This window comes from Magallana gigas, chromosome 3 (assembly GCF_963853765.1).
Source record: "Magallana gigas chromosome 3, xbMagGiga1.1, whole genome shotgun sequence".
NCBI classification, from domain to species: Eukaryota; Metazoa; Mollusca; class Bivalvia; order Ostreida; family Ostreidae; genus Magallana; species Magallana gigas.
Genome location: NC_088855.1, coordinates 34,616,841 through 34,688,929, shown reverse-complemented (window position 1 = coordinate 34,688,929; position 72,089 = coordinate 34,616,841). Strand labels below are relative to the sequence as shown.

Here is a 72,089-nt window from a genome sequence, read left to right as displayed (position 1 = left end):
AATTATTTGTATTATTTTACCATTAAGGAAATCTCAATCATAGTGTGAAATTTTAGGGAATTAATTTTTTTTAATTTTTAAAAAAAATATTCCATGGCCCTTAACTAAAAAAGTAAGTGATTGACCTACTTTTTGAAAGTAAAACATAGGTAATCACAGATTACAAAGCTCACCGAGACGAGGCATCACCCCGATGAGACCACCTTTATCATATTATATAAAAATCATACTTTATGATCTTGGATATTCATGGATTCTGTTTTGACACAAAATCATATATCATCTTTTAAAAAATTGTATGATAATCATATGTTCATATATTAATCAATATAATAATATAAAATTAAATATTGCATCCTATCATACTTACAATATATATCATATAATACAATAAAATACTGTAATAAACAAAGAAGATATTGTAAATATGAAATGACATTGTATTGTGTTAAACCTTATTGTATTTGATCACATAATACAACATTATTATATATAATACAATATTGTATTATATGATACAATATCATATTACATAATACATCATAACATTGAAACATATGATATTAAATTGTATAATACAGTATGATATATTGTATTGTATGATATTGTATAATATTTGATACATAATATGATATTGTATCATATGATACTGTATAATTTGATAAAACATTGTATCATATCAAATGATACAATATAATGTGATAAAGTAAAATATTATATAATACAATATTATACATACATATTGTATCATATGATGCAATAATATATCATATAAATCAATATCATATTATACAGTATTGTATGATACGATAATATATAATATTACAATATCATATAATACAGTTTTGTGTGATATAATTGTAAATTACAGAAACCAATATCATATTATACAATATCGTATGATACAATATAATATTGTATCATAATATACAATACTTTTCAAAACAATATCATGATACAATATCATATCATAAAATATCAAAAAAATTGATACAATATCATATCGTATCATATAACTTTTTACAATATAACATATGATATTATATTGTATCATATTAAACAAAAGTGTTTCACATCATACTATACTTTATCATAGGAATCATGTTATATCATTTAACAACAACCTCATCTTTCTATCAAGTAGGTTTAAGTGAGGTAGGAGATTTCTTTAGCATCCTTGATAATGGAGATCAGGCTCTGCATCTGAAGAAACCTCTGCGTTTCATTTATAATATAGTTAAATCAACTATGCAAGCTATCATCTATAAAACATGTGACCTGTTCCAAAAAACTAAACCTCATCCAGCATCCGAAACCTATGGCTCAGATTCAGCATGCAAGCCTGTGCATCAGTATACATAAGACGCATCTCCATGCAAGTTTGGTGAAGTTCAGACCAGTAATAACTAAGATATCATCATCAGAGGGCACTAGCAATTAAAACTTAACCTGCTCCAGCATCCGCAACCTATGGCTCAGATTCAACATCCATGCCTGTCAGGTGCATCTGTATCATAAGACACACCATCCATTCAAGTTTGGTGAAGTTAGGACCTGTAATAACTAAGATATATTTTTTAGCATCCTTGATAATGGAGATCAAGCTCTGCATCTGAAGCTTCCTCTGTGATTCATTCATATTACAGTTTAGTCAACATGCAAGTTTGAAATAGTACTATCATCTATTAAACATGTGACCTGTTCCAAAAAACTTAACCATATCCAGCATCTGAAACCTATGGTTCAGACTCAGCATTCAGGCCTGTCAGGTGCATCAGTATCATAAGACGCACCTTCCATGGAAGTCGGGTGAAGTTAGGACAAGCAATAACTAAAATATAATCATCAGAGGGCACCTGTTTCAAAAACTTTAACCAGCTCTAAAAACCTTAACCTCCTCCAGCATCCGAAACCTATGGCTCAGATTCAGCATTCAAGCCTGTCTGGTGCATCAGTATCATAAGACACACCATCCATTCAAGTTTGGTGAAGTTAGGACCTGTAGTAACCAAGATATCATCATCAGAGGGCACCTGCAACAAAAACTTTAACCAGCTCTAAAAACCTTAACCTCCTTCAGCATCTGTAACCTATAGCTCAGATTCAGCACCAAAGCCTGCCTGGTGCATCAGTATCATAAGACACACCATCCATGCAAGTTTGGTGAAGTACGGACCTGCAGTAACTTAGATATTGCTATCAAAGGGCACCTGCAACAAAAACTTTAACCTGCTCCAAAAACCTTAACCCCCTCCAGCATCTGAAACCTATAGCTCAGATTCAGCACTCAAGCCTGTCTGGTGCATCAGTATCATAAGACACACCATCCATGCAAGTTTGGTGAAGTACGGACCTGCAGTAACTTAGATATTGCTTTCAAAGGGCACCTGCAACAAAAACTTTAACCTGCTCCAACAACCTTAACCTCCTCCAGCATCTGAAATTTAGGACTCAGATTCAGCATCCTAGTCTTTCAAGTCCATAAGTAGGTCCTGATGCATCATCCATGCAAGTTTGGTGAAGATAGGACAAGTAATAGCTTAGATACAGGACATGCAACAAAAACTTTAACCAGGTCCGGACGCCGACGCCGACACCGACGCCGACGCCGAGGGTATAGCATAAGCTCCCCCTGACTTCGTCTCGGTGAGCTAAAAATTAACACTTCAATCAAAGGTCTATGAAACACAATAAATAGTTTTTCATTATCTTATCATCTGTGATTTTTTTTTCATTCTGCATGAGTAAACATCATCTTTCAGAAACTTATAAATAAACATGAAGAATCTAGCTGTTAATTGTTACTTGTAAACTTTATCATATAGAGTTCTTTAATACTTGCCTGAGTGATATTATATCAAACACTCCAGTGTGAAGTCTGGCCATTAGAACGGCCAAGTCATTGGCTTCCGAGCCACTGTTGGTGAAATAAACAACCTGGAAAAAAACCCTAATCAATTAATAAAAATATATCCAACAGTCAATGACTCTCAACAATTGTCTAAATTTGACTTGAATTAACATAAAGTTTAAGGCTAGAACTATGATAACTAAAAATTAAAATTTAACTAGAGGTACTGTGAGCAAGCTCACAATTGATACCCCCCGCTAAGAAAAAAATCATAACGTGTGTATGTTTGCTATTTTAGAAATATTGGATGAATCTATTTCACTGTCCATTTTCTATAAATAACAACTGCTTTATTTTTGAAAACTGTTAATTTTTAGCTTCTAATATTTCCATTAATACAAGACATGACACAGACAGAATTTAGCTTTTTTGAAACAATGACCTTGAACTTTATCAATTGACCTTGGGTCAAGATCATGACACACGCTTTAATCATAAGCAATCTTTGTGTGAAGTAAGAACTTCCAATGTTTCCCCATAAGAAAGAAATGGACCGGACACGAATTTTGCACTTTTTCTGCCAGTGACCTTGACCTTGCCCGAATGACCTTGGGTCAAGGCCATGACACACCCTTAGGTCATAAGCAATCTTTGTGTGAAGTAAGAACTTCCAATGTTTCTCCATAAGAAAGATATGGACCGGACACGAATTTTGCACTTTTTCTGCCAATGACCTTGACCTTGCCCGAATGACCTTGGGTCAAGGTCATGACACACCCTTAGGTCATAAGCAATCTTTGTGTGAAGTAAGAACTTCCAATGTTTCTCCATAAGAAAGATATGGACCGGACACGAATTTTGCACTTTTTCTGCCAATGACCTTGACCTTGCCCGAATGACCTTGGGTCAAGGTCATGACACACCCTTAGGTCATAAGCAATCTTTGTGTGAAGTAAGAACTTCCAATGTTTCTCCATAAGAAAGATATGGACCGGACACGATTGCACAGACAGACGGACAGACAGACAGACAGACAGACGGACGGACGGACAAGGTGATTCCTATATACCCCCCCAAACTTTGTTTGCGGGGGGTATAATTACTAATTTGCTAACTCAATTAGCATAAAAAGGCAATTTCGGGATTTCAAGCATGTGTTTTACACAGAACGATGAAAGGCAGCTTCTTCCAATAAATACCAGTATGTATGTCATCATTGCCAAGGAAAAGCAAGCAACATATCAACAAGTACTATAGAACCATTTTAACAAGGCCTTGGACTTTCAGTAGGACGTTACTATCTATTTCTTGCGTCAATTTGAAGTGACGCTGGTTTTGAGTGAAATATGCACCGATTGCATAGTCTTTAATAGCTCAAAAGCCAGACAAATCTTGTGGATTTCAAAGAGCAATGGCTGAGTGGCCAGCAATGAAATAGACAGCCCACGTCACATTGCTGTTTGACACCAACTACCCAAAGTCCAAGCTCTTGTTAAAATGGTTCTAACTAATCTACAGATAACATGAATCTTTCATTGGAGGTGTCGAGATATTGTGTTCAACTTACATGTAATTACGTACAGGTAATTCAGTTGACAACTTGACATCTTAAGTCTTAAAATATCTGTATGAAAAGCTTTACACACATTGAATGCTACCTCTTTTAGGATCTAAACATATGGAGGAAATTTAATCTTTTTGATTCCCATAGCTTAAAATGTATGACACCACATAAACTTTTCTTAAAAAAAGATTTGACATATTCAATTTTAACCTTCCATTTCTCTTTCAGTACCTTTAAATTTCCAGGTAGTTTAGCAGCCAGTTTTTCAGCATATTGATGAATGGTAGGATGGAGATAAATGTTTGTTGTATGCCACAAGTTATCCATTTGTTTCTTTGCTCTTTCTGTCACCTTCCTGAAACCAAAAATAAATTTACTCTCAATATATAAATAGTGCCAGTTTGGGAGGTACGTAACAGTTGAAATTGACAGTCCCAAGAAAATCCATTGTCAACCGACGCAAAGCTGAGGTTACTAACAGTTTTCAAGGGGTGTCAATTTCAACTGCTACCCTCCCAAACAGGTCCTATTTATTTTATCAAACTGAATGTCTTAATTCTAAAAAAATTAACTTTACTGCTGACGTGAATTCTACAGTGAACGTTACACGCATTATATATATACGCATGCAACAATTTGTTTTATTATGCCTAGATTATTCTATATAACCCGTCATCTAATTGGTCTAGAGAGTCACTTGACAGGGCGAACAAAGCGTTGTGTCTCCCGGGAAAATAATGTAGTGTCTCTCCTCTTTGGAAATCTCAGGATTTTTCATTCCAAAGGTACGAAAAAGCCAATATGAGCATACGATGTTGACAAATATTAAATCAAAATTATTTAATCATTTAAATTCCCTTTATGCCACAAAAGCCAATTTTACTACATTTGATTTGAATCTATGAAAGACAGGAGAGACAATAAGAAAAAAAAAACCTAACAATCACGACATTATTGCTTACGACAAGTCGAAAATTATAAGAATTCAACACATTTTGTATAATCATATGTTGTTTGGTATAATAAAACTTTTATTGCATGAATGTTCGGGAAAACTATTTCAACCCACCTTCCAAAATTACTTGACAATGCTACACATTGAGGGGGAAAGTATGCATAATTTACAACAAATAATTGAATGAAAGGGGCATAACTCTCAGAAAGAAAAAATTATCAAATCAAAATTTCCTGGAAATATTCTTATAGACAGCTGTTACATTATGCCTCTGGGGAGAGATTGTGTTGCAGACAAGGATTTTACACAGAGAGGTTTTTATCAACTGTCTTTTGATCCAGGGGTTGGTTCAGATCCAGCTTAACCAACATGAAAGGAAATATGCTTCCTACAAAGGAAATTATTGAACTAAATACAGACCTGACAGATGGACAGACTGATCACTATAGTGAATCAGCAGAGCAGGGCCCTACTTATATCTGTAATAGTTTAGAGATGACCTACGAATAACTTTCATATCACTAAATAAGAGCACAGTACAGACATTACTTACGGATGACAGTGGCCGACACTAACTGTTACAATTCCCCCAAACAAATCCAAGTATCTTTTCCCACTGGAATCCCACAACCACTGCATATGCCCCTGAACGATCATGATTGGGTTCTTGTAGTAGGTCAAAAGCCCAGGAGTCAGGTTAGCTTTTCTAACCTTCATGGCCTCATCATAGGAAATGCCCTACAAAAGCACAAAATGCTTCATATCAATACATACAACAGTAACATGTGAGGACAGTAAGTGATTTTGTCAGCCTGTATACATGTTGAGTTTACACTGCAAAGAGCAACACCAGTAATCGCAATCAATTGTGCAAAAAGTCACTCAATCAGAGCACAGAGCAAGTGGTTAAGAATGTTTTTAGATGTGATAAAAAAATTATTAGAAATATTTTAACAAAATGCTTTCCAGGAACAATGTAGTACATCAAGTGAAGTTGTTCATCTATTGTACTCCACTAGGTCATACTATCCATTTGTCCAATATACATATATGTATATTTACATCTACCAAGTATTATTTCCTCTATTTCTTATGGAAAATTATAGTTGATTCATAGCTCTATAGAAACAGCCAGAATGAAATCTACAAGCCCCTATTATAGACAACAGGTTGGATGTTGTCAAATTCAGTGAAAAATTTACACAATCTTAGGCAGATCAGACATGTTTCACTGTATTTACAGACCAATTGCATTGTTAAAATCATAATTAACATCCTACCTCAAGGATACAGCCAGACCACAAATAAACAACTACCGGAGTGTATTGTTCCACAATCTTAGTGCAAGTATTAACATGTAATAGTATAAAATCCACAATAATGAATTTTAAAAGATCAATAATGGAACACAAACTTAACTTCTTCTCTATTTTCTAAGATCATATATGCTTCTTTTAGTGTATCTTACACCTCATGTCCCTTTTTAGCCCTTATTTTAACCTATGCCATCTTTAAAGCAATATGAGCTGTATTTTTAAAATTTTATTGGTGCAAAAACCTGTTAGCATGATAAGTCTGCATGTAACTTAAACTTTTATGATAAATAAGATAACAAACCATTAATTTTTGTCAAAAGAAAGATTTCTCTTCTAAGGAATATATAGCTTATCAATTTTTGTACAGGACAACAATAGTTCAATTTTATTCCAATTAAGGCTTCTTAACGAAAATATGGCTAACAGAAATTTAAAAGCCATGATATTTTTTGTCATTTTAGTAGAAAATAACATTTTCGTAAAAAAAAAATTCAACATGAAAATCGCAGCTCATGTTTATTTGAAAAGATGTTCAATGGTCAAAATCAAAATGGGAAACGGCTAAGATGGAGCAAGCTATCTCAGTACATATGTATTATATTTCTTTTCAGAAAGGGGGGGGGGCTGAGTTGGGTGTTACCGTATATTTCTGAGGGGTGATGCCAGCTGGGGGCATATCTGGTATGGTACTGTATAGACATCCACAGTGCCTCCCTGAAATAATAAAATGTAATGATAATTTTTAATAAAATTATTAGTCATTGTAATTGAATATCTGCAGTACTTGAAGAAAACAACCAGCTGATGCATTTTAAATGAGCTAAATCCTAGAAACTATCCTTGAATATTCTGAGCTCAAATAATCAATATGTATACCCATGCTTTCATGTATGCTTTGATACATGTGCTTGCATCTTATCTTTATAACTTTAATACATTTTAAGTTCAAACCTCTGATATCTGATAATTCAGTTTAACTAGATAGTAGATAGACACTCTATACACTGTGAAACATAACAAAGTTTTAGCTCACTTATATGGATTTAACTGCCTCTCAAGAACAACTCAAGGTTTGAATTTCAACCAAAGAGCAAAAGATCACCTACGTCACCTAGGTATTCATTTGTTTAATACATCTAATTGATATATTAAAACAGAAATGCATCTTCAAAATGTTATCGAAACAAAAATTCATTAAAGGCTAAGTCAGTAATTTCCACAGTTTGGGTGAAACAAAAATTGAAAATAGAAAATGAATTCAAGCATTCAAGAGAGAGAGAGAGAAAGAGAGAGAGAGAGAGAGAGAGAGAGAGAGAGTCTATTTTTATCATAATCATCATTCATATTTCATAAACATCACCAAGTTGAGCATGCATGACACTCAGGTGTCAAGGATAAATGTCAGAGGACAAAATGGTTGGTAGAAAGGTGAACTCCTGTGATAAAAGAAGGGATAAATAATACTTGTGGTTTTTTACTATGTAGACTATTGTCTGCTAAAAGTTCAATGTGTTCATGTGAGGGGGGTTCTTTAACAGTGAAATATTGGAATACTGAAACATGGACACTGGGCAGTCATTTGTACATTTAATCCCGGTTTTAACCAGTATTGCCCGGGTCATAGCTAGCTGTCCATTGTCCAAATTTAATATAAAGTTGTCAGAAACTTCCAAAGGGGGAGAGGGGGTCCATACCCCCCCCCCCCCCTCTCAATCTAGATATGCATATACTGCACATGCACTGATTAAGATGCCTCCAAACAAGGGTGAGAGGGGTCAGTGACTGATTGAGCATTGATTTGTGTGTAGGTCAGTTACCTACTGGTCAGGTGTGGCAGGCAAATTTCAATTATTAATTGTGGGGGGGGGGGGTTAAAAAGCAAATTGCATTTCATAATGTTAATTTTATCTCTTTTCTTATTTTTTTTCTTCGAATGTCCCTTTTAATATTTAAAGTAAATATTGTGACGTAAACTACTCTCAAGGCCGACTGGTAATGTACCAATGGGGTCGGTTTACGGAGAGCTTGCATATTCACATTATCACGTTGACTGAATGCTAATTCGAAGAACGTTCGGTTACTAACCCAATTTCGGGAGGAAAAAATAAGTCAATACACAGCACACTACCAAGATAATGCTCGGCAAAGGCTACAGCTATGTAGGTCAGCGTTGCCGACATTAATTCTGTGTGCATTACCTTATATAAAGTAAATAAAATAGCATCACAGAACATTTCTGAATTTTACATACCGTTTAAAGTTTTCCTCAGAATTCGCAGCGCCATGATGTTGTCAAATCCTGTAGAAGTTCTTCTGCTGTACTGTAACTGCCTTCAACCGGACATGCTCTAGCTACTACAGACATGCGTGCGTAAAATAGGAGGAGTCTGTTGTAGCTCATGAATGCACCGCCGAGTGCGACGTACAAAGCATTTAATAAATGTACAGCAATCGATTTGCTATATAGTACGGAAGCGTATTAGTGCCACTCTATATTTATTAATTTTTTTAAATTCCAACTTTAAAGTTGGAATTTCCAACTTTAATCTCAACTTTAAAGTTGGAATTTTTAACTTTAAAGTTGATTTTTCCAACTTTAAAGTCGGAATTTCCAACTTTAAAGTTGGAAATTCCAACTTTAATCTTGGAATTTCCAAATTTTTTTATTGGAATTTCCAAATTTAATCTTGGAATTTCCAACTTTAATATTGGAATTCAATTCAACATATTTATTCATTGTTCAAGATTATCATGCACATACTACCGTATATGTATGTGTTAACTGAAAATTCTTCGTTGAAAATTGCAGAATAGATTATTGTTTACATATAATCACTTTCCTAAATGTTTTTCAGTACTATGCTTTATTAGGCTTAATCCTTTTAATTCTTTTATTTATTGGGGTTTTTTAAAAATTTATTTTATATGTATATGATACAATCAAGCAACCTTTTATACACATATATATATATATTGATTATGACATAGTTATTGTTTTCATGGAATTCAGAAAATAAAATTGAAATTATAATAATGACATGTTCTATTATTTCCAGTGAGTTCGAGTTGTTGTATTATTATATTGAGTTTTTCTTGAAAGCGAATGAGCTCCCCCATTCTTTTTATGAGTAAAGCCTAATTCACACTGAACAAAAAATCATAGTATATATCTATCTAAATATATAAATATAATAAAAATCAACTTTAAAGTTGATTTTTAAAACTTTAAAGTTGGAAATTCCAATATTAAAGTTGGAAATTCCAACTTAAAAGTTGGAAAAATCAACTTTAAAGTTGGAAATTCCAAGATTAAAGTTAGAAATTCCAACTTTAATCTTGGAAAAAAAATACAAAGTGGCAATATATAATACGCTTCCGTAATATATTCCTAAGGAGAAAAATCTTTCCTCTGAATTTTTCAAACCTTATTTATAATAAAAGTTTGAGTTCCATGCAGATTTTATCATATTAACAGGTTTTCCCAGCAAAATAAAATTATAAAAGAATACAGCTCGTATTGCTTAAAAAACTGTAAGGTTCATTATGACGTCACCTATATTGTGACGAGATGAAAGGTCATGACATATCGAGCACCTGCATACTGCGTAACGTATATAACACACGTAAATAAAGTAAGAGGAGTGCCAGTTTTTGGCACAGTGTCTGGGGTTTGCTCTGAGGCCCCAGTGGGTTCACCAGGTCAAAGTCCTGAATGGGGCCCTGGGGGCAAACCCACCCCACCCCCGTAAGAGTAAAAGTAGAGTAAAAATGAAGTCTTCGTATAATGATAAATTGTGATCATTCTTTTCGTGATTATAAACTTAAAAAAAAGCAATAAAATTATTTACAATTTTTCAAGGTTTGTAGATTTCAGACCTGCATTAATCCCATCAAAATCCTCTACGTTGCAGATATAGATCCATACGAAATATTTCCTTTTATTTTATGGTCTGCGGTCCAGTGGGGGAAGCCCCCGGGGGCTCAAGATTGTATTAGAGCTACAGATTTTGTAGGGTGAAAATGAAGTGTTCATAATTAGACTCTCGTGATATTTCTTCTCATGACTATACTTAAAATTATTTACACTTTTTCAAGGTTTGAAGATTAAAGACATGCAGCATTCCCATCTTTTGAGTAATTGGTTATATCAGCCATGTTTATCATAATACAAGCTGGCCGCCGCCCCAATAATTTTGCCGGAAAATGGTTTTATATATTTTTTTAATACTTTAAAAGGCTAAAATGGAATTTTATAAGTGCTATCTGCATGTGCGATGGTACATGTAACGGCGATCTGCGTTTAATGGAGCGGCGAATTTGAACTCGTTTACACAAGCAAATACAGGGGTATATATAGAACCATTTTAACAAGACCTTAGACTTTCGGTTGGAGGTAGCTATCTATTTCTTGCGCAAAACAAGTTAAAAATGACGCGGTTTCAAGCGAAATATGCACCGATTGCGTAGTCTTAGCTCAAAAGCCAGACAAATCTTGTGGATTTCAAAGAGCAATGGCTGAGTAACCAGCAATGAACATGATGAGCTAGACAGGCCTACGTCACATTGCTGTTTGACACAACTACACAAAGTCCAAGCTCTTGTTATAATGGTTCTACCTGTTTTAGTCGTGTGTTGACAATTAACAGGGCATTAATTAGAAAGGCCTGGCAAAACAAAAACTGAAGAATGTATGTTCTCTAGCTTTGATGATAAATAACGAGTTAAAAAGTGATAATCAACTATCGGAGTATATTACAATGTATATATGAACATATCAATCATTGTGCAAAGTACTGAAACTAGTAAAAAAATGTCTCTATATACATGTATCTTCAACAACATGCATTAATCACCCTGTATATTTCAAGTTTCCAACACACTATTTCGGCTTTAAATATCTTTCAACCGTTTCTGGTGTCTATGGTCAGTTACGTCATTTTGACGAAGTATTTCACAAAGTCATTTGTCACTGTACTATCTTATAATCAAAATGAATTTCGATAAGGGTTAAAAATTATCTGATCCTGCAAATTCACTGAGATGCTACAGCTGTTTTTAACGTTTCCACAAGAGAATTTGTGTCAGCACAGGATTCACGGATATCCAATTTTTGGACGTTTATGATGCGCAGTGACTGATAAGTTGAATTAAAATTGATGCTTATGCATGCATATAAACTTCTCTAATCAAATGTGTATATCGTCAAACGGAAACAAACCTTAAGTACAACGATTTCTCTTTTAATTGTTTCTTATATAGTACCATCAAATAAGTGACACCAATATACAATGTAAGACTGGACTAAAAAAATGGACACATCTTAAATTATCTTCATTTCAAGTCAAATTCGGTTCACCCTTTCCCCCTTCCGGTTATCGACCAAATTCGCCGCCCTAATACCCTTCCGACAGTCAGTCCTATATTTTCAGATGGCCCCTAAAAAGAACCAGATGGTCGATTTTCTGAAAACTTCGCAAATAAACTAGAGTTGGTTTTTGCTAATGTTGTTTTTCCGCCAAAAAAAAAAAACACAAAAAAACAACAAAAAAACCAAAACAAAAAAAACCCCCGCAAATCAGTTACAAAGACTGCCAATTTCCTTCTCATCCGCCACATACAGAATACATGTGTATAAACCGATAAAGATTTACTCCTTAGCCATGGACATTGGAACAATGTTTAGCCAATATATTGATAAAAGCAATGAATGTAACTTACTCAATGCATTAATTAAAAATAAGTTTCATATATCACCAAACAGAAACGAGGCAGAATATTTGTGAGAACAAATAATAAATCCGTTTAATTCGTCAGCTCAGGTCAGGCATGCACGTAGCAATACGGAAGGCACAGAGTTCGGGGTCCCTCTCTCTATATATGTTAAAATAAACGCACATGACATGTACATTAAGTTGATAACGTTGATATTGTACTAGAAAAAATTAGTATGCCAACCTACCCCCACCCCCCCCCCACCCCCAAACTCTACGGTACCCAACAATCCACACCCTCCCCGCCGGATTAGGAAATTGAGGTTTGTGAGATTATTATGCATTATTTGACCGGTCTTTAAAAAAAGCATCACAACAGTCCCAAGAACCCATAAAACTTTAGGATGGTAGATATATAGACTCTACGGCTACGCACTTTGAAAAAATTACGCACTTGGAACAAAAAAATCAAATTGCGTTAAATTTGGGACCAAATTAACGCACTTTGAAATACTTTTTAAAGTGCGTTATGAATGTACATCAACATTTTTCCTTATCGAGGCACTTACCGCATTTTGAAAAAATATGTATAAATCAGAAGTTCCGGAATTGCATGATTTTCTAATTTGTTGGAATTGCATGATTTTCTAATTTGTTGATAGATGATTTATTAACACTAGTGAATCAAATTTACCGTCTTTGCAAACGGGGTGGGGGTGAGGATTAAACAAAGATACAGGCCAATAACCTGTACATCATTTAATTGATTACAGGAAGAAGATCCCCTACCCCTCATCTTTCCTTCAAAAACATGATATTAGCAACTTGGAGTAAACGCATAAGAACGGAAAGAAATACGCTTTGTTGTAATTAAGTACAGTGATATTAAAAAAAACGAGCTGGCAAAAAAGGAAAAGGCAGTTGCTAAGAGATGCAATTATGTCATATTTGGATAATTCAAATCTCCCGCGTTGTTCGTTATGTAAAAAACAAAACTACATAAGCTAATGATAAAGGGAAAAAATTATAACCAAGAAACTGTTTATCAAGTTAGCTTAGAATGAATACGGTTCTTAATTCAAATCTATCCCATTGAGCTAAACAAGATTAAAACAATAATGTATTGTATATAAAAATATCAATTATTTCAACCAAACATTGAACTTTTTTTTTCAAAGTGCGTTAATATCGACGATATCAACGCACTTTGAAAAAAAGTATTTTTTTTTCAAAGTACGTTGACTTGGTCACAAAATTAACGCACTTTAAAATTATTTAAAAAAAAAAAAAAGTGCGTAATTTTTGTGCGTTGTAACAATGGTCTCAGGACAAGGTCACAGGTGCTTGTGGACTGGACTGTGCACTACCCCCCCCCCCCTCCTTTTCTATTTTTTTTAAAAATTTCTTTTATTAGTTATCGTTAACAACCCCTTATATATGTCTCCAGTCGAAAAATAACAGAAATATCACGACTCTGTGGCATTTTATATTCACACTCGTTTTCCCTATATATAAAAAGAGAACTCTTTTTATATATAGGGAGAACGAGTGTGAATATAAAATGCCACAGAGTCGTGATATTTCTGTTATTTTTCGACTGGAGACATATATAAGGGATGGTTAACGATAACTAAAAAAAGAAATTTAAAAAAAAAAAAATTTGAAAAAAAAAATAGAAAAGGAGGGGGGGGGGGGGGGGGGTAGTGCACTGTCCAGTCCACAAGCACCTGTGGACAAGGTATGTGCTACGCTAAAGTTTAGACAAAGTTATGGCTGTTCCTAAATTTAGGAGAGCTTCGAGAAACAGATTAAAGACTATAAAACGTATCATTAGACATACTTTGGACGCACCATAGTCCTATGATAGCTTCGCAAACATGCTTGCAGAACATTATTATACAGATATCCAACAGCAATAAACACGTTCGTATTCTAAATAAATCTGAAACACCGTGATTGAATGATAGGCTCTAGAGTTTTAAGAGATTTTAAGAAATTTTTTTTTCTGCTTGTCAACATTTTTTGGATGAGGCTGCCCACTTTCAAAAACGAAACTCAAACAACTAAAATTGAGGGGAAATTACTAAAATGGTGTTTATTTTACATCTAATAATTCTTGGCGTTTTACTGGGTATTTAATGAAACAAAATCGTAGAGAAGAAAAAATATGACCAGTATATAAGTATATGATTATGTACATTTTAACCATATGATAAAATTCAAATAACATAACCTTATAGATAGTTTTGAATTCTTTGAATTACAAAACTTTAATGTAATGTATAGATAAAAATAGATGACAATATGGGCATCGTCCAATAAATGCCGCTTAAGTGTTTGCTGAAACTACAGTATAAGTACAGTAAATTAGATGGTTTAAATTTTAGCAATTTCTTTCTTGTTCCAATTTGCTTTGTTCGTGAAAAGGGAATAAGACAATCGTGTAAGTGTACACGTGCAAGATATAAGTATATCGGTTATGCACGCATGCATTTGTAAATTTTTAATACTTTTTTAATCTTATATTGACACAACTTTCTAGCATTTGAATATTTTCTAATTTGCATGTAATTTTTATCAAAATTGAAACTAATTCGACTACACGGAACTGTAAATACGTAAATGTTCGACTATTACATAGCAAAGGAGAAGCTAGGTTTAAAAAGAAAAACGACTCATTATTAATCATAACATATTATACATGTAAGTATTATCATATTATAAGTGTTATTGCATACTGAGTTGTAAAATAGAGAAATTTATTATAAATATAGACAAAGGCTTTTATTATAAATCCAATAAGATTTAATGAACTCCTTGTGTGTATGGACTAAGTGATGTAATAGATTTTTTTTATCAATGAAAAAAAATTGAAGTGTCGATCAGCCTGATTATTTTTTTCATTTTCAAAGAATCGTGAAAAGGGGCAGAGTATTCGTTTATGGACTCGTCATCCTTGCATGTATATACTTGGATTTGGTATACACCCTAGGCTATAAAGTTTTTAAAAAAATGCATCGAATCTGTAGATACCCGAAATTGGAGTCAATGATCAGTTGTTGCCCAAGATAAATTGATTGACAAAATCTTCCACTTTTGTGTATTAAGGCTTCGTTTTGATTGATTTTTGGGTATCGTTTCGTTTTGATGTCGTTTCGCAATTTTCAGAGTATACTTGCATGGTTTAAGTGGCTATACTATAGTATACGTAAAATAATTTCTACATCGTTCTTTAATGTCTTCTCGACAATGAAATTCAAGTTTACATTTTTTATTGACTATTAAAAGATAACTGATTAATAATTCAGAGATAAATGTGTATATAAACAATGAAATGGTGTCTTTGGTGATTCATACGGGCTATGACGTAGCAAGCATTTTCTGGAGTGAGGATAAAGAAAACGTAACCCACTACGTATATACATACTGTGTGAAAAGATTCGGTATCAGCGAAATTTTCGTGTTAAATAGCAAAAAAAAAAAAGAATCTTTTTATCTTCAAAAATGAGCTGAAGAGATTTTGTTCAGAATAGTTAACAATCATATTGATGTATAGATTAATATAAAATGTTGTTCACATTTGGTTTTCTTCAGGACGCAAACAGCTAAATTGCTTTATTGTTTTACAACAATTTGCAAAGTTTAAAATTTGTTCTAGAATTAATTAAATTATTTGACCCTCCTATCAACAATAATAATAATATACATGTAGCTTCAATTGAATACCATATATCGTTGGTCAAAGTGGAATTAAATGTGTTCTTTTCTGTTTCCAGACTCATTTATCATATCAAGTGAGTCCGTTCTCTTTCTGACGTAAAATACTTTCTATATATTAGTGTAGGCGTACATATATGTATATATTTGTCTTACCGTGCATGAAAAACTCAAAAGTTGCTAAAATCGGTTTCATACACAAAAGTTTTGACCGACAAAATATTTATTTAGTGAGTTTATTAACTTTTTAAAATCCCGTCATGCTATGTTGTGTGCATTGGCTAATGCAATTGAAAATGGTTCTGAAAAATTTCAGGTCTTGACATCAAAGAGGTTGAGTGTTAAAAATGACCAAGCATAACGTTACCTCAACCCATTCACCCCCCAGAATAATCTCCGAAGTGGAAACAGAATTTTGTCTGAGCAATAAGATCAGGGGGCTTGTTAACTTGAAATTTCCATATATATAACCTTATTTCCATATGAAATTTACCAAAAAAAAAAAATCAAACAAACAAAAAAAAAAAAAAAAAAACACACACACACCCAATTTTTTTTTTTTTTTTACAAAAGCTGATCACTATTAATATTCAATTGAAAGGTGAGCTCTGATACAAATTAAGAGCTCTTCTGTAACAACAACGAAAAGTGTGTCTACAGATCACCACATTTTTATTCTTTTTTTCACATTACCGTACCTGTCTTAATTTAGAGGGACCGTGTCTTTTATTTAAGAATACTTGAAAGCCTTCATCAAAGTATGCACCAAGTTTTGTTTAATCAAATTGGTCCATTGTATTTTTTTGTAATTATTTCATTTTTAGATATAATTATTACAAACAATATATAAATAAGGATCGTAAAAGAAAATTTTATCATCAAATAAACCAAATCAAATAAATACTTTTATAAAAAATATTAATAATTGTAGTTTACAGTTCAGTGTTATATTAATTAAATAATAACATAAGTTACTGTTGGGTGTATAGGCCTACTGCATACAATGTTCCCGTAGTTGTTGTTGAAAACATTCGATCCTATTCAATCTTTCAACCCCGTAGAGTGCCTCGTAATTATAAATGGGGTGTTAAAGCTTTGTTATATAATAAGAAACGACGTCATAAGGCCCTGAACTGGCTCAAAAATGACCTTATGTAAAGTCAACATAGCGTAGTAAATAAGCCCCGCCCACTTATAATATTTTACACTGTACGTTTAGTTTACTTGCCACCAATGCGTTTGGAACCGCAATTACAACACTTTTTTGGAAGAAATAAACAGGCATTATCGACCAGCGTCTGTAAAAATGAAGCTGAACATCAGATTTACAATGTAAACAAAACTGACCAGCATGAATGAAATAGTTGATCTAGATTAGAAGGGAAATGATTGGATGAATACTTTTGATTGACAGAGCCGACGAAAATAGGTTACACCGCCTTCAATTGATGTAGGAACATGGCGCCGTGCATGGAGGTCCAGGAAAGTATAGCTAAGAATACACTGCTTCTCGCCGCGATTCATCATTAAAACATCCATACAATCGTAAGTAGTAATCTCTTACACAAATGATAAAATATTTGATACGGTTTATAAACACTCCTCGTGAATATGTCGTAAATACGAATAATAAATGCTATGAATATAATTTGGCAGGTTTTCAACGTCGTACAGAAGGGAACCTCGCAATGTAGTGAGGAAGCGGGTGCCGGAAGATAACCGATCTACCTCATGAACTGTTCGATATACCTCGCACATGGCCGCATATTCGGATGCGATGGCGGGAGAACAGATGGTTTGCCCTCTGTGTCTCAATCAGGCAGACGATATTCGCATGTTACCATGTTTGCATTCGTTTTGTCGAAGATGTTTGGAAAGGGCGATAACTCGGGACCATTGCCCATCTCCAACATCTGTGGAGCCCAAAGACATTCTGGAGTGTCCAACTTGTGGCCAATCGGTGACCTTGAATTCTGCAGGAGTGGACACCTTCCCTTCAAATCAGTTTATCTCCAACATTTTTGATGTCATGGTTCCACAACAATCTGAATACGAAAATGGTGAAACAGCAGAGCGCTCAATTACAGGGCGAAGATGGTGTAGTTCATGTGATGAAGGTAGCAAGGCTACATCAGTGTGTAAAATCTGTAATGAGTATTTGTGTGATCATTGTGTAAAAGCCCATCAACGTGTAAGACTCACCAAAGATCATTATATAGAACGCTTTGCATTGGATAACATGAGCTTGCCTTTTCATTCTCATCAACATCCCCAGCTACTTTCCCCTTCCATTCATTCCTCTTCCATGCATCATCACAGCATCGCTGATAGGCCAAATCATTGCTGTAGTAAACATGAACAAGAGGTGCTTCGTCTTTATTGTGACACTTGTTCCCAAGCAATTTGTCGTGAGTGCACAATGATGGATCACGTTGGGCATAGTTTCATATACCTCCAAGAAGCAATAGAAAATTCCAAAATCGTTACAGAAAGATTACTTACTGATGCAAAAACGGGTATTAAAGCTCTAGAAGAAAGTATAGCTCTTACTCAGGGAATGGCAGAACGGGTTGAAATGAGAGCACAAGGGGTGGCTACTGATGTCAGGAACATCGTGAGAAGACACATGTCTGCATTAGAAGAGAGGGAGCGAGATTTATTGCGTCGGGTCGAAAAAATTCGTCAGGTCAAAGGAAAATCACTCCATTTACAAGTGGATGACTTGCGTCTTGGACTGAGTTCTCTGTTACAAACTGTGGACGAAGCTGAGAACTTGATACATACGGGTAATGACTTAGACATATTAAAAACCAGAGACAAAATGGTTGCAGAGATGCAAAATGTTAGAAAATTGAGGGGACATCTTCAGCCTCACGAAGATGATAGTATCCTGTTCACCCCACCAGATCCTGCACTATTCAATGCAGTCAGTAAGATGGGAATTATAACCAGTAGCGCTTATGCTCCAAACTGCTTCGCAACTGGGGATGGACTGAAAAAAGCCTTGAAAAGTAAAGGAGCATTTTTTGTAATCCATACCAAAGACCATCATGGAGATCCAAAAATTTTGGGAGGGGATCCAGTAGAATGTATCATCCAAAGTCCAGAGGGAGCACTTTATCGAACTGATGTTATGGACAGGCAGAATGGGACCTACACTGTGACATATCGGCCACAGCTGGAGGGGCAACATATTATATCAGTTGTCATTAGAGGCAAACACATCAAGGACAGTCCTTTTGTAGTCAATGTGCGAAGTGGACGGAATTATAATTCTATAGGGAACATGTTGCTTCAGTTTGGATCTGAAGGAGAAGCTGATGGAATGCTTTGTCGGCCCTGGGGAGTATGCTGCGACAAGGATGGCTACATCATAGTGGCAGATCGAAGTAACAATCGCATTCAAGTTTTTAAACCAGATGGGCAGTTTCACCATAAGTTTGGATCTTCCGGCACCAGAAATGGACAGTTTGACCGTCCGGCTGGAGTAGCGGTGGATCTCCAGAACAGAGTAGTAGTGGCTGACAAGGATAACCATCGCATTCAGATCTTTGATATAGAAGGGAACTTTATTTTGAAGTTTGGAGAAAAAGGAAATAAAAACGGGCAATTCAACTATCCATGGGATATCGCGGTCAGTGGAGAAGGAAAATTGTTAGTTTCGGATACCAGGAACCACCGTGTGCAACTTTTCACACAGGATGGACAATTCATCAACAAGTATGGCTTTGAAGGATCCTTGTGGAAGCACTTCGACTCTCCAAGAGGGGTGTGCTTTAACAACGAGGGTCAGATGGTTGTTACAGACTTTAATAATCATAGACTTTTGGTGATTCATCCTGATTTTCAGACTGCACGATTTCTTGGAACAGAAGGGAGCTCCAACGGACAGTTTCTGCGCCCGCAAGGTGTCGCCGTCGATCAGGAAGGAAATATCGTCGTGGCAGATTCTAAGAACCATCGTGTGCAAATATTCCAGCCAAACGGAAATTTTCTTTGCAAGTTTGGAACCAATGGAACAGGACCGGGGCAGCTTGACAGACCCTCTGGAATTTGTGTGTCCCCAGAGGGTCTCATCATTGTTGTGGATTTTGGTAATAATCGTGTGCAGGTCTTCTAAGAAACCCATTTTCATGGCTTTCTTCCTTTAAGGAAGAGCTTACGTACTTTTTGAAATTTTCATTTGTGAACTTGCTCAGGTCAGTCCGTTTTATTTTGCTATCTCAGGATTATCTTAATAATGCCAAAGGCAAAATGTTATTACACATTTAAGCTCAGGGATTGTGCTGTGTATCTGCATGTAGTATTATACTGCAAAAATATAACTGCTTGTATGGAGATTATTTATTAGCTTAAATGCTTAGGTGTTCAATTCAGCTTGTTTCTATGTACCTGTTTGTATAGTACTTGCATTATATTATTATACTTGTCCTTGCAAATTTAGCCAATCTTTAATACGTGTGTACATGTTTGTGCAAAGTTTATGCATTTTCCCATAGTAAACAAGGCTTGGATGTAGTGAAAATGGTCAGTAAAGAGAAGGATTGTGGTTAATTTAGAGCAAAGTTGAAAGGTCATTTTAGGAGTTAACTTGTAGAAAAGAAGTCATTACCCAAGGGGGAATGCATATATATAGCTGCTGTGTTAGTTGTATCCAGCTTTTTGTTAAAACAAAACAGATTACCCTGCAAGTCAAGTGGTGTAGTATTTACACACATACTCTATAATGGCCCTAGAGAGAGACGAATATTGATTCATGCAAGCTGGTCAGCTGTTTAGATGTGTTTACAGGGGTAACACCATGGGGCTTGACCAAGGAGCACATAACATTGCGTAACAAGGCAGATGTGTAATTTTTATCTTTAGTACTTGGCAGGATTTATTAGCCAGTTGTGTGTTACACACAGAACTTTTATATATCCTAGTTTTATTGCATGTTAGTAGATCTTTAGAACTGTTTGGCACATTACTAATATTCTTGTATATACTGTGAGGGGTTTTTTTCTTCACATTTTTATTGTAGAATGTGTGAAAGATTGTAGGTTAGGAAAAATCGAAACCGAAAATATTTAATAGCAACCCAAATTTGCTTTAGATCAAATTTTTGGATACGGAAGTTCTCATCAGGTCTAAATGGTAACCAAAACACCTTTTTCATCTGTTTCTTTTTTTTTTTTTTTAATAGAAATATGTGTAGTTGTAAAAGCATTAGCAGATATTTTGATGTTAAGTTGTGTTTGAGGATATACATCATGGAGTCCAGAAATGTTTTGGTATTAACTGTCCCCCTTTTCTATTATATGTATTTCAAAAATACATTTAAAAAGTTTTTGACCGGTGCAAGATTCAGGTACAAAGTATTGTGGATCAGTTGAAACCAGTGTTGTATACAAGCAGATTTGTTTATTTTCTGCTTGGAAAAAAAATCATGTTAACTATTTTTTTTCCCTTAAAAAAATTAAGAATTATCTGATGTCCCTTTTCAATATTGTGTATGTTGTCGGAAAAATTGTTAAATGGCAAAAAAGGCAAGTAAAATACAGTTAGAAATGCTACAACTATGCCCATTTAAAATTTACCTCATTACCTTTGAAAAAAAGCTGCTAAGTAATTGAGAGAAATATTTTTTCAAAGTTTAACAAAGGTTTTTGTATTTTGAAAAGAACTTCTTTTTTTTTGGATAAAAACTATGTTTTACATTTAATGTACGAGGGAGAAAATCCATTAAGGTAGCTTTTGTTTTTGCAGAAAGAAAAACAGTATGATATTGCAAAATATTATACATAATCAGTTCTGGTTGTTCAATTAGATTAACTGATTTGGCCTAACGGGGCGGGCGGGCGGTGGAAGAAAATCCAGTTCAGGTGGCTTAGCACTGCAGAGATTATCTGTTGTAGTGCTGCACATGATTTCTTGTAGGCTGTACTACACAAAATAATTGAATCAAATTCACTGAGTCAGAATGCAAGTAGAAGTTGTAGAACCATATCCGGTGATTTCTAGTATAAACCTTCCTATGAGAAGTTTGCACTTCGTCGGCAAACTATTATGTATGTGGTAAGAGTGACCATGATATTAATCTGTGAAGTGAGTTGAAAGAAAGTCGGATACAGTGATACCTAGGAAAATTAAAAAAACCCAACTTTTTGCACTTGTAGTAAACCTCAAAATCGCTCAGTTGTAACTAATAATTCAGTGAAATGAATATATGCATGTACTGACATGAAAAGAAATGAATGATGTACACTTTTTATTGGATGTCAATTTTTTGCATAACTTTTTAATGTTTAACCTACGAATATAACCTAAACTTTTGCCCATGTAATGAATATAATCTTTTTTAAACAGTTCATTGATTTACTTGGTTTCAGGAATTCTCTTCCAAAGGTTTTAATCCTTATTGTATTTTATGGCGATACCTCAAATGTGGAAAAATGACAATATACTGGAATTACACGGAAAAATACCTCATCTTTTTTACGACATTTTTGAAAAGCAATATATGATAATTTTCAAGGAGAATTTTCTCAGGCATGTTCGGAAGGAAAGGGTCAATACTACTACTAATAGAATATAGAAAATGTTACCAATTAGCTATGGTACTTTCATATAACAATGTGAATTCGATGTTGTTACATTGTATCAAATTGCCAATCATGTCATTAGCTTTTTAATTACATAAAAATGCTATCTATGATAGTCAACTTTCTGGATTTTTATAGTCCTTTTAAAACAATATAGATCTAACTGGTTATTTAAAAAAAAAAATAGTTTAGATGCAAAAGATTTGTCAAATCTGTCTACAAGTTGTTCAATTTGAAAGTCATATGTCAGAATAATATTTTTCTGTTGTGTTATTCAATGTCTATCAGTGTAAAAAAAAAACTGCTCTCTTAAGTACATAAATATAGTTACATTGTTGTGGATCATTGTGATATTTAAATTTTTATATTTTAAACTTCGCTACCTCATGCCTCTTCCATTTATGTCAGTAGAGCTATGGTTTTCAACAGTTCATTGAAATTAGTTGCCATTTTGTAAAAGTGGCACAGACAATACAATAATTTTCTCTCTGCAATAAATTCTCGCCCAATTATCCAATCTCTAACTTGAATGTTGCAGTTTATCTGTGTAACCCAAACCCAAGTACCCGGTAATATTTCTGAAATTTTGTTTAAAAGGTTTAAATTTTGGCATTATTTTATGCTGATATTGAAACTGTTAATTTTGTAGTTTTGTTTGTTTTGGCCATATCTATACATACTGTAATATTTAAGGCCAATTTCTATTAATTGTATTTAATGCTTTTCTTTTATATTTCTATATTTCTTTCGGTATTTTCAAACCAATTTCAAACCCTACTCAATTTTAGAGTTCATTTTTTCAGAAATATCATATTTAAAAAAACTTATTTTCTTTTTGCTTCACAAAGTTTTAGCTTTTGTTTGTTATTTTTCATGAGAAATGGTGTATATGTATAGTTGTATTCTCATAGTTTGCATGTTATTGTTATTTAAAGATGGTTTTATACGGATGGAAAAACCCTTAGAGATAGTTTTGTATAAGAAAATGTTTGTTCTTTGTTGATAATGTGGTATAGTTTTGAAAGTTTTTTTATAACGGAGAGAAAAAGCATTCAATGTTGCTCGCAGAAACGAGACATTGGAATGAAATATGCCTTGAATTAAGACACGGGTAAAAAGCGCAGGTCTATTATGTATAGATATCTATATCCTTAATTGTGACTATTTTCCCTTTCTTTATCATTCTTTTCTTTTTCCTTTTTTATTTCCAAGAGAAATTTGTGACACATTATCTCAAAAGACAATTTTTCTTTTTACAAAACAGCGAAGATAATGTGATTTTTTTTTTTTTAATTGAAAATCGTAGTTTATAGCTTACTATAGGCAGCCATTATGTGTTACAAATTGCCACAAGTCACAGTATACCTTTTTGTTTTATTATATACAAGTATGTTCATATCATATTCTGTTTTTATTAGCCCACAGGTAAACATGTTTAACAAAAATTGTGTTTGCTATGGTCATAGACCTTAATTTTCCAGCAATGTTTGAGAGGAAACAGAAAAACAAAAAGAAAAATATTTTTGAATGTTTTAGTATACAATTGTCAATTTTTTAAAGGTATGTTGTGTTTTCAAAAAATGGTGTTCATTTAAAAAATTTTAAAAGAACTTTTTTTTTCAAAAGACATTTTGATTTGCATACAATGCACATTTTCCCTCTGAACTAGTGTTTGTGATTATTGGAAAACTTTTTATGATGTGCTTTTTTACGTTTCATAAAATGAAGTAAATAATTTAAATCAGTGCTGCAATATATGCTTGTATGTAAAATTCAACTTGTATATGTAGACAAGGGAAGTCTGTTGTATTTAGAAGATATTCCTCGGCTTCATTATCTAGCCTCAATTTCATATATGTACTAAGAAGTTAATTTTAACTCTAAAATAAATAAAGCGCTGCTTTTTGTAGTTTTATTACAAATACGAGCTTTCGTGGTGCTAACGTTACGCTGAAAGAGAGGAAAATCTTCTAATTTACTAGGCCTTTCCTGTAGCGAGACAAAGAATATTTTTGTCCAACAAGCTTTTCTCTTGTGTGTTATCTATGTGACATGTCACATTAAACAATAAATTTTATTCTTCTTTACCATCAACATTCGACTTTCTCCTTTGTTTTGTAATGACCAGATCTCCATGAGCAAACAGTGCTGCGAGATCAATCTTGTTTTGTTTCACACACTGTACAGTGGTAAACGGGATGGCCACCAGATAGTATGGCGATGGGGGGCATCGCTAGAAAGTGAAAAGTAGATAGCCATCAAGGCCAGCTCAAAAGCGCGCGCAATTAGCGTGCCCACGCCTGCTCGCGGACCCTAAACAATAGAACATACAATAAATCATTTATATGTTATAAAACCACGGGTTCATTTTTCGGAATAATTTTATATTTATTTTACTGCAGCGAGTGCTTGTGTTTACGTTGATTTTTCTGTAGTCATGGACAAAATATGTTTATATTTGTAAAAGTGCGTAAAACGATTTGGCAACAGTCCAAGGTTACTTGTTGGGGCCATTACACAGAAAACTGACCACAACCGCGTAGGTAATCCCCGCCCACAAACAAGGCCAGGAAAATGCATATGCGGAGCGGCGAGGAGGGGCCACCAACGGGTTTGGTTTGCGAAAAAAGCGTTTACCTCTAAAGGAACGGGTTTTTTTTTTTTTTAAGTTTTCGATTTTAGTTATTTTCCAGCATTTAAAATTCTAAAATTAAAACGCTACCTACAAAATACATGTACGAAGTATATAAAATAAAATGACATAATTAAAAAAAAAAATTTAATGTACCAAATTCTTCGTTTTTAATACCGGTATTTTCATAAATAATACCATACGCAATCATCTATGTTGACAGCTGCTGCGGTGGTAATATTATCAGACACCGTCCCCTCCATGCTTATCCAATATATTTATATCAAAATATTCGATGCTGGAATTGTTATTATCCCCCCCCCCCCCCCCACACACACACACACACGCGCGCGGATAAAATCTTAGTATACATTTAACTGAACATTCAGGTGTAACAAGAACGAAACAATATCGAATTCAAGAAGTGTCACTTAAAAAAAAAAATCCCCGGAATTTCCATCATTGATTAAGGTAATAAAGAAAGATGCCTCAGCTGATTTTTACCGTTTCTGTTGAAGTGGCTTTTAGGGTACTTTTGCACATAAAATATCTAAAATTAGAAATTTGTATGACTATTTGACCCACGAAATTACCACTACATTTTTTGTTAAAAAATTTACTTAAAAAGTAAGGTTGAATATGTTCTTATCTGCATGCTGAATATTTTCTCCACATTTTCCTTAAATTCAGTTATGTTATAAATTAATCACAATTACACACAAGAATAAAAATTTTCATTGGAATTTTCCCAAAAGTGGAAATTCCATTATTGTTGTTGGAAATTCTAAAAAGATGGAATTCCTTAAATGTTTGCAATTCCAAGATCAAGTTTAAATTTAAAAGAAATCCAAGAATAAAAGCTAATGAATTCCGAAATTATAGTTGAAATTTTCCTAGACAAATTATATATGACCAAGTTTGAAATTCTACAGTATTTATTGAAATTTCTTATTTAAGGTGGGAATATCTCATAAGAAAGTCGGCAAGTCCAAGATTGATATTAAAAATTCCAATACATGTATACATGTCAACATTTCAGGATTTGTTTTAAAACAAAGTGTCCCTTGTACACTTCCTCAGGATTAACATAAAATGAAGTTTTGGTTACCCAATTCATTAGCATCATTTTTTGCATATTTCATTAATAAGAAGCATTTATATAACATTTTTGAAAAAGTTTTCTTGTTATGTCATAAACGAGATAATTTCATTAATATGTCCTGAAAATTGCTGAATCATACTGGAAATAGTTACGGTACACTGCCCTCTGGGAAACAGTATTATTTCACAGGAAATAGTTATATTGCCCTCCCGAAACAGTTATATCACCCTTGCTTGCAATAATTCTGCATATCAATTATGTCAGGTTCGAAATAAATACGTCAGGATAGCGTCTTCTATTCAGAGGAACTTACTTTGTTTAATTTGAAAAACTATCTACTTGTTGAAAGCACCGATCAACATTTAACATTTTACTGATTTGTAAGATATGAAGATGCATTAATAATTAAAATACACTTGTTAATGAGGTAAATATGTTTTTAAACTGATTTTGATTTTTTTTAAATGTCATTTAACATTTAATACATGTCTTCTCGGGTGACAATACCAGAATATTTGTCCCTCTGTGACAGGAAAGCCCTGGAGTGTTATTTTGCCCTCCGCCTTTGGCATTGAGCAACATAACAATCCTTTCCTGTCACCTTGGGGCAAATAATCTGGTATGTCGCCCTCGAAGCCATGTAACATGTATAATGTCGTAAACCATATTACATTCCAAGATTTCCCCCTCTAACACTTCATGAATTCAATCTAAATTTGAAACAAAAAATTTGTAAGGGTCTATTCCAAAAATTTTTTTTTCATTTAATTTTTAAAATTCAGAATCTTCTAAAGAGTCACAACATATATATCTCTCAGTGCAGGAAATGAATTTTATTTCATGTATCAGATACACTATTTTAGCTTTTATTCTATTCACAATGCTTATATATATGTAGTTCACTGAATCATGACACTGCAGTATCAGGGCGGGGCACTCCTGGCTTGGAGTTCATCTTCATTTCCACACGGTTAGGTGTTACATGTCCAAAGTGGTCTTTGATCACAACTTGAGCCATATTTCTTCTCCCTGCAAGACAAGAACAAAATTCAATTTTGTGATAATTTAATTTAAAGAAAAAACCCAACTCAAAATATTTTGCTAAATCAGCAACAAACCAAATTGGTATCTATACATTATATATTGAGTGATTATATACCAGTATTTATATCGATTGTGACAGGAACGAAAGTAATAAATATATTTCTCCTGTCCACATTCTAAGGCATGCACATTCCTAATGCTTGATTGTTAGAGAGGCTGGATGGTCCACAAAATTATCCATCAGATGTACCTTAATTTTTTTCCCTCTATCTCTAAACGTAACTCTTTGTTAAAGGAGATTAATATAGTCTAAAAATGGTCAAGACCATCTAACCCTCATAAGACCAACTCAGATCAACCTATTGCAAGGGAGACAATTCTCAGTATAGCCATAATTTTAAGCAGTCACAAAATTAAAGTTTCATAAGCTTACCTTCTATCAAATCTAGGTAAAGTTTCAGGAAATACATCTGTGCTGGCAGTGGGGTGCCAATGCGGCTAGAACTCTGTAAACAAAACAGTAAACACTGATATCTTGTCCATTGGCTTTTTACTTCATAATACAAACACAACAGATTTTCTTATTTCTTTTTGAAAACCAAAAAAGATTACACCATAAGAGAATTTACACATATTTCAACTATGTGTACAGTCATGTTTTTCAATGCTACAAAAAATGTCATGAAAGTTTGCTTCAAATCATTGGTAAATTGAGTATTATTAGTACGATAAATTACAGAGTAAAAAAAGAATTCCGTAATTTGTTTAACTGGCATATATGATTCTGAATTCATACAGTACAGATTGACTTTCTGAAAACTTGACCCACCTCTCCCAGATTCTGTCCTGCCTTGTCATATTCCCCCCGAATGGCATGGGCAGTGGCTAGGTTATACTGGGCAATGGCTTTTGCCCGTGTCAGATCTTTGGGTGACCAGGGGTAAAAATAACCTGTATAAAATTAAATTAAAGAATCAATTACTAAACAGTCATTACAGTATTTTTGCCATTTTTTGGAATCTAAACAGGTCATTTTGAATTATGGAAAATGTATTTATCATAATTATTTATTTCAGTAAATTTGCAATTCTAAACACTTCCTAACCTACCTTTAGATTCAGATGCTTCTGGGTCTCTCTCGCTTTTGTCTGGAAGAGAAAATTGTTGACTACATGCATTTTTTTCTGTTAATACTGTCATTTAATTTCAATAGTGTTCACAGGTACCAGTACTGCATTTCAGAAACTTCAAACTGTGAAAGTCAGCCAACTTACAACTATATGAGATGTTTGGGAAGAGGATTAGGGAGGAGTTTCTATTGATATTTTTCATGTAAAAGTTTAGGGAATAGATACAAAGGACGGAAATCTCTACCTTGCTCTGTCTTGTTTTCTGGCAGTGTCAGGCTGATGTCTACCACTAACTCTGGGTTCAGAAGTTGGATGGCATCTGCAATCTTGTCCATAGCTACCTGAGCTTCAGCCATGTAAAGATGACCAAGGTATCTGGGTAGGGTAAAGAAACATGAGTAAAATAACATATATAAAGATGAATTTGCAATGAAAGTTTAATACATTTAAAGCTTCATGCACAGAGTTGGTTTATCACGTTCTATAATTTATTTCTAATATTACCGTAATTACAAAATCATTTTGATGGTGTTTAAAAATGTGTATGTGCTTATCTGGTGGTGGGGTCATCAATTTTCTTTAAATCAATATCAGAAAAAATGTCTACTGCCAAAAACACTGAGAAGCCAACTTCAAACTTCCCCCACCACCTTCAATGCTACCTGCCTATCCTCACCTTTGGGCCCCTGTCAGTTTTGGCTGTTTAAGTAAGTTTTCTGCATGAAGCAATGCTAGTGTGTAATCATTCAGACAAAGTGCCACATATGCACTAGCTGCCAATATAGAGCACCTGAAAATTAACAACAAAAGACAGTCCTAAAATTTAGTTTTATGTGAGTGGAATCATAGTCTTTACAAAAGGCTTTAAAAGATACAAGTACTGTTAGTGGTGTTAGAATTTATAAATGGTTACTTTTTCCCTTTTAATCCCTTGTTACCACCTGGATTTGAGGAATCTAGACATTTTGATGAAAGGAACACTGTATTTAAATTGTCAAACCTTAGGCTAGCCACTTCAGCTGCCTTCAGGGGGTTCCCAGGAGGGGCAGGAACAAGGACCATCTCAGGGGTGATTTTTCTGTAAAAGTCAAATTACAAGTAAATATATTGAAGCTATAATGTACGGTAGATACAACTGAAAGTGAGATATTCATTTAATGCTTTAACATCTAATAATGTATGTACCCGGTACCATAGCTTAAATTTTTAAAATTTTGTTTAAGTGGTTAAAGTTGTCACAGCTTGGCTAAAGATGATTTTTCAGAGATATGCATTATTATATTCGCAAAACAACACAAAGAATTCACAACCAAGTTCCTGTACACAATCGATGTAGTATAAATTAATTATAATTAAAGAGTGATCTGACTACTTGGTACTTACACTGTGTCCGAGTCTTCAATGGGCACTTTCTCCGCTGTTAGCGGATCTTCAGGCAGCAAGTGTAACGCATTCTTCAGACAAAGCGCAGCAAACTCATGAGTGGCTGCTGGGATAGCTGGAGTCCCTGGACTACATCCCCAAAAAAAAAATCAACCAGATTATTACATACAGAGGTATAAAACAAAAGAAGTTTTACAAAATTGAAAAAAAAAACAATTACAGACCTTGGGTTATCTTTTTTGAGTCCCGGGCCCAGTCTAAGCTTCCTGTGAATTCCACTGCCATCTGATCCCTGAATGACCTCTAACCTCTTTTCTAGCTTTCGGTCTTCATCATTATTCTGCATTAACAAGGAAAAAATAAATCAGACAAAGTAAAGAATCTCATTTTTTTTTTTAAAGAATTCCAATGCAAAATAAATTCTAAGAAAATTGTAAATTTTTCAAAAAAGTACTTTTTAATAATTCTGTAAATAATTATCAACTGCTAATATTGGGATCACTGAAAGCTTACATTAAAAAAAAAAGTTATCAAGTCTTATGAAATACAGTTTATATAAAATTCCCAATAACAAAATTGATTTCCAGGTACCCTCTCTCAATATGTACACATGTACTACGTGTACAGTACCTGTCTATTAGCCATTATGCAGCACTCTGCTAGTCTCAGCCACAGGCGAGGGTTGCTCCTGAAAACCTGTACTGCCTCAACCAAACAGTCAAATGCTGGCATGGCCTTCCCACAATGCAACAGTTGAATTCCCATGTTGTATAACAACTCAAAATGTCGGCTCATGCCTATGGAGTTCAGTGTTTTACCAGAAAGATTCTTATCTGTAATGAATCAAAAGCCGGAATAAATGCAAGAGAAATACATGTTCATTTACAAACTCCAAAATTTTAAGAAAAAAACTTTGTTCCAGGTGTACTAGTACATGTAGTTAAGAGTTTTATGCACCTTTTATTATAATTTTTTCATGTCCACTTGGTACATGTGACAGTATAAATCTTGTAATCTCAAATAAACAGCAAACAAGAAAAACCGATGGGCCACAAAAAAAGGAGCCAACTTACTGTGCTCTGCTCCTCGTTTGATGTCTTTGATGGCATTCTCATTTTCCTGGAAAGCTTTACGGAAGTGGAACGCCCCTAGATGATGCTTGCTGAGATGGAAGTGTATGCAGCCGAGATTGTTGTTATACATGACTGGCATACACTCCCCGGCCTCCGTGAAATCAGAGGTGCTGACTGAGCCCAGCATCTTCATGGCCTTCTTGTGATTCCCTCGCAAGTGTTCAAAGTTACTCTTCAGGTATATCACAGCTGTATTCTACAAATGCCATAATACATACAGGATAATACCACTTAGAGCATTACTGTACATGGATAAACAAAGACGGATTGTAAGCTTGTTCTCAAAAGATTTTTTTGGTGATTAGGTATCGGTAACAACAGGGTATTTTAAGTTTTCTTGTTATAAAAACCTAGATACATGCTTTTCTGAGACATTATTTTAAATTCAATAAAGTAAATTTTATATCATTATCTCAGACAATATCCTAGCTAGCATATTTGTTTGTGAAATCTATACCGGTACATCTGTTTCCCTGATACCATCAGAGGAGTTCCAAATGTAAGATAAGTGTTGGGAAAAAGCACTCTTTAAAACAGCGTTTTTTTAAGCAAATTCTCAATCCTGTTGGACTACCAGGTAATAGGAACAGATATCAGTCAATCTGCTTTCATGAGTTTTCATAAATTATTTTAAATTTTCTTATCGAGATTTTCATAAAATATTTTAAATTTTCTTATTGAGGGTGTTTCGATGGGCTTTGAGGGAGAAAATAGTGCTCTAAATTGTGAATCCTGAACAAATTGTGCGTCAGACTAAAGAACAAAATACCCACCATGGCCTGGGTGCTCATCAGTGACTTGATCTCTCTCTTGCAGGACTTCATGGACTTCATCATCAGTAAGCAGCGGGTTTTGTACTGTAAAACACAAACAAACTGTATTAAAGCAATACTATATACAAGAACACAACAGCTTCATTTCGGCTATTTCAATTTTGGCAATTTACATCCAAAATTAGCAATGTGACAATTGGTTTAATATAAACATCAATTTCCATCTGCATATCCAGTGTATGAATTGCACACACCAAACTAATCTTTGGTTTCCAGGCTTCATCCACTTGATCTTCCTTGTTCTCTTTCTCTCCAGCATTCTTCCCTGCAGTGAACACAGTCTTTTCTGCATAGTGCACCATACCCATAGCTTTCTCAGGCTGAAACAAAAGATATCAAATCTCTTACTTTTAAGTCACGTATTCTAATGTTTTTTCTCTCATTAGGTAAACCTAATTTTTATTCTTATCTGTTCTTGCAAGAATTTTAAATGGCTGATTACATTTTCAATTTTAAATGAAATGTAACAAAATTGCAATTTTCCTGGTCATTCTGCATTCAATTTTTTCTGTAGTAAGTGTTTCCACATTTGCGCATCGAATTTGAATAGAGGTACCATTATCATTGGTCGAAATAAAATTTACCTGATAGGTACACAGATACAGTTCTACTAACAGCATTGTAGCTTTCTTTGCCAAGGCCTCCTCTATTTAACAAAATAAAATCAAAACATCAGGAAGAGCAATTGATAACATGGTCAAATACTGATTAAGAAAATCAGGAACCAAAAAATAACAACAAAAACAAAACAAACAATTCAGTCAAACTACCACCTAAAACACTGGTGACATAGAATTTGACAAATATTTTATGTCCATGTAATAAATGTTCACAAAATTCCCTCACAATCCCTGTCAGCAAATATTTATTACACACGATTACAAATTGCATCTCTTTAAATCAATGATTGAATACCTTGAAACTCATTGTTGGAATCCACATACTTTCTATCCCTTACACTGCTTTCAACAGTGTAACGAAACGAAAGCCTATAGGTTCCGACGATGCTTGAACCTGGAAATTATTTTTTCAGATGGTAAAAAATACCTGATGAAGGTGTGAATATTACTTCATACATATTCAAGAATGTGGCAACATTACCTAGTGGCTCTATGTACTGGAAGAGTTTGTCTAGGATGTTGAGGGCAGCTTTATACTGACGTAAGTGATAGAGAATGACTGCTTGGTTGAAGTAAATAACACTGTGGTCAACATCTTCCAGGCTTTCACTGTTGTCTATGTTGACATGAGCCTAAGTGTTCAAAGAGAAACTTAATGAATGTTCTACCATTTCTGGTATTACAAATGCTGTAAATCTAAAAAAAAAAAATTGTTGTTCATGATGAAGTAGTATAAAAGATGATGTTCTAATACCGATAATCTTGATGAAAGAAAATTAATTAAGAAATTAATTTTTTAAAAATCCCCAAAATATTCAGGACATACCATTTGACAGACTTTGGACAGTTGCTGCCTGAATTCATCAGTGGTCAGGAATCCACTTTGAAAAAATTCTGCTACTGCCTTGTTGTGGGCAACTTTTGGGTCTGTGGGTCTTTGGGCAATTAGCTTGTGCATCAAACTGCAGCACGAGCCATACTGCTTCTTGTCAAACTCTGACATAGCCTGGGAGGCCAGTTCTTTCTGGGACTCAGTTACTTGGGGGAGGGGCATTGAGGTCTCCATCTCTGCATCTGAGTCATTTTTTGCTTTGTTGTCTGCCATTGTTTATTATACTGTAGAAAAAAAATAGTTATCAAAACATTTGATCTATTGTTAGATCCTTGTTATAATGTTTCATGTTCTGCTTTTTTTTGTATTGATATACAAGTACAATATGCAGTTTCATTTTATTTAGATTGCAGTGGAAAAAAGAGATAATGCGTGCATTTAATATTTGGTAATTCAATGTGTTCAATTATTTTGATGATACCAACATTTTATGGTAATGACTTTACTGCCTCCCCACCTCACATACTTCATGAACAGAGTTTTAGAAATAAAATGATGTACAGAATACAGAAATTCATTCTCGTAAAGAAAGTTTTCTGTTTTTCTTTACTTGTGTGACAAAACTTTCAGCAATAGTTTTTTTTTTTTTAATGGGAATGCACTCCTATAGGAAATATTCCTAAAATCTGGATCCAACCCTTTAATGAGTAATGAACTAGTTATAAAAAGGATCATTAATAGTTATATATTTCCAAGAGAATGGCATGATATCACTAAAACAATGACATTTTTTATTGAATGCTTGAAGCTTCATTGTAACATCTTATAATATCATTATTATGTGTTTCCCAAACCGGCTGAAGCATCAAGCAGTCAAGGATTTTGCTTTGTCGGATCGACCCTCCAAATATCGTCACTTCATTCAAGATAAAATCTTATCATTTTAACCCTTACCTACGAAAATTTGTTTAAAACTTGATAAAGTCTTCTGCAAGCAGCATATCATACAAAGGAATTAAGATCGAAGAGTCTATTCCCGTCTTCCTTCCATGGGCGCTGACATATTTGTGAACTACAGCGCCACCTTCTGGGAATGGAGGAGTTGTGTCCCTTGTCAATGAAAAAATATCAGAGTCAATACGTCCCTGACTTTATGGATAATCTAAAAAGGTATCAAAGATATCTTTAAGAATGATTCTACGGAACATGAATTCATTAGACATGAAGCATCGCTTTTTTATTTTATCATTATCATTTTTTTTTTTGGGGGGGGGGGGGGGGGGTTCCACTCCTCAATTTCTTAATCCGTTAGGTAAAGGGCAGCGGATTGGAGGGGGGGGGGGGGTAAATTATAGTGGACATATATTAAACATTTCCTCACGATTACAACTGTTTCAAAAAGTGGAGGCAGTCTGAAAATCATTTTTATACAGTGTCTTCGGAAGCAAATTTAAAGTGGGCTAGGGTGGCGGGGCTTGACTAATCATCAGAAATCTTGACAAGAATTCCCAAAATCATGAAAATCCTAAACCGGGGGGGGGGGGGGGGGGGGTATACCTATAACTTCAATCTGGGCTAAGCCACCCCCCGTTCCGTCGCCTATGTTATATCTAAATTTAAAAAAAATGTTTGTTTTCATAAAAGTGAGAAGGGCAGCTCAGTCTCCTCCCTCTCTGAATGTTTGTTTTCATAAAAGTGAGAAGGGCAGCTCAGTCTCCCCCCTCTCTGGTTACAGATACTCAGTGATACCAATATATGCATGAATTTTTTTAAATTTTTTAATTTTGCACCATTGCCTTCTGTCTGGTGCCATATTTTTTTAATATTTCGCATCAGTTGTAATTTTAAAAAAAAGAAGTACACTGCAGACATATTGCATGGTTCAACATCACCTATATCTGCATGGAGAGAGAGAGAGAGAGAGAGAGAGAGAGAGAGAGAGAGAGAGAGATATTATGCATAATGCTTAAAGAAACTCAGTATTCAGCTCAGCTCAAAAATAAAATCTTACATTCGTATCTTTATCTTGTTTTTTTTTTGTATATTTTGGCTATATTTGAAATTATTTCTGAAAGTTCTTTGTGTATATTTATTATATACCCCTGTCGTTATCATAAAAAATATTCTATAGTTATGTTGTACATTTTGTAGCTACACACTTCTACAGATGTGGTCGGAATAAATAAATAAACTTGTTGTGTTGCTTTGCTTGGTTTGAATACATTAACAAGTTTTGAATATTATACATACCGGCATCTACCGGCAAATATATAATCATAAAAACAATTTTTAAAACTATAAAAGTTATACAATTATATAACAGATGCAATTTCTTATGTAACTTCACAAATTTACTACTGAGTATTAGGTCCTGACCCATGAATTTATTGATTTCCCATATTTTGACAACACACTGGTAAAATAAAGGTACAATACAATAGATCGCAGGTAAAATTCAGGTAGATGAGCAGACATTACATCTTTATTTGTTTTCGGACGACAGTTTACATTCATTGAATGTACGCAAATAAGTAAAACAAAGATCGGTTAAAATCAAATAATATCTAACTCGTGACTATTATGAAAGTTCAATCCCCTCAGATAAGAATGCTGTTGTCATATTTAATTTTGACCGGGATATATTGTCGTGATGTAAATTTTCAATTTATAATGGGCGGCGGTAAATACATTTGTATAAAACACTCCCCCCACCCCCACCCCCACCCCCACCCCCACCCCCACCCCAACCCATGGTAACTGGAAATTTACAACATAACAATAGAGTGCTAAACGATTTATGTTTCAAATAAAATATTTGAAGAATTCTGTTGTAAAAATTGGTAAAAATTAATAATCTCAGTCTAATAAGGACCCCCTTCCCCCGCCATCACCCATCTCCCCACTCACATGTCAAGAAATGAATAAAAAGGCAATGTCTTTCGAGTCGTACACAATGGTATGTGGTTATAATTCATATATTCTCAAACTTTGCTTGTTTACCAATAAATTGAAATGAAAACAACGCAATGTATACATGTATGTACGTACATGTATAACCTATTTTATGTGACAACTCCCCCCCCCCCCCCCTTATTTTAAACAACGAAATCATCGTCGTTTTACCACAACAGTAACACAACACATATAGAATGTGTTAAAAACTCTCATAAGATGACCAGCAGCATTACCAAAACCGTAATGTTCACCCATGAGTAAACAGCCAGGCACGTGCCATCGTTTTTGACAGCAGGGAGCAGACCTTCTAATCTTATAAGCAGATCAAAAATATTGAACACGATCGACAAAACAAATACAAATAAAAGCATTAAAAAAGACCATTTTCTCCCCCTCCCTCCCCCTTAAAAAAACTAATACATGTAACTACAAGTCTTGTCGATGTCACAATCACTGGAGTGTGTTTTAGGGGGCATCAACCAGTCACAAAAGTCCGTCGTGAGAGATGATGGACCTATACGATTTACAAGTACATGTACCTGATTTCAGCTTCTTTATTCTTTCATTAAACATAGCAGAAACTAACTAAAGAGAATGCATGGTCGCTAAGCCAAAGTGGGATGTTCAAAGACGTTTGCATGGATATGTCGCCGAATAATTTACTAAGTATTGAACAGATATATGAATTGCAACATCATTTACACTGGTATGAAAATTTCAATTACTATGAACTAATAACAACTCTACAAATTCTATTTTGAATTGCACAGTTACGCATTCATATGTTTTGATCAACTTTCACAATCCAATGAAATAAACTAAAAAAGAAATATACATTTCCTCTTCAGTAATGATACCCGTAATAAGACATTCCTTAAAATGTAGTTTTCCGCATTTGTTGTTTCACTCCAATGCACAAATTTCTGCAATGCAAATAAAAAAAGTTATCTATTTACTATGCAACCGGAGGCATTTAAATGTATCAGCACGACTGACAAACGATTAGACAAGAAGAATTTATATCAACACAGCGCCTAGATCATCATGGCGGAGTGTGCTCACGAGACACCGTATGATAACCCAGACTTGAATTGTAAGTATAAATCTACCGTAAGTTACAAAATGCAGCCATATTAATAATTTTTCGAAACATTCGATTGATTTTACAGCTACTGATCGAAAAAAAAAACCCGAATCCCTTTGTATAACTATAGAATTCTGAGCGTATGAATGCACGTATTCCATGAACAACCTTCATACACACATGAACCACGACAGAAAGCATTATCAAATGCAAAAATGTTATAATTACAACGATAAAGGTAATCTATGAGCGCACAATAACCGCTGGACAAAAACAAAGCGTGTTGTAGCTCAAAATCCAGATATTTATACAGTCTACGTGTATATATAACCAGTTTTGATAAAGACTAGAATTTAAAAAAGGGGGGATATTTTCATATGCTTGAAACTGGCATCATATCAGATTAAACTATTTATGCAGTTTGCATAAATTAATCAATCTGCGTAATTATTATAAAACCAGTTTGTGCACTGAACGCAAACCATGAAACGCCTTTACCTGTACGGGGGTTGTTCGGAAATTATTGAGACATTTCCTCTTATTCCTTTAGTAAAAAAGATAAACCCTTGAAATTTCACCAAAACGTAAATCAGGATAGAGACTATCAATGTGAAAAGTTTCTTGTTCATGGCATGAATAGATCATTCCTGGTAAGCTGACCAACCTGCCTTCGTCCAATGACCCGGCGCAACCGCAAACTTTTCGCAATGTCATTTTAACGCTTCTTATTGCTCCTGTGTTTTAAACACCTTACAAACGAACGAAAATAAGAATTATTCTTTATTTATCATCTTTTGTTTTCATTTCAAGATGTCATCATTTACATTTTCTGTCATTCTTGTTATTTTCAGGGGGAAAATCGAGTTATTTTTCCCGAAAGTCTAATTACTGCGAATGTCTCCTGCAGTTATTTTTTTATTTATTTTAGAACTGTTGACAACAGTTAGTGTGTCAAAAGTACTTGATAATTAATCCCTTTGGCCTAATTCTAGGTAAACAATCAGTGAAAAAAATATGATGAACTGAAGCTCTATACCTTGTCTTGTCATCGTATAGTTTTTTTAAGCAATTGCTTGGCATTAAAAGGTCTTTTTCTGAGATTTCCACCAGTTTGACGGTTTTTAATGCGCCGCCTTGACGTCAAAATTCAATGTAAAGTCGTTGTCAGATTTCTATTGTTTGGTAAATATATGTGTACCATATCCGTATTTCAACTCAAACATCAGTGAAACTTAATCAAAAGTTAGTCGCAAAGAATAGCAAAATGAACATATTTAATTTGAATTCTTTTATCATTAACTGTAATTCTACGGACACTTATAAAGTAGATGTTTAAGTTATTAAATCTCCGAGTTCATGGCTGCGCCAGGTACCCCGACCACCGACTTGTTTAGCTATCGTCGTTAACAAAATATTAGATATTCTTTTATTATTACTTTGTTTTATTATTTGTTGGCGTTACTTCAGTGTCTATGCCAATTTTTACCAAAATTCGTCAATAAGAAAAGAAAATATTCGAGTTGTCTCAATAATTTCCGAACAACCCTCGTATATCCGAAGCTTTTGTATTGGCGTCATGAGACAAAAATCATTCAACCAATGGTATTATTAAAGAATTTTGAAAGATATTATATGTAAGCATTTCTGAAATCTGATGTCTCAAACATCAGTTGTATTTGTTTGTAGGGTTGTTTTATCTGATCGGCTACTTTTACCGATATTTATGTGGATTAAAGAATTTATAACTGAAATACTTTCACCGGTTAAGAAAGTTTAGATTTCACAATATTTTACCAAAAATACGTTTTAAAATTGTTTGGAAAGGTAAAAACGTAAAATCCCCTGCAGGATTCAAACTCTTTCACACAGATTCGTAGAGACACCCCTAAACCACTGCACTACGCTTTTAGGTGACAATATTGATATAGCCTACTATTTATAAAACAACGCTTGATTTTATTATTTACTTCGATAAATAGTACGTCACAGCATGGAGGTGTCCCATCTGATACCTTAAACACAGAAAATATATGAAATATTTGTATGTACCACAATTAGTTATCTTTTTCCCATGGCCCGGGCTCTCAATCTTCATGTAGTAGTAATACGTGTATAAAAAGATACTTAATTAGGAAGCGTTATATATATCTATATAGGTTTTCACGATTGTAACTGATACCTATAATATTACCTGTAACCTATTGGGCAACATTATTGATAAGTCCATTCTGAACATAAGGATTGTTTGTAATACATGAGTTTGCATGCAGTTTATACTGTGTGTTTTTTTTAAGATATCAAAATACCGGTACACTTGATAATATTATTATGTATATAATCATTTGTTATTACAAATATATATGACTACTGTACAGGTTCTTAAAGATCGATGTCGCAGGGTGATAGTCTTAGAGATCGTAATCACAAGGTAATATCTGCGACCCGCCCAAAAGGTCAGCAAGAGTAATATGTATCTTCAAAACAAAACACGATTTGATACTGTACATCCTCAACTTTATCTAAGTAGCTTAATATGTAATGCCCGTGTCATATGTTTAAAATATTCATATGATAATCGACATTTCAGTGCGTACTCACCAATACACATAATTACTGATAATTGTGTTTTTTTAAATATACCACAGGCATCATTAATTGTAACTCCCCCTTTTGATTTTTTATAATAAAAATCTTAGGCCGATCGACACCTTTTATTCAAACGTTTTTCTCTTAAATCTACATGTCATCGATGTCTCATCGATACTGGTATTATTCCGGAAGCCTGGCTGGTCGGGAACATAAAACCAATATACAAGAAAAAGGGTAGTTATGCTGACCCACTAAATTACCGTCCGATTACTCTTTTGAGCTGTCTAGGAAAGGTTTTTACTTCTGTATTGTGTAGAAGGTTAACTACTTTTGCTGATAATGTTAATCTTATCAGGGAAAATCAGAGTGGTTCTAGAGAAAATTATTCTACAATTGACAATATGTTTGTTCTTTACTCCCTGACTGAACTTTCTTCACTGAAGAAAAAGAAACTCTTCTGTGCTTTTATTGATTTTAAAGCTGCATTCGATAAAGTGTGGAGAATAGGATTATGGAAAAAACTTATTGAATATCAAATTAAAGGGAAATGTTTAAGGGTTGTTGTCAAATATGTATAATGGCTGTAGATCAAGAATATTTTATAATAATGATTTTTCCGAATATTTCCCTTGTGAGAATGGTGTCCGTCAGGGAGAAAACTTATCTCCGTTTCTTTTTGCATTATATCTTAATGATCTTGAAGATTTTTTATCACATGAAAATGTCACAGGACTGAAAAGCCTGTCTGAAGAAATTGAACAAAATTTAAATTGTTATCTAAGAATTATGATTATGTTGTATGCAGACGACACTGTGCTGATGTCCGAAACCAAAGATGATCTACAATATCAGCTTCATTGTTTTCAAATGTACTGTGAAAAATGGAAATTACAAGTGAATGTTGAGAAAACTAAAATTATTATTTTTGGTAAAGGTAGACAAACCTCAAATGTATCATTTCTATACAATGGTAACGAAATAGAAATCGTCAAGGAATTTAAATATTTAGGAGTTATATTTTCAAGAACAGGCTCTTATTTAAAAAGTCAAGAGAATTAAATCTATCGATTGATTGTCAACTTGATATGTTCGATAAAATGGTTGTTCCAATTTTACTGTATGGTTCTGAATTGTGGGGTTTTGAAAATTTATGTATCATTGAAAAATTGCATCTTAAATTTTGTAAACTTGTACTTAGTCTTAAGACGTCCACACCAAATTTTATGATCTACGGTGAACTTGCTAGATATCCATTGTGTGTGAAAGTAAAAATTAGAATGTTGAATTTTTGGATAAGATTGATGAAAGGCAAAGAATCAAAATTGTCATATATATTGTTGTATAATTCTTTACGTAGCCTTACACAAATCAACAATTATAATTTCAAATGGGTTGAATGTATACAGAATATTTTACATGAATGTGGTCTAAGCTATGCCTGGTTGACGCAAAATGTAGAAAATGAAAAATGGATTTTAAATGTTATTAAGCAATTTCAACAAAAATGGGTCTCTGATTGTAACGCATCTAGTAAAGGATTGATCTATAACTTGTTTACCAATAACATTTTTGTACCTAGAAATTACATAAACTCTGGTGCTTATATGAATAACATTACTACATTAGTTAGGTTTAGAACAAGCAACCATAAACTGCCAATTGAGACAGGCACATGGAACAATGTACCTAGAAATCAACGATTTTGTAATTTATGTAAAAATAACATTGGCAACGAATATCACTATATTATGATATGTCCGGAATTGAAAGAATATAGAAAAGCTTATTTACCATCAATGTATTTTAGACGACCAAATGCTTTCAAATTTTTTGAATTATTTTCATGTAACAAATTAGCTGTTATTAATAACTTATGTAAATTTATCAATATTATTAATAAGAGAGTCAACTCTCCAGGTTGATGTGTAAAGTATACACTCTTGCTTTTTGTATAATATTGTATGTATTGTATATTTTCTCTATGTTGTTTTATACAATATGAGAATAAATAAAATGAAAATGAATGAAATGATAATATAACTATAACACATTATTAGCTTAAAGAAAATAGCAGCATTTACTCCATAATGGAATTTACTGATTGCGTCAGTATTTAAACCATATTAGGTCAACTGCAAACCATCAAACTGATTATATGAAATCATCAGTGAATTTTGCATATACATATGTATTTGTGAATATATCTAGATAATGAAAAGATATGCAAGGGTGTAACGTAAAGCTTTGAACAGAAAAAATTGCCAGATTTTCCCATCGTAATTTAAAATCTTCAGGAGAAAACATCCCCAGACACATTTCTCCTTGATCTGCCAATGTTCTTCAATTATGAACCTGCTTAGACAAATAATTATGAACCTGATAATTAAAGAATTAAGTTTAATATGGTTTATAAATCAAAACACTCAATCCTGATTTGGAAAATTGAGATTTTTCCTAACTCTGTCAGTTTTAGGTACGTGTTGTAATAATATGACACGCCAAATTTAATTTGTGAAACATGTGAATATATATATACACAAATATAAGCAAAATCCATTGTACAGACAGAAAAAATTAGATTTGCATTTGTAATTTATAGTTTAAATAACGTCAATAATCAGTTAAACGTTTAACAGATAAAATATATAGTTAACGAATCGTCATCGTCTCAAGCCACGGGTTTTGAGTCCATTCTATTACGATGACGAATCGTTAACCTATATAGTTTATCAACTGTGAAACATTGCTTACATCTAACTCAATTTTGCAATAGGCGCTCCCCAGCTAATTTTGTAAATTACGAACGATATCTATTTATATATGTCTACCTATACTGCTAAAATCAAATGGATTTTATAGTATAGGGACCTCCTATCTTTTTGCGAATTTGGCGTGCCATAGGTAGTCCATCACCAGGTCACATGATTAAGTCATGTGATTTCAGTTTTCTATCGGTCATCAAGATGGCCGATGGGGAGGAAAGAGCGCCTTTGCTTCGGAACGTTATATCAGAACCCCCACCTATTTATTCTTCACAAGGTAACAACAGAGATATTCCTTGTAAAATCTTTCGTATAATAGGTATTAAAAACAACAGTTTTGTCAGTTGTCACACTTGATTTGTGTTAAAGAGGAAGTTTATACACCTGTGTACATATATGCCTGTGTATACATTTTATTAAACCTGTGTTAGGCCTATATTACAATGATAACACAAATGTGCGAATGGTTGATATACGTCGTTTATTTGTGTTTCAATTGATTTTCTCAGAGTAAAAGTATAGGATTGCATTTGTTAAAACAGTTTAATGATATTAACATTTTTATTGCATAATACACTGTGTTAAACAATAAACTTCAATCACAACTATACAACGGGCCATAGTGATTTACTTCTGATACCATATCTTAAAAATATATATCAGAGATGATTAAATAGTCAACCAATATTACTTGATAGGAAAGGTTTTTACCAAATATCAGGTGTATGTATAATGCCAGCTAGATAGTTATGGTAGACCTGAGATAGCAATATTCACATATTAGTACCTTTATTATAGCTCCACCTCCTGGTCAGGTGCCTCCACCCTATCCTGCTGATGAGTTGCCACCACCCTACACCCCCACTCCACAAGGGGGAATCCCCATGATCAACTGCAAAGTCTGTCAAGCATTGATCAATGTTGAAGGAAAGCAAAACCAACATGTTGTGAAGTGTAATGTCTGCAATGAAGCAACAGTATGTTCACATTAAGTGTTTATTCAGGAAAGAGAGAGAGAGAGAGAGAGAGAGAGAGACCTTAAAAATACATTTAATAGATAATAATTCAATAAACAATAATCAACTATGTTAAAAAAAAGGATAAGAAATTTGGTATTTGCATCTGCAGCTTCTATTCTATATGATGTCTGTAATTAAACATCTAAACAATTTTGGGGTAGGTTGATAAGGATATTTTGGATTTTTTTTATAGCCAATCAAGGGACCACCTCCAGGAAAGCGTTACATACGATGTCCATGCAACTGTTTGCTCATCTGCAACAGTACTGCGGCCAGGATTGCATGTCCCAGACAAAACTGGTAGGAGGAATCTTAAGCTTCAGTTGCTTTCTCTCACATTAAAGTCATTTCAATTGATTCCTGTAGTTTAAAAAACATGACCTTAAACTAAAAACATACAAGTGATATGAAAAATTAAAAAAACAGAAAATAAATTATTTATTTTAATTTTAATTGTATATGCTTTGTTGTAATCAGATGCACAGATTAAGGCGCCTTGTAATTTTTTATACATCCTGTATGTTTTGTTCTTTTAATCAGCAAGAGAATAATCAACCTTGGGGGTCAAACACATGTTGTAGTGCGCAATCCTGGCTCCGAGAGATTTACCTGTGGTTACTGTAATCAGGTGTTTGTGGTAAGTCTTAACTCAGTTTGACTGGTTTCACACTGGATTTATAATTTAAGAAATTGATTCCTGTTTATTTTTGTGTGGTGTTAGGTCAAGGTTTTTGAAGAATTGAGGTCAAAGGCCAATTTACTTACATAGGTTGAATTACCTGCGGTATTCAAATTTTGTTGGGGTCATACTGCACTTTACTTATAAACACTGAATGAGTTGTTTGATACCAATACTTTTGAATTTTTTCAGCTCACCTATGCTGAAAGCTCAAGTGAGCTATTCTGATCATGTTTTGTCCTGCATCCATCTGCCTGTAAACTTTTACAGTTTCTTACTCTTCTCAATAGCCGCTAGGCCGATTTCAACCAATCTTGGCACAAAGCATCCTTGGATAAAGAGAATTCAATTTTATTAGAATTAAGGGCCCCATTTACTTTTAAGGGAAGATATTGAAAAATTGTTGTTCTAAATTTGCTAGAATTTAAAAAAAAATCTGCTCAATCTTGGCCAGAAAAGTTTAGCTGTGTGGAAGCATCCTCATGTATATTCAAGTTTGTTCAAATCATTATCCTTGGGGTTAGAGTAGGGTCACAAAAAAGGGGTTCAAATTTTACATAAGAATATAGGGGATTCAGATCATGATTATAGGGCTAGGGTGGGTCATAATGGGGGTAGGGGGGATTTTACTTGGAATTATGAAGAGAAAAAACCTTTAAAAATCTTTTTTAAAACAGTTTGCCCAGGAAAGCTGTAACTTGTGTAAAAGCATCCTTTGGTAGTGTAGATTTCAGTTTGTTCAAAACTTGATTCCTGTGTGTAGGGTGGGGCCACAGTTGGGGGTCAAAGTTTTACACAGAAATAAGTAGTCTAGAGATAATATCTATAAAAATCAACTTCTTCTCAAAACCGTCAGGGTAGGGTGGTGCAATAATGGAACTTGAATTTTTACATAGATATACCTACTAGTATATAGAGAAAAAACCTTTAAAAATCTTCTTTAAAACTATATGGCTGGAAAATCTGTAACTTGTGTGGAAGCATCCTGCAGTAGTTAGGATTCAAATTTGTTAAAATCATGATTTGTGGGTCCAAATTAACATTAAAAAAAAAACATTAACAGAGTATTTTCAAAAATTTGAATGTTATAATACATGTATATGATCAATTTTGTTTAGTCTGTCCCAAGTTATTGCTTTCATCACTTTTTTATGATTTTTAATAAAAATAAACATACCTGTTAAAGAAATACTGTTGAAATTGATAAAAGGGAAAATATCCAAGAAATCTTCATTGACACTTTATCATTATTCAGTCATAAAAGTTCACAGGAACGAAATCAAATTTCTTACGGAGAATTATAATGGGAAATGTTTACCGGTACATCTTTTCTCCATTTGAAACTATTTGGAATACTTCGCACAATTTTTCAACGTTATCATTTGGGCTATTTCATGCCTTATGCAATGCAAAATCGCAGGAGACTTTCTATTTGGGTTGTGTATTAAACCTGAAGCAGTAGAGGGGGCATTTCAAAACAAATAATCTGGACATTTTTTATTCAAATTGATGAACCTAGTTTGAGCTCAAAGATAGTTATGATTATCGTAATATCAAGCGAAAAGTGATGGAAGCAAAAGCTCGGGACAGAGTATAGTTGATATCTATAGATAGTCTAAGATATATACTTGATAAAAGGTAGTCTTTTTAAGGTGGAATAACACACATAGAAAAATCACTCAAATTTACAGTAAATTTTTCGATTATGAAAGATATGATGATAAATAAACTATCCATGTGTCAAATAAGGGAAAAATTTGCAGTTTGGGGATAAAAATTTATTATTTTAAAAAATTAATTTAGAAAGTAACAACAAAAAGCCCTTGCCGGATTTGAACTCGGGATTTACAAGACTGAGACCTTATCCACTCGGCTATGGAGTAAGTTATATGTTGCCATCAAAAAAATTCTTTCAATGAAACGAAATATCGCTTCGATCAGAGGTCAGCCATTTTGTGACGATGTGTTATTCCACCTTAACCACCTTTTTATTTCCTTGATGTAATGATCTTTGAAGGCTTATTCACCTCCTGGTTATTAAGTAATTTGAACCAAATTTTTCCTCTATGAAGCATCTGATATGATAATTATAAAGTAATTGTCATTCAATAGTTCAGTGACATATGATATATGTACCCGGTGGTTTGTAAACTTCTGGTATCAAGTAGTCATAATTTTGTAAGAAAAGTCACAAGTTATTAGCGGCTAAGTTTGAAGCAAAATAACATAAATTGTTGTACCAAGGCCAAAGGTATGGTGAGATCAAATGTCCATGAAATGTTAATAATGTTGAAAATACATATAATGATAGATAAAAAAAAAATTTTTTGTTACAGTTCAACTCAGTAGGATGGAGTCAGCTTGCAAGATGTCCACACTGCAGAAGAGTGTAAGTAAAATCTAATGTTGTGTAAATATTTGATAGATATGGGTAACATGCAGTAGGATGCAAGTATGATCAAGTATGATCAAAGAGAGTCATTAATGGAAAATGTTTAATTTGAACTTTTTATGTATTTTGGAATCTTTCCTTGCACCAAATTGACTCCAAAGGTCAAATTCGATTTCGGGTATGATCGAGCAATTTTCGACAGAATTGTGCTCCTTGGACATAGAAAAATTCCATTTATTTGCAGTTTCCGTTTATTTTCTTTGTATAGGATGCACATATTGAAATAAAATTTGATATACAGGTTTATCATAATAATATCTATATCAAGTTGAATTTTGGGTTATATTAAGCATTTTTTGATAGAGTTATGTCAACTTATGTGTCTTGGATGTAGAAAAATTTCATTTATTTGCAGTTTCCGTTCATTTTCTTCGCAGATGTTTCCATGGGAGGGGGGCATCAGTGTTTTACAAACATCTCTTGTTCTTCTTAAGGTGGTATTGGACACTTCCGTGTTGTGACATACTTCTGATTGAAATAAACAATAAAATCAAGTTAATTTTATAAATAGTTTCTTTCCCAAAGTTGTCACCTAACAGCGTAGCGCAGTGGGTTAGAGGTTCACTACAAATCTGTAAGTCATGAGTTCAAATCCCGCAGGGGATTTTAAAGCTTTTACATTTCTAAACAATTTTTAAACATATTTTTGGTTAAATGCTGTAAAATTTGAAAATTCTAAAACGGTGAAAGTATTTCATTTGATATAATGTACTTTAATTCACATTAATATTGACAGACATCCCATACCACCTTAAGGTTTTGTTATGCCTGAAAATTCTTTAGGAAATCTGCCCTCTAACAGATAACAAGGGAAGGGTTAGGAGAGGAGGATTAATTTAAATTAAGGACAATGAATGATTCTACAATTATGAAGCTTTATAAGCTATTAATAATGACTACAGGTTGGGGTGTATAAACTATGCCATATTTCCCCCTGAATTATTGGTTTATTTAGAAGGACAAAATGATATTTATGACGAAACTATGCACTTAATCTGTTGTACAGATTAGTTTATTCATGATTAAGATTATACTCTTGTATATATATATATTTATATACTTGCACTTATCTCAATATTTTAATATTTTTTTCTCTTTCTCCAGTTCCTCTTGTGATGCATCAAACCAGAAAACGCGCTGTGCAATATATCTGATTTTGGGAATCATTTTCCTTGGAGCAGGCATTGGAGTTACTGTAAATAACTAGATCAATTTCTTTATCAGAGAAAATGTTTTCCTTTTCCCTGCATCAACTTTCGTTTGTTTATCTATGGTGAATGCTTTACTTGATGATTTTAGGTTGGAACATACGAGATGGCACACCACTCTGGTGGGATCTACACTGTGTGGATAGGTCTGTTGTCAGCTTTATCAATACTCACACTTCCTCAATGATATTTATCTTGATAGCAGTGTTGACTTGTGTTAGAGATGTTTATGTAGTAAAGGTCATATCTTTATTTTCAGCTTTGATATGAATTGATATTTGCTGTTATATTTGCTCAGCATTTGATAATTTATATATTCATCTTCAACAGACTTTGCAGATCTTTTTGAACCTAAAATTGAAGCTTTTTAATTTTTTTTGTAACAGTTACTATCAAGGGGCGAGTTTGATCACAGGGGCTCGTCACGAAGTTTTTTCAACCTTTTATATATACCACCTCTATACTATAAAATACACAACTTGTGTATTTTATAGTATAGAGGTGGTATATATAAAAGGTTGAAAAAACTTCGTGACGAGCCCCTGTGGTTTGATACTTGTATTCTTGTGCCTGTACATACTTACACATTACATGTATTTTACATATATACATGTATTAAAAGGGCTTTGTGATTTATAGATAACTTTCCTTACCTTTTACAGGGGCTTTTGTGCTTGGGATTTTGTTCCTTGTGAGAGCGGCCTATCTGGGGTCAATTCGGGTCAGCCCCAGAGCACCCCCTCCTTCATAATGTTGCCATGGAAACCACCTTTGCAGAAATTGAATCCGAAGTTATACCCTTTGACTGCTGAAATTATAACCCCTGGTTCACACATTCCAAATAACAAAATAAGAATGATTTGTCAGTGATGTTGGAAAGGGCAAAGGTCAACGAGGACAAAGAACATGAGAACATGACTTACCGGTAGTTGTTAGAACTTGTTTGTATAGTAACTTTGTAATGTATGTACATGTATTTCTTAATGATTTGAAAGTGCCAAGATATTGTGTTGATATGTATTGTGTTGTCATTGTATACATTTTTGAATGAAATTACCTTCTTGTACACAAACCAATGTAGAACCTAAAAAGGGTCAAGATATTTACAAACATGTTTATATACATACTTTTTTGTAAATGTACCTTAGATTTAGATTTCCATTAATTACCTCCGAATAATTTCATTTCTATTCCAGTTTTTATGAAATGTTTCAGTTTGAACTAAAATACTCTGGTACTAAATATTCATACATGTATTTGTATAACCAAACAGGTTACAAATTCATGCTGGTGTTATTCGCATGGAGTACAAAAATTTTATGCATTGTTATAGCTTTTATAATATGGTTGACTTGTCCTCCTCCTAAAGCGTTGTGGTTTTATGAAAAAAATATTTTACAATTCATATTTCATTATCTTGTTTTCCTATTAAAATTTTTCTATATTTTCCTCCAATATACAGTAAAGCATAGACCAATGTTTATCTTTCTCTGAAATAGTGTACCAGTTTATCTTTATCTTTTTTATTCACCAGCATTACCAATGTTATTTGGGCTTCTAACATACTGCTTTCTCTTAAGATAATCATTCTGGAATTGGTACGCCAGTATCTCTATATTTTATTCACCAACATTCAATGTTAATGCTATTTGTTATAACGCTGCTTTCTTTCAACATAATTGTATGGGAACAAATATTGGCTCATAGTGGCTGTGATGCTGTAAATAAATCCAAGTACATGTGTAATGTATTCCTATTGTAATCGGAACATTTTATGTACTAAAACCTAACAGGGTAACTGGTTCCAACTTTTAAATACAATGTATTGGGCACAATAGACAAAATTAAGATTTTTATCCAAAATTATACATCCCTCAGAGCAATATTTAACCAATAAACCTCATGATTACCCAACTACCGTAATTACATCAATTAGCATCCAACAATATATGAATATGTAACTTCGAAAGAGTATCTGTTATCTATAACCTTTAGGAGTCTATTGCATTTTTTAAGAGATACCATTTACAATGCATGTATCCATTGTTATCCACTTTTCCTAAATGTCCTTTTCATGTTTATTTGATGCAACCTTTTGAATTACATATTAAGCTATTGTTTTGTTTGAAACATTTACATATGAATTACCGGTAATTTTAATCAGCTCTTGATAAATTATTGATTGATTGTATGTTTATTTTGAATCATGCATTTGTCAATTACATTGCAGGATAAAGATAATATATGTATCTAAATTGTGTAACTAGTTACTTGTAGTGAGAAATAAATTTAATGATCATTAGGAAAAGCTTTCCGAGTCTCAGATAAAATGGGAAAGAACAGGGGTGTACAAGGCGTTGCATATCCCCCACTCCGTGCAATGAAGACGAAAGAATTTCAATTCAAGTTGGAATATTAATTTTTTACTTGTATGCATTGTTTTCATAATAAATTTCACGATGGAAGTCAAAATTGTGCTTTCATTCTATAAACACGACAGGTATTGGCTTCCAAATTAAGCTGCACATTGTTTCTTACCTAAATCTTGGATCATATACTGTTCTTAATTGCAAAATTAGGTATGAATGGGTCCTGACTCCATCCTAAAAGTACTTTTATTTAAAGAATAAGTTTATTTTGATTTTTATTATTGATTTGTTAAAATGGAGTCTAGACCCATAATTGGTCAAATTCGTGGTTTTTTTTTACCAAAAATGTTTTACTGTATTAATTAATGTCAAATAGTTAAATTTATCACCCGTACTCTGATGTATCAACGTAGCTCACTGTGATAGGCGGAGGCTTGTAGTCCATCCTACTCCATGGAGAGGGTGTTCGAATCGTATAGACGGCGTTTTATTTTAATTCATTTGCCGTTTTGCTTTTTTATTGATTATGAGAAAAATATCTAATACCATTTATATAATGACAACAATTACGTAATGTTCATTTTCTGTACATACAATGTCGGATGAAAATAGCGCTAGCACAGATATGAAATTATGCTGTAATGCCTAGAAAGCATCAAATAAAACAAAGGAGATAAGTACCAAGTACATGTATTATTATATATTATTTGTTAGAGAATGCAGTTCTATATTATACATGTACTGTTGCACAGTTTCAAATGTAAAGATTTTTTATATGTTCATATGCCATTTTAAAATCCTGGGTACGGGGGGATTTGTCAGGCCTTGTACACTCTTGTCCTTTAATTGTAAATGGAACATTTACAAGAGAGAACACTTGGGTAACAGCTGCTACTATGTTTGTACCATATAATGGATCATATAACTACTATATAAGAAACACGACACTTCAATGGTATATAAAGATGAAGAATATTTGATAAAATGGAACTGTTAAATTTGAATCCTCAATACTTTCTTGAAAGTAAGCTTTACTGTACAGGTCATCATAAAATACAGTAAAACAGCCCTTTTAATCAGTTCATCCATTTAAAGGAATATCAAGAACTTCCTTCTGTGTTATAAATTTCTTTGTATCAGAGTTTTTCTTTATTAAGGGACATTGTGACACAAATAAGTCAAATTAAAGTAGTCCGAGTATCGCACTACGTCATAATACGGATTTTACAATATTGGTTCGACTTTTACAAAGCGTTTTTGATACCCGGTATTGATTTTGCTCTTCATCGCTGTTGTAAACAATGGCAATAATAAGCAATTACAACAGTAATATATGTATTCTATGAGAGATAGAAATGATTAATGTTGAGAAACTCGATTCTGTTAAAGTTAAATGAAAAACGAAGTTTCTGATTAAACCATGATCTCAGGTATGCTTATATCTTCTTTGTTTCGCCCCCCCCCCCCCCCCCCCTCCCCGAATTTTTCTTTTTCTTTTACTAAAACCGGGTTTAAATCTAGAGACAGAAGCCTTTTTTCAAATTTAATCAATCGTCAATTAATTAATGTTTAAATGATATCTAACATTGTTGACAGATCTAGGCTGAAAACTGTAGCAAATGTGATTTTTACGGCTTTTTTCGTCAGGGTCTACTTGGTTTAGATCTTATAGCGTGAAAAGTAATCCGTCAACATATAATTTTTTTTACCAAATCTTTTTTCTAAGATGTCAATCTATAGAATAAACACCATGAATTCAAGTTTGAGTCCATAAAATAGTAAAAAAAATACCAAACGCGATACTAGCATTGCATTTTTTGTATTCTATTTTGATACATCAGGTCCATAAGGCGTACTTACTTACAAAAACTTGCGCAAAATTATTGATGAGATATGTCTTAAATAAATATTCATACTCTATTTTGTATGTTCAGTTTTAATTTTCCCAAAATTGGTAATTATTTTTAGGAAAAACGGACGTCTGGCAAATTTCATAATTGTCAATAATTTTCGCAAGGGGGTACACCCGTCTGAGAGGTGATAACAAACAAACTAGCATGTAAACATACATATTTTCTTTTGTATATGTATTGCTAGAATGTATATTTATCATTTAAAGCTAAGCTTTTAATGATTGAGCCCATTTAGTGCCGAGTATAGGACTACCTTAAAAAGAGAAAGATAGAATTACTCGTTGGGCCAACACAAAAATATTGAGTTTTCCTTCCGCTTTATAGCCACACAAGCACAAGGGAATGTAAATACTACAGCGTGACATACATCATGAGCCAGAAACCTCTCATTGAAACATGATGTCTTCAGAACTATATATTTATTAGATGCATTCTCTCTAAATGCATATTTCTTACCACAGTCATCGAATAGCTTCAAAATTGAATCCTCTTTTCAGAGTGTCAATCCCATTGTAACTATTTTTAGACAGAAATGGCAATCACGTAACACTACACCAATGTCCAAAACAACTCAGTTTGTTTAATACATGTGCAATTTCCGAATGAGTTTTAATGACCTGTAAATTAATAGGTGATGAATTGTGATGCGTGAAACCTTCCATATGATGAAATCTGAAGTAGCTCTTTTTATTTCCGTTGTGATAATCAAATTAATTTATTAATCAATAAAACATCTATTTTGAGTCACCGTGCCACTTTAAGAAAGCTTTCACATTGTGGGCTTGAAGTACAATGTTTTGTTAATCTGTGTTATGGTATAAATCTGATCTGCAAGAAACTGGGGGCAGGTAAGTAACTTAGAAATAACCAGCATTAACAATACGGAAATGAAAAATCAGGTTTATTACCAAAATAGAATTTCTCCAAAAAAGTTTTCCTTAAGGCCATAATAAAATTGTTGTTTGGAACTGCCTCCCACTGAAATACCCACGGCTGATAAAATTTTATTAGCAAAAAATAAAGAACTTTTTTTATATGGAGATTTTTTTTTTATTTTACCCATTTTTAATTAATTAAACGGAAGTGTGAAAAATATTCTTCAGTAATTAAACTTAAGTGTGAAAAAAGGCCCCTCCCTCCCATCTCAGTCTAGAAACTCCCAGGCAGCAATTCCAAACAAACAATTTTTTAAGGATGACCGTAAATGATACAAGTATTTACAGACAGCAAAAGAGTGAACGACATGTCATTTTAAACAAAGTTATTATTAACAAATTGTAATTTGGGTGTGAACTGCATCTACATTTGAAAAAAAAAGTGATGCTAGCATGTACAGCTACAAAAAATTGGACTTAGCTGAAAACCAATTACAAAGGTGAGTGATGGCCAGTTTAATATGAACACAAGTTGTGGAATTATAAAAATAAGTAAACTTCAAAAACATGTTTCATAGAAATCAAGGAACTTGTTTTAGTTAGTTTTTGTAATAAAAAGTATCAAACATTAATTTGAAGATGAAATAGCACTACAAACAGACAAGACACTATTCCTCTTACCCTGAAACTTTAGGGAGTTTGGAGTAATAATTGGCAGACACTGATATGCATTTTATACAACATTTAGTTTGGAACAATGCTAAATGCAAAAGCCAAAAAAAAATCAAGATTCACTGGGATTTCTTGTAATGAGTTGGAGAAAAGTAAACAAAACTGTGAGTGAGGTTCTATGGCATTGAACAATAAATGATAATACTGCAAGTACAAAATAGACTAGTCTTGACTATATGTCTGATTGAGTGGAACAGAAGCGATAAACAGCTGCTCACTGACTAGAACACAAAAATAAAAACTTAGAAAGACAAGGGTTGGAATACAAAGTCAGTATCCCTTTTAAATCAAAAGGGTTTCCCGAATCCATTTCTTTGAAACATGAATGTAAAGCCTTCATCTGAATTGTTCGTTGATGGAGCACAAGAACGGAAATCTTTCGGAATAAAGTTGGCATTAGATCCAAACACAGGCTTGCTGTGTTCCTGAGCAAAAGCTGATGGTCCCAACACACTGGTCCGTGGAAAATTCTTATGGCTTCCAAACTCAAAATTCTGTTCACGAGTCTGAAAACCGAACCTATGGCTCTCCGGGTTTGGCTCCTGTGATTTACACTCTAAATTGTTGGACACAAAATAGTTTTCAGATTGTTCCTTTTTTTGCTTTACATAAAATGTGGATGGTTTCTGATAATCTCTACTGGAGTAATATGCTTCAGCCTAAAAAAATCCAACATAAATAAAAAATATCAGATCCCCCAATACAATTGAAATACTGTGGTTTCATTAATATTCGTTGAATACCAATTTTCGTGGATTTCGTTGTTAAGTTGATCCATGAAATTAAATGTTCATTGAAACGCAATTTCTATTAACATTTTGTATTGAAAGGGTCATTGGCCTCGAATTTACGTATCCTTGAAACTGTGATTTTCACTTTATCCACGAAAATTGATACCCTTGAATATTAATGAAACCACAGTAATGTTATATATACTAGAGTTCAGAAACTCATACATATATTAAACATATATTCTTTTGCAACTTCTCTATATTATCTTTACCTTATCAATACATTTTGTAAAAAGAATATTTAAACACAATCCCCATCTCTTATATATTTTAACATTAATTATTGAAATAAACATACAGGTTTCCATTTACCTGTAAAGTCATTTCATCCATGCCAATAGTATCAACTGCAGAGGTGCATATATGCACATAGATAATTAGTTGTATAAGTATTTTCACAGACCTTTTCCAGACAGACCTCTGGATAAAGTTTACACAGGTAAGAGGACTCTGTGGGTCTCCTCCTGGACAGAGGACTGTTAGCCAAGGTCAGCAGCTCCTCCCGACTGTATGTGACTGGTTCCAGCTCCTCCAAGTCATCCGAATCTACAAATACAATACATTAAGCTTGGATGGATCTTTCAGTTTGAAAAATAACATGAAATATACTATATCTGGAATAATTTGAAAAGTTTATCAATCTTTTATAATCACTATAGTCTCACTTTGCAATTGCAAAGACTCAATTTTCAAAAGTTCTAAGCTGAAAGGATTATTTTTAATCAAAGGCCGGAACGGCCACAACGGCGTCGAACTGACATGTTCTTTTATATAGACAGATATCAATAATTAGAATTTGTACTTAGGTCGTATATCAAATAACATTTGAATAAAAGAAGTAACTGAATTATGTTTAACTTTGTGTTGCTTTAAAAACAAAAAATCAGTATATTTCCTTATAAAATAGATAGTGATGCGTTTATAATACAATAACTCATCATGGTTACAAGAATCAAAAAAGAAATTTCAAAGTTCAAAAATAAATTATTTTCTTTCTGCTTTAAACAGTCTTTGAACAATTTTCACAGGTTCATAATATGAATACATCAACAGTGTGCCCCTAATTATAATAATAAAACATACTTCTATTTATATTTCAATTCCCGTTTGAAACAAGATTACCTATGGTTGTTTACAAACAAATCCACAACACGTGCTATCTTAAATGCTTGACCTAACCAACTGCATTACCCTGTTTATTTATTGCAACAAAATTAATAGATATGTTTATCGCTTACATTTATATTGGAGACCGTGCCCGATAACAAATAAATTTACATATCAAATTTTATTTCTATCGGGCACGATCTCCACTTAAAATGTAAGCGATAAACTTAAATAATATTTAGTGAATTTTTTCACTTTATTGTATTCATCCGCCATTTCTTGATTAAGCAAAATTTAGACTTATGCAATGAGTTGTCAATAACCAGGGATGCAAAATCAGGTTTTTTGTACACAATTTAGTTGAATAAATGGAATAAAAATCTTGCAATACGTTTAACAATTTAAAGAACTTATTTCTTATGCGCATTTAAAAGGCGGTGCAGAGCGTGAATTTTTGGACGATTGCCAATCCAGACGATCGCTAGAAGGCTGCCGAGCATTAGCTCGACGCCTTAAAAAAAACATTTAATACACCCTACTTTTAGGGTAAAAAATTGAATAGGTACCAATGAAAGCTACATGTACATACCTATGTCATCAATACACACAGCAGTGTTGTATTTCTTGAACATGGTTCTTCTACCAGCAGCTGAGTAAATACTTTTGGGTAGACCCTCCTCTACTTTTGCTATAACTGAGGGTTCACTTCCTGGACCCAGAGGCTGCCTCTCCACTACAACCTAAAGATACAAATGAGTGAAACTAAGTCTATAGCAAATTTCTCATCGCAATTGCAATACACCAATATTTGAATGAAGGAGTGTGTACCAAATGTCTATAGCAGGCATACAAAGAAGATATTGTATACAGAATGAAGAGACTATCCCAATACATGCAATACAAGTTGCCCAAGATATTCACAAACAATATATTACATTAGAATGAACATTTAACAATATTTCACAATCATATGATTACGGTAGGAATTTTAAAAAGAAAGAAGTTTTTACAAATTAAAATTTTCAATGCATTAGAAAATTTAATTGATAGAACACAATTTTATAGACTCATCTGTTGGAATGACAAGGTATCTTGATTTTTGGCCAAAGTGAGCTTATCATACTCTGAAAAAATCAAAATTATTCAAACCTTCCCATGTCCTTCTCTGCTTGAAATTCTGTCTTTGAGGATAAGGTGTTTAGGTCTTTGAGGAATGACTGATGTTATTCCATTACTGGTGCAATCTTCCTCAGGAACTGTGGACATTTTGCCAGGATTTCCGAACCCTTGGCGACTCAGTGGTTTTCTCCAAGATTCTTGATCAGCCCCAGAATGTGAGGAAAATTTATCATCATCTGTTCTATAGCGGTTGACATTTTGCCGAGACCCACTTATCCAACTGTCTGATTTGGTCTTAAACTCTTCAAATCCTGCCCTTACTGGATCAGTTCTTTTTGCATCATCACTGACTGGATACCCCTTCAGCTTTGTAAACTGTGTATCAAAGTTAACACAACCTTTGAAACTGTCTTTTGGTTTTTTGACTGCGTCACTCCAGTTTGTTTCTGTGGAGTAAAAAGGCGGGTTTTCTTCTGTTGTTGTAGGTTTAAAATGTTTTGACAGAAAACCATGAGCTGTCTAAATACAAAATAACCATGTAATGAAGCATTTCATTAAACAATGTACAAATAGATAACAGTGCCCGGTATATCTAATAATAATGTATCTATCTGAATAAAAATAAAACAATGAGCAAGCTCACAAACCCAATACTCAAATAGACAATGAATGCATGATTGGATAAAAGGAGCAGAACTCCTAGAAAACAAGAGATGTTTGTAAAACACTCATGTTCCAACCCCTCCCTTGGAGACCTTTGGCGAGATAATGAATGGAAAGTTCAATTAATCAGAATTTTTCAAAGTCAAAGGGGCATAACTCTGTCAAAATTATTAAGATAATATTCTGTATATTAAATTTCATTTTGAGTTACTCCAACCCCTGCAAAGAATATGGAACAATTTTTGACAGAGTTATGCCCCTTTGACTTATAAAAACTCCATTTATATGCAGTTTCAGTTCATTTTCTTTGCAGGGGTCAGTTACTCAAACTGAGAGAATCAATTACTCAAAATGAGAGAATCCATTACCCAAAACAAAACTTGACCTAGAAATTCTGGTGATAAATCTGTTTACTAAATTTTATTTCATTATGTGCAACCTCTCCAAGCAGCAGCAAAGCAAAAGCTCCCTTCCTTGAGGCGGCATAGACAGCTACTGCTCAAATGCTTATTAGTCTTATAGTAGCCTACTAGATACTTGTAAATATTAGAGGATAAAAGTATAAGTTAAAAGAGGCTATATATATGTACCTTGTCTGACATAGCTTCCTTAGTTTGGTTTGCCAACATTTTTTTGCCATCTGCCTTTAAATCATCTACAAGAAAAATATCAAATAGAAATATTTCAACATAAAAAAAGAACTACGCACATACTTGCCAACTGACCCCATTTCGTCGGGTCACACCCGATTTTTCGACCCTTCACCCGATTATTTTTTATGACCCAGAGGGTCATGCTTTTCACCCGATTTTTGTCGAACAACCCGAAAATCTCCCGATTTCCGGATTTGGTTCGTAAATTACCTTGCGCGTTTGACTTCCAGTTATGAACCCAAGCTTGAGCTTGGATTTATGTAAACAATGCCGATGGCTATAACAAACGTGCAGACACATTAGATGTTAATTATTATTGTGAGTTGTTTTGACAAACCGAAGGTTTAAATCATTAAGTGTTATGGCTTCCAATAAGAAAAGGTCTTCATCGGGGCCAGCGGAATGAAAACCAACAAAAAGAAAACGATATTTTTGTACACATGTACCTATCAACATATCTGGGAAAATGAATTCCCATGGGTAAAACAAAGTAATCGAGTACAAAACGATGGTTTTTTGTGATCTATGTAACGCACATTTGAATATTGGATTTTGTGCCCAAAACGATCTGACTAAACATTCAAAAACGCTAAGTCATGTTTAAAATGCTTTTTAATACACAAAAGTCTTCCAAGTCACTTACAACTTTCATGCCATCATTTACAGAGTTCAAAAGCAAAGTTAATGTAGCAGAAACTCTTTTTGCATTTTTTTTTTTAGCTGAACACAACCTACCATTTTCTGTGTCAGATCACTTTACAAAATTCAAAGTCAGCAACTGTTAGTTAAAATGCTTCTTTGCAATAAAGTATTACACATAAGTTTTAACACATATTTCTATTGTATATACCTATGAAATGCATGGTAAATATGTCGTGAATGTCGTTACGCGCTATGACCAGATTTTTTACTTTCGAAATCTGGTCATGACCAGATTTTCACACATAGGAGGTTGGCAAGTATGACTACGCACAATAAGATTACACTTTTGTAAGGGAAAACAGTTACCTTCTCCATGATCATAGTCCTTTCTGTAAAATGAATTATATGCAATTAAAACTTTTTCTCATGGCAATATCTTCATACAGCAGATAAAAATTTTTTTAAGAATAATTAGGCATCAAACTTAGTATACTGTATTGTCTGAATGAAATTTGTAGTGTAATACTCACAAATTCTCACTAAGATCGTGAATAAATGAATCCTCATTGGTCCACAGTATTACATCATCTTGGTCCCCATAACCCGAATCACAACTCTGCAATATAACACTTCTTTGCTTCTATATTCAGAAGAGTAGCAGTTTTAACATCAAAGTTCTTCATTTCTAGAAATTTCCTTTCTCCAAAACAATAATTCTTTATCATGTTTCAACTAAACTAGCCGACATTTCAACAACCTTGATTTCAATCCCTACTAAAACATTTATAAAATACATAAGCATCAGAAATATATACAGTTGAACTTCGATATCTAGAACACTGATATCTCGAATACAATGGATATGTCGAAGTTAATTGTAAGTCCCAACCACTTATCTTAAAAGTATTTTACCATCGATATCTCAAATACTCTGATATCTCAAAGTTTTTAAACAGTCCCATCTAGTTCGAGATAACGAAGTTTGACTGTAGAGACACTTACAACTGTCCGACTAACTTTCTGTTCATTGTTCTTCTCAGATTTTTTATCCAGCTTTTTACTCTCATAATTTCCATGATCACCCTACAATAAAGCCTTATATTTAGAAATATTTTCCGTAAAGAAGGATGTAACAGAAATTTTGAAAAATGCACAATCAGACAATAATCACAATGCATGTAAATACTCTTGACCAAACAAAAAAGTGAAGTATCATTTTTGTTCTTTTGGAACCAATGTTCATGGATAATTCAATAAAAAAAGAGATGTGTCATAATGCCATCAATGCTCTCGCAGGCAAACAAAATTTTCAAATGCCATTTTTAGTTTTACATTTCTTTGCACACATGATCCGTCCCTCCCCCTACATTCAAGGGGCCTTGACCAAATTTGAACTTGACCTGTATTTTCTGGTAAAGCTATATTCTGGTAACACTATATGCCCCCGGCTATTTTATGGCGGGGGCAAAAAACCTAAAAGGACATAATAATATTGGACACAAGCAAACTTTATGGTAAAATTGGCTACTGTTTCTTTACATGTAAATGCTAACAACAAATTTGTGGCAAATAAAATTCATATGTATCCCCAAAATTTCCCTACACTGAACCAGCAGTAAACCAGAACTCATCAAAGGACACCTTGGAAACACATGCATCACTTTCTAACTTAATCTAACTTCATACTTGCAAGTTACAAGCAAGTTGACTTTCAGAGAATATCTTGGAATTGATAAATTCAGAAACTTCACCTTATTCTCTGCATCCTGTTCACCGCTAACCTGATTCCACGATTGTTTACGCAGGCATAAAACATTTTGTAGAATAGAACGGACACCAGCATCAGCACAGTCTCTCTTCAGAAACTCCTCCACACAGGCCAAACAACTTCTGATGAAGGCTAAAACACATTTATACAGGTTTATACATCACTGACAATTCACATGTGCATCAAATTGATACTCTAAAATGCATACAATTTGTAAAATTCACATGAATGACAAGAAAATTCATCCCATTGGTCATGTATGTTAAAGTTTGCATAGTTTGAGATGATACATTGTACATGTATACACATATAATGTCTTCTGCATCATAGATCTTAATGCTGTCAGCAATTGCACAAGCTATTCACAACTATTATAATGCAACCAGTGTAACAAAACACATTGGCTGAAATATTTCTTTGGCCACCTATAATAAGTTGTTTGTTTGTCCTCGCCCAACCAATGAAAAGTACCACACTCAAAATATTTCTATCAATAATCTGAGCATAAATTTTTGAAATTTATACATTTGTATGCTGAGCAATGAACATAACTTCTCTTATTGTCGCCTCAAATTTTAAACACTGAGGAAGAGAGCAAACAAAGGTTTTTCAAGGTGTCCATATAAACCTCAGCTTTTGAAATTCACAATTTGTGTCTCCTAACAAAAAAATAATGTCTGCTATAAAGCATATGCATTTTACCTGGATTGTCTTCTTCCAGTTGAGGTCCGTATTTTACCAGAATGTCTCGAAATAACTCTGTACTTGTCTGATCAAGTGAGCTAAGTTTTTCTATCACAGATAGGATCATATCTACATGGCAAAATGGACAAATTAAGATATAAAACAAAACATACATACATCCTCCTCAGTTACATCAGATACAAGTAAAGGGATAGGCCAGAAAAAATTAATTCTTGGTTTTTAGGTCCACCATATCTGATTTATCATTGTGCATTGCTCATCCTTCTCTGTAAATGAATAAAATAAAATTTCTCTAGTGCATTTGCGAATTCCTGAAAAAAATCTGGATTTCTGTTTTAAATACTCAAGTCAGTGAAATGCTTGACTTTAATAACTTAAAGAACATTACTGCAAACAATGCGATGATCCAGACTGAATTTAGTTACAAAATGCTGTGTTCAAGTTATGATCACTAATTAATGATTTTAGTTTAGATATGATGTAGGATGTAATTTCAAATGCATATAGGAGGGGAGTTCATGCACTTATCTAATAATGCTTTAATAAGGGTTCTCTCAAACCTTGTAGCTTTGGTGTTTCTTGAAGAACATGATGATTTTTTAATTTCATTTAGTTTAAGGACCAATACATTCACTGTATGAAAACTTTTTTTTTTTTTTTTGCTGTAAAACATCGCTTTTTCTGCATTAAGATAAGAGTTGCACCTTGTAAAATTAGAAAATTCAACAATGTTTTTATGAAATCAAAGGCCGGAACGGCCACAAAGGCGTCGAGCTGACATTTTCTTTTATCTAGATTGATAAAATGATATCAATAATTTGAATTTTTGGTACTAATAGTCGTATATCAAATAATACATATTAGAATAAAAAAAGTAAATGAATTATGTTTTGCGTTCTTTAAAAACAAAAATCACTATATTTCCATATATAATATGTTGTGATGCGTTTATAATACAATAACTCATCATAGTTACAAAAATCAAAGAAATTTCAAAGTTAAAAAAAAATTATACAATGTATTTTCTTTCTGCTTTAAACAGTCTTTGAACAATTTTCAAGGTGAATACATTGATTACAGTGTGTCTCTAATTATAATAATAAAACATACTTTTATTTATTTCAATTCCCGTTTGAAACAAGATTACCTATTGTATGGTTGTTTACAAACAAATCCACAACACGTGCTATTTTTTGCTCGACCAAACCGACTGCATTTATCGCTTACATTCATTTTGGAGGCCGTGCCCGATAACAAATAAATTTACATATCAAATTTTATTTCTATCGGGCACGGTCTCCAGTTAAAATGTAATCGATAAACTAAAATAATATTTAGTAATGTTTACACCTTTTGTATTCATCCGCCATTCTTGAATAGGCAAATTTATACTTATGCAAAGAGTTATCAATAACCAGGGAGGCAAGGTTGGATTTTTTGTACACAATGTAGTTGAATAAATGGAATAAAAATCTTGTAATACGTTTAATACTTTAAGGAACTTATTTTTTTGTGCACATTTAATAGGCGGTGCAGTGCATGAATTTTTGGACGATCGCCAATCCAGACGATCGCTAGAAGGCTGCCGAGCATTAGCTCGACGCCTTAATAAAAAAGGGAAAAAAAAACCTTTCTGCCACACCTGTGTTTGAAAATATGGAGAACCAAGTAATTAATTTTTTATGGCCTTAGTCACCAGTAAAACTTAAGTCATGTAAAATATTTTATTTATATGAAAGCACAGATAAACACATGGAATTTCCTGTAGGTTCACCATTACCTTCTGCCTCATCTGCTGATTTTACACTGAAGAGCTCGGGAGTAAATCCCTTGCCCTGCTCTGTAGCCTGGCCTGGTTCTGTGGGTGAAGGACCAGTCTCTATTGAGGGCTGTCTATCCTTGGCCTGCTCTGTAGCCTGGCCTGGTTCTGTGGTGGGAGGACCAGTCTCCAAGGAGGACAGTCTGTCCTTGACCTGCTCTGTAGCCTGGCCTGGTTCTGTGGTGGGAGGACCAGTCTTTATGGAGGGTAGTCTGTGCCTCAGTGGTCGTGGTTTGGTCAGTTTAGCAACCCTTGGTGCTCGTGCTCTCTGTCGCATTACTGCAATACAAAACATATAGCAATTAAACCTTCAAGTACGGCATCTATCTAGAGATACCCTTCTACAATAACGTAAGGATTAAGAGCATCAAATATGACTCAATATGATGGAGTTTCCTTGACCTTTGTCATCTCTGACCTAGAAAATAAGATTTAAGTTTTCCATTTTTATAGCCAAGAAAAAAGATTACGGAACTAAAATCAACTAGACGTACTGTGAGCAAGCTCACAATTGATACCCCCCGCTAAGAAAAAAATCATAACACGTGTATTTTTTCTATTATAGAAAATATTGGATGAATCTATTTCACAGTCCATTTTCTATAAATAACAACTGCTCTATTTTTCAAAACTGTTAATGCTAATAGGTGTAAACAAACTAATTTCTATCCTTTAATTCCATTTTATTTTAAGTTAACTGTTAAGCATGAGGACATTTGCAACCTTCCGTTAACAACCATGACTCTAATCAAACGAAATCCACATGTCAAGCAGCCATTTAATATTTAAACATTTTGAATTATTGGTATACTGAGCCCGATTTTTTCCGAAATATTTTTTCCACACATTTTTTTTTTCCCAAAAAAAAATTTCATCGGGGCAGGTCATTTTCAGAGAGACGGGGATAAGAATCTAAAAATAATTTTATGTGGCCTGAGAAGAGCAAGCTTTGTGTCAAATTGTAGCTTCTAATATCTCCATTAATACAAGACATGACACAGACAGAATTTAGCATTTTTGAAACAATGACCTTGAACTTCCTCAATTGACCTTGGGTCAAGGTCATGACACACTCTTTGGTCATAAGCAATCTTTGTGTGAAGTAAGAAGTTCCAACGTTTCTCCATAAGAAAGATATGAAACCGGACAAGAATTTTGCATTTTTTCTGCCAGTGACCTTGACCTTCACAGAATGCCATGGGTCAAGGTCATGACACACCCTTAGGTCATAAGCAATCTATATGTGAAGTAAGAACTTCCAATGATTCTCGATAAGAAAGATATGGACCGGACACGAATTTTGCATTTTTCTGCCAGTGACATTGACCTTGCCCGAATGACCTTGAGTCAAGGTCATGACACACTCTTAGGCCATAAGCAATCTTTGTGTGAAGTAAGAACTTCCAATGTTTCTCCATAAGAAAGATATGGACCCGACACGATTGCACAGACAGAGTGACATACAGACAGATGGAGGGACAGACGAGATGATTCCTATATACCCCCCCAAACTTTGTTTGCAGGGGGTATAATTATTAAAACAGATGCAAAAACCCCACCTCATTTTAAACATCCATGATATGGGGGAGGGGTGTGTTTGTGTGTTGCCTCCAACAATTTGGTAAAAGTTAAACCTTTCTCATTGATAAAAAAAATTCAAAGAATTACTTACAGCTGTTGTTATCATTGTCTTCATGGCATCCATTATTGTTTGTTATTGAGCCATTTAATTCTGTTTGGTCTGAACTTGCTGGTTTCATCCTGTAGACCTTCTCTATTTCATTATTATTCACTTCGATGAACCGACTTTGTTCCAGATCTGATAGTTCCCAAATTCCATTGTTGAAGTTCACATTTTCAAGTCTTTCTTTAATAATCTCGTCTGTTGTCAGTTTTCTGGGGGGTGGTTTAGTCAATTTTATACCCCGAGGGGCTCGTGCTTTGAATCCAAGCATCTCCATCGGACACTGCAAATATTACAAAAATAGTTAATTGCCTAATGAATGAAATCGGAATGATAAATATATTTGACCCTTAAGCCCAAATATTAATGCTATGTATTATTGATCTAAGAATATCTCTTTTTCTTAATGCACATTTCATCATTGACAAATGGCATATATACTTATCAACTGAATAAAATGATACATGGATATGGCCGGGGGTTTCCAAAATTTCAAAACATTTAAAGTTAAACTATATAATTATTCTAAAACAATATCTACTGGCAGTTAGGGCTGGGACGATACTGTACTGAGCCTATTCGGTACATATCACGATACATGAGGTGCGATACAATACATATCACGATACATTGCAATTAAATGAAAACATGAATAAAAGTTTAAAATTTATTCAACCTGCCGATGTATTACCGCATGTCCAAAGTTATTTTGTTATATTCATAATGCGCGTTGCACAATTTACAAATTACTTTAGTCTCGTGTACACTAGTTTTTCATAAACAAGTACTCCAAAAGTTTTCCACACTCCATATTTAGCTTCCTAACAGTTTTGACAAGTTTACGAGGTTTTCCGCCATCTTTGTACTTTCATATTAGGCGCGCGGACTAAAAATAGCCGATATATGAAGCTCGGATATTTTTGAAAAATTAAAAAAAGTTTGGTAAGGTATCGTTGTATTAATGGTAAACGTATCGATCCAAATATCGTCAAAATAAATACCGCGATGCACCGGTGCATCGGTGGATCGTCCCATCCCTACTGGCAGTTACATTTCTTTACAATAAACAGAAAAAAAAATGTAATTATAAATTAGATCTAAAACTTGGAAAACCTTTCAGGCATATAGAAACAATTTACCTACCTTGTGACTTGAGAGTTTGGGACTACTGAGTTTTCAGGAAAGGTAATAAATTTCAAATACCTAGCAAAGCGATACACTAACTATCATGACAGATTTAATTGGGAGGCTGATAAGCACTGAGCAAGGTTTACAAGTCTTTATCTTCTGTAACATTGTAAGTACCCGAAAATATAGAGGCAGAAATTCAATTGTTAACACAATTGTAAATAATGTTAAAAACAACAACATAAACATTTGGGCATTTAAGTCATATCAGCAATATCAGTATCTTTTTTTAGCAATCATACCCATTACTTATCCAAATAAATATGAAACAAAATCTCTTGTCAGATTTTACATCTATCAACACCTACCCAGAAGAATAGCAAAGGTCTAATAGTTAATCCTCTTTAAAGCTCTCGGCTAATTGCTCTTAGGGCCCAGAGTTGACTACACTTATAAATACCCGACAAGATTGATGTGTTTACTGGGCACTGTGAACAAACTTACACAGGATGCTGTTAAATCCTGTGATGTGGACTCCCCACTGAGAGCCCCTGACACATCCCTGGTGGATAGGACAGGGGGAGGCCGGGCACTGGATAGCTTACAGAATATTATCATCTTATTTATCTCAGCAGGCATCCATATCACTCATTTCAGAAAGTCTTTATCTCATAGAGAAACCCACTAATTGGCCTTTGTTTATGACTGTAATCAACTTTTTTGTTTTTCAAAAACTAATAAGTTTTATTAATGTGTTACATAATATAGTTTTATTACTCTAAAATGTATCAGTTTACAAAGCCAATATACTCTTATTTTACATTATTAAATTACCTAATGATTTTACACCTCTTCCCATCCAAAATATGATACAGGCCATTTCGTTCAAATGGCAATTTTTTTTATCAAATAACTCAAAAACATCTATGATCACGTTATGAATAGGTCTGACCTGTACGTGACATATATAAACAGTGTATATAATCATTCTTTGGCTGATATAAATCACACAGAACTGCTCCAGGGGACAAATATCAGAGACACATCAAACAGATTAATACACATACATCCCAACTGGGTTTATGTAGTTTGCAATTTACAACTAATTCACATGCATTTATAAACTGAAATAAACTATAGAATGTACATGTATTATTATTATATTATTCCACCCAAACAAGAATGAAATAATCAAATCTTAATATTATGATATAGATTTTGACAATGTTTTGGGGTGTTTTTTAAAAAGCACCGGAGTCCTAATCAAAACAATTTTATTCCACTAGCTGGCCCCAATTTCTTGTATGTATTAACCAGATTTTAAAGCATGTCACTTCATAATGATAATGGAAGTTTACAATCTGATTAAAATCAGATCCTTTGATCCGCTCACTTAGATCGCTACACTAGGATCTCCTAGTGTAGCGATCTAAGTGAGCGGATCAAAGGATCTGATTTAAATCAGATTGTGGAAGTTTACAATAAATTTTTCTATAGTACAACAGAATCCACCATCTTCACTAGCCAAGGGTTTATGATCCACTCTGCTACTCTACAACACAAGGTAGCAGAGTATACCCTTGGCTACTGAAGATGATAATCCGTATGACTTTAAAAATGTGCATTAAGTTATCTCAGGTGAAATTATTCTATAAATATTTTAAATTTAACTTAAAAATATCAAATGTAATATGAATTTCTAGCCAGGAAACTAGTTATTGTGTTGAAGTTGGTTATTACAAAGTGAAGAAATGAAAAGAATTTTTTTTTAAGTTTAAAAAAATGAAATTTAATTTGAAAGAAGACCCGAACCGAAAAACCCGAAATTGAACCGAAAATTTACGACCCGACCCAGCGCGAAAACTTCAACAAATCAATGCATGTTAATGTAACTTGATATCCCAAGATAACACATACTGACACAGGCCAGGCCATGGCAGCTTGCATTTTATACGCCACGCTGATGAGACTGCATGTGAGCGTTGATGGTTGCGATTTTTTTCATTTTTCTACGATGCACATTTGTAACAAAAAGAAAATGAAATATCCGCTCATATTTCACTTACCGATATGTTTTTAATACCGTTGTTTTGTCCGAAACTTTAGTTTCTGTGAAGTCTTGGAATAACGATTTTGTACATACGACAGAAAACCGCCTCCAAGACTGCACGAGCTTCTGACTAGTACAGAAGCCGAGATGAACAACTCCCAAAATTCCGGCCTCCCAATATCGATCAATAATTATTCTCATCAGTTTCATTTACATTGGCAATTGTATTTTCAAGGACATATACAATAGGACATACGTCCCTTATTTTTCTTAATGCATGTATAAAAAAAGAATACAACAGTTACTGTTTGACAGATATACAGTTGACCACCATTTCTTTTTGGTCTGCAGAAAAAAAAGTCTTTTGGATTGTCTGTATAAAATTCAGTTCGATATCATAGATCTCTTATCATTTACTTCGAGAAAGGGAAAAATACTCTTAGAAATGAATAGCATCTTAATGCGATTCTTATTGGTTTACAAAGTCATATATAATTTCTATAATGATTAAATATATTTGTTTTGCCTCGGACTAGAATGTCGCGACGTCATTGGATGAAACGCGTCACGTGGCTGCCTTACAAATTTCTTTACAAGGCAAGCGTCAAAATTTATAGGGAAACATGGCGGACGTTACGTTATTTGAACTGATTTTTTACACAAACGTTTGTTTACATATCAAACTTTAGGTCCTCGACAAAACAATATAACGTTAGCTGCTTTTGAATTTATGGCCAGCTATTTAATTTGTTAAAAGGGAACTGGGAACTTCTTTCCAATTGTTATTCTATTGATTCTAGCCGAAAAATTATGTTTTCAAAATCTTAGTATGAAATTTAAAAAATCGTTTTGTAGAAAAGAGATGTAGATGGTTCACATGTACTTACCCTTCCACCAAACTGTCTTGGGACTTTACTTACTTAAAGGCCTGTCGTTCCATGAGGAACATATATAGGCCATCATTAACAGTCCTCTAACGCCGGACCACGGGCTGCTCTGGCGGCATTGTTCCAGGTCGTATCTAGTGCCTGTAGCTCTGCCTCTGCATCCCGCTTCCAGGATTTTCTTGGACGTCTTTTCCTCTTGCCCTGAGGGTTCCAGGTAAGAGCCTGGCGTGTAATGCTGGATGGTGGTTTTATCAAGTTGTTTCCTATCCAGCCCCACTTTCGACGTCTTATTTGCATCTCCATTGGTTCTTGTCCTGCTTTCCTCCACAGGTCTTCATTTGAATTCGTATAGTCTAATTTGGTGAATATCTTGTGATTTAGACTAAACGCCAGAATAAAATAAATAACACAACAAAATAAACAATTTAAGGCCGTTATGTGTAAAATAAGACTGTTTTGTACCGTCATTCATATTCAAAAGTTAATACTTTACATTCAGGGGTTCCGCAAGGATCAGTACTAGGACCTCTGTTATTTTTAATATATGTGAATGATGTAGCTGATAATATGCTTACTTTTTGTAGACTTTTTGCTGACGATAATAGTTTACAAGATTCTTCAAATAATTTAAAATTCATTAAAAATAATTTACATAAGGATCTCACAGAACTCGAGAAATTCTCAAAAATTCTGGAAAGTCTCAAAAATGGCTTCTTAAATATAACCGAACAAAAGCAAAACTGTATTTTAACACAAAAAATGTAACCGAATATCATTCTCTGAGTTTCTCAAAATTGCCTCGTTTATTTTGTGTCAAGCCACAAGCACCTAGGAATAACTTTTTTCTGAAAACCTAAAATGGACGACATACATCGTTATTACAATAGCAAAAACACATAAAAAGTTAAATCTAATGAAAAAAACTCAAAAATAAAATAAACCAAAAATCACTTTCTTTTATGTACATATCCTTTATCAGGCCACATTTGGAATATGCTTCAGAGGTTCGGGGAGGGTGTTCTCTCGTGGACTCAGAAAAACTCGAACAAGTACAATTATCTGCTGCCAGAATAGTAACTGGTTTACCGATATTTGCCTCTAACGACTCTATTTACTTCGATACAGGCTGGAGCACATTAAGTCCAAGACGTAAAATTGCTTCACTCAAAACAATGTTCAATGTCGATAAAAATATCACACCCACTTATGTTCAACATTTATTCCCCGACAAACGTTGTACTATGTCAAACTATACTATGAGAAATTCTTAAGATTACTATTTACCAAAAGTACACAAATCATCATTAGTTCCAACTGTTATGCGCGAATGGAATTTGCTACCTTTGAATATTACGGAGCTTGATTCACTGAAGACATTCACTAATGCTATTATCTGTGACGATATTTTAAACGCAAAAAAAAAAAATCTTTTGGAGACAAGATTCAAAATACACGAGCAACTCCCACTAAACTACGCCATAACTGCATACTTAAGTGCGACTTATTTAAATATAATATTGTTGAAAGTCCTTTATGTATTTGTGGAAAGATTGAAGACGAGTTTCATCATTTTTTTCTCATGTACTACATGTAAATATGCTGAAGCTAGAGACGAGTTATTTAATAATACAAATTTAAATATTGTTAATACTCATTTTTTGCTTTGGGGAGATGACAAACTTAGTAAACTGTGAATGATCATTTGTTATATCCTTAGTTCACATTTTTATTTAAAAATCCAAAAGATTTTGATTACATGTTTATATTTGCATCAAAATGTGCTATCTGAAATTTCAATGTAAATCATTTCGAATCTTTATATTTATACACATATTTATATTTGACATTTTATGTGTTGCATGTGAAAAATTCTGTATGTAAATTATTGTATGGGCCAGGGGAGGGGGCTAAATAAGTTTTAGAACTTGTGTCCGATCCCACTGTAATCACATTACAATAAAATAAGTTCAAACCAAACCACAGAACTGAATAAAAATGAGACTGAATCTATGGTCTTTAAGGTCTTTATTTTATTTCGAAAAAAGCTATCGCGAACCGAATCTGAAAGTAGATCGGGCTCGACCTGATAATGATCCGGGGAATTTAAAAATGTCTGCGCCCATGAAAAGTACATGAAAAAATGTCATACTTTAAAAGATTAGTTTCTAAGAAGGTAGTAACAAAACATAAAGCATAAGCATCAATTTTGTGTCATTTTACAAAACATTTACCATGTTTTTTATTTGTATTTTTTGTGAGTCACGATCAATTGTTCGATTGTCATGTGTTTTCGGATGTTGGAGGGTGGGGGGGGGGGGGGTGAAAGTTAAGTAGCGAATAAATTGGACACTCAAATTTTTTCGATGTTTCCTTGGAATAATATCAAATGTCGAAATCGTTGTTTACCTTGCGCGACAAATATCAAAATTGTTGAAAAAATGTCAGGAAAACAACAGTATTTCGGAACCAAAATAAATTCATCTCATTTTGTCGCTTATTAATTTATAGATCGCCAATGCTCTGGCAAGAAGCTGTAAGGCTGGAATTACTCAAGAGGAATTAGCAAATGAAGTTTACTTCATTACAGGCCATGGTAATCTCAAATATACAAATGACAAGTATGTATGTGTTGAATTTGATTAACACTTTAGCATTATTTATTAAAAATCACCTTTATTATGATTTTTAAACACTGTTTTTTTACATTTCATTTGTTGATACAGATGCTTTGGTTAGAGTGAGCATTACTGGTATCTCCATATGGAAACCATCCTTATAAAAGAATTTTAAAACTTTAGATCAATAAATTGAAAGCTGCATAGGGGTTGCATTACACTAAAATACCATTATTTACCTAAAAGTTTTAATTTATAAATCACAACTAAGTCATCTCAGACACGTTTCTTGATGATTATTACTAAAGAAAAACTGATTAACAGTTTTCTTTTTTCTTTAAAGACTCCCATCTGTGTGTGTAGACAGGAGAAAACTGCAAGAATTGATGCAATTATCAAAACCAGATTTGGAAA

General features: G+C 33.7%; 6 protein-coding genes across 13 annotated transcripts in view; 3 read left to right on the top strand and 3 right to left on the bottom strand.

The window, feature by feature from the left end:
- Window positions 1-9,098, bottom strand: part of LOC105338391 (alanine--glyoxylate aminotransferase 2, mitochondrial) — a 17,372-nt gene extending 8,274 nt beyond the window's left edge. The window contains exons 1-5 of the mRNA XM_011443494.4: window positions 8,938-9,098; window positions 7,327-7,400; window positions 5,924-6,108; window positions 4,647-4,770; window positions 2,843-2,937 (exon numbers count right to left, since the gene is read on the bottom strand). Of these exons, the coding sequence (XP_011441796.3) occupies window positions 2,843-2,937; window positions 4,647-4,770; window positions 5,924-6,108; window positions 7,327-7,400; window positions 8,938-8,971 (512 nt within the window). The 5' untranslated portion in view covers window positions 8,972-9,098. The remainder of the gene's footprint in view (window positions 1-2,842; window positions 2,938-4,646; window positions 4,771-5,923; window positions 6,109-7,326; window positions 7,401-8,937) is intronic.
- Window positions 9,099-17,363: 8,265 nt separating this feature from the next.
- LOC105338381 (E3 ubiquitin-protein ligase TRIM71) lies at window positions 17,364-24,792 on the top strand. The gene is made up of 2 exons (XM_011443482.4): window positions 17,364-17,659; window positions 17,771-24,792. Exon 2 carries the CDS (start codon window positions 17,871-17,873, stop codon window positions 20,232-20,234), a length of 2,364 nt encoding a protein of 787 aa, XP_011441784.3. The 5' UTR covers window positions 17,364-17,659; window positions 17,771-17,870; the 3' UTR covers window positions 20,235-24,792.
- Window positions 24,793-27,244: 2,452 nt separating this feature from the next.
- LOC105338377 (CCR4-NOT transcription complex subunit 10) lies at window positions 27,245-34,541 on the bottom strand. Of its 3 annotated transcripts, none has more exons than XM_034481691.2 (18): window positions 34,416-34,541; window positions 33,402-33,691; window positions 33,057-33,207; window positions 32,871-32,969; window positions 32,540-32,601; window positions 32,150-32,275; window positions 31,896-31,979; window positions 31,063-31,318; window positions 30,620-30,822; window positions 30,214-30,329; window positions 29,990-30,118; window positions 29,607-29,684; window positions 29,283-29,396; window positions 28,851-28,981; window positions 28,586-28,624; window positions 28,306-28,427; window positions 27,910-27,982; window positions 27,245-27,461 (listed from the first exon to the last, which is right to left on the bottom strand). In XM_034481691.2, exons 2-18 carry the CDS (start codon window positions 33,678-33,680, stop codon window positions 27,340-27,342), a joined length of 2,184 nt encoding a protein of 727 aa, XP_034337582.2. In that variant the 5' UTR covers window positions 33,681-33,691; window positions 34,416-34,541; the 3' UTR covers window positions 27,245-27,339. The 3 variants fall into 3 exon arrangements, with proteins under 3 accessions (XP_034337582.2, XP_034337581.2, XP_034337583.2); XM_034481690.2 differs by having other exon boundaries at window positions 34,362-34,518; XM_034481692.2 differs by lacking the exon at window positions 32,871-32,969 and having other exon boundaries at window positions 34,362-34,518.
- A 2,777-nt stretch (window positions 34,542-37,318) lies between these two features.
- LOC105338362 (type 2 phosphatidylinositol 4,5-bisphosphate 4-phosphatase) lies at window positions 37,319-50,627 on the top strand. 2 transcript variants are annotated; one of them, XM_011443456.4, is made up of 8 exons: window positions 37,319-37,455; window positions 43,596-43,774; window positions 44,010-44,116; window positions 44,357-44,453; window positions 46,832-46,884; window positions 48,052-48,142; window positions 48,247-48,301; window positions 48,818-50,627. In XM_011443456.4, the coding sequence occupies exons 1-8, from the start codon at window positions 37,407-37,409 to the stop codon at window positions 48,904-48,906; spliced, it is 720 nt and encodes a 239-aa protein (XP_011441758.3). In that variant the 5' UTR covers window positions 37,319-37,406; the 3' UTR covers window positions 48,907-50,627. The 2 variants fall into 2 exon arrangements, with proteins under 2 accessions (XP_011441758.3, XP_011441750.3); XM_011443448.4 differs by lacking the exon at window positions 37,319-37,455 and adding an exon at window positions 42,932-43,074.
- Window positions 50,628-54,102: 3,475 nt separating this feature from the next.
- Window positions 54,103-68,327, bottom strand: LOC105338345 (uncharacterized). Of its 3 annotated transcripts, none has more exons than XM_011443407.4 (13): window positions 68,190-68,327; window positions 64,984-65,278; window positions 63,273-63,590; window positions 61,490-61,600; window positions 60,771-60,919; window positions 60,022-60,102; window positions 59,550-59,635; window positions 59,386-59,408; window positions 58,315-58,379; window positions 57,092-57,580; window positions 56,532-56,682; window positions 55,239-55,381; window positions 54,103-54,703 (listed from the first exon to the last, which is right to left on the bottom strand). In XM_011443407.4, exons 2-13 carry the CDS (start codon window positions 65,270-65,272, stop codon window positions 54,332-54,334), a joined length of 2,277 nt encoding a protein of 758 aa, XP_011441709.3. In that variant the 5' UTR covers window positions 65,273-65,278; window positions 68,190-68,327; the 3' UTR covers window positions 54,103-54,331. The 3 variants fall into 3 exon arrangements, with proteins under 3 accessions (XP_011441709.3, XP_065935482.1, XP_011441738.3); XM_066079410.1 differs by lacking the exon at window positions 68,190-68,327 and adding an exon at window positions 68,041-68,165; XM_011443436.4 differs by lacking the exon at window positions 68,190-68,327 and adding an exon at window positions 66,492-66,717.
- Window positions 68,328-71,139: 2,812 nt separating this feature from the next.
- LOC105338327 (probable arginine--tRNA ligase, mitochondrial) overlaps window positions 71,140-72,089 on the top strand; it is a 9,708-nt gene continuing 8,758 nt past the window's right edge. Inside the window, exons 1-3 of one of the 3 annotated variants that reach the window (XM_034481688.2) lie at window positions 71,140-71,233; window positions 71,569-71,678; window positions 72,019-72,089. The exon at window positions 72,019-72,089 is cut by the window's right edge and continues 5 nt beyond it. In XM_034481688.2, coding sequence (XP_034337579.2) covers window positions 71,201-71,233; window positions 71,569-71,678; window positions 72,019-72,089 — 214 coding nt within the window. In that variant the 5' untranslated portion in view covers window positions 71,140-71,200. Of the gene's footprint in view, window positions 71,234-71,568; window positions 71,679-72,018 lie in introns of those variants that run through there. The other 2 variants (XM_066079409.1, XM_034481689.2) reach the window with 2 other exon arrangements.

Coding starts and splice junctions, on each gene's coding strand:
- LOC105338381 (XM_011443482.4), top strand. CDS start 17,871: ATGGCCGCATATTCGGATGCGATGGCGGGAGAACAGATGGTTTGCCCT.
- LOC105338377 (XM_034481691.2), bottom strand. CDS start 33,680: ATGGCAGACAACAAAGCAAAAAATGACTCAGATGCAGAGATGGAGACC. Junction 30,823..31,062: donor CAAACGAGGAGCAGAGCACA/GTAAGTTGGCTC, acceptor GATTCATTACAG/ATAAGAATCTTTCTGGTAAA. Junction 29,397..29,606: donor GCTGAAGTGGCTAGCCTAAG/GTTTGACAATTT, acceptor GTTAATTTTCAG/GTGCTCTATATTGGCAGCTA.
- LOC105338362 (XM_011443448.4), top strand. CDS start 42,957: ATGATTAAGTCATGTGATTTCAGTTTTCTATCGGTCATCAAGATGGCC. Junction 43,075..43,595: donor ACCTATTTATTCTTCACAAG/GTAACAACAGAG, acceptor CCTTTATTATAG/CTCCACCTCCTGGTCAGGTG. Junction 44,454..46,831: donor ACTGTAATCAGGTGTTTGTG/GTAAGTCTTAAC, acceptor TTTTTGTTACAG/TTCAACTCAGTAGGATGGAG.
- LOC105338345 (XM_066079410.1), bottom strand. CDS start 68,070: ATGCAAGCTGCCATGGCCTGGCCTGTGTCA. Junction 59,636..60,021: donor AGAAAGTTAGTCGGACAGTT/GTAAGTGTCTCT, acceptor GTTATATTGCAG/AGTTGTGATTCGGGTTATGG. Junction 57,581..58,314: donor AGGAAGCTATGTCAGACAAG/GTACATATATAT, acceptor TTTTGTATTTAG/ACAGCTCATGGTTTTCTGTC.